We start from the raw sequence: 72,089 nt of genomic DNA on the forward strand, positions 1-72,089 counted from the left end.
AATTATTAGGATATTTATTGGTGTTTCAAAATAAGTGAATCATTGAATTTTTTTCCAAATTTGCCCTTATGATTTGACAATCAATTAACTTTTGAAAAGGTATTACAAGGTCAATTTTTTTTTTGGGGGGGGAATAAAAATGAAAAGTTGTGTTAAATTTATGTCTTTAATGTTTTTTCCTTAATATGTGTGTCAAAATCCAATAATTCATTTATTATGAAACGGAGGAAGTACAAAACTAGGTGGCTTAGCCGTGCTACGCAAGGGCCCAATGATGATACTTAAAAATTCCACGATATGTGTAATTTTAGCATTTAATTAAAACATTCATTTATTTAGTTGATAATTTAAGTTGTTAATATGACACCCATAAGATTTCGAGAGTCAATCAAATATTTTATATTTTAAAATTTTTTTAGTTGTTAATTATTGTGATTAATATATTTTTTACGTATTTTTTTAAATATGTAACAAACTAATTATTTTTTGAGAAAATGCATCCCCCCCCCCCTTAAACTTGTCACTCCAACTTACTTTAACACTCTAACTTTATATATAATTATTTATCCCCTTAATTTTGTTTCCAGTGAATTTAACACCTCCTCTAATAAGGAGAGTGTTTTCACTCTCCAAAACACGCGTGGAGGAAAAAAAATCCCAGTTTATTCAGTAATTTTTACATTTGTTCTCTCTCCACCCTTTTCTTCTATCACAAACTATCTTAACTTCTCCACCCACCACCGTACATCAAATAGGATTTCCTTCATTGTTCCGCCATCTCCACCCCACATCTTCCATTCCACCGGATTTCTTGCCATAGGTGATAAGACAAATTACTTATCGGAGGTGTCTATTGAGGTGAATGTAATTGTTGCACCTTAAGACTCCGAAGAAGATGTTCAATCCATTAGAAAATGGAAATTCAATTTATGAAGAAATTAAAATTCAATTTCATGAAGAAATTGAAATTTAATTCATGAGAAAATTGAATGATTTGCTACGGATTTAATGAAATCGGTGGCAGCACTGTTAAGCCTCTTCACACACCACCATCTCATCTCCTGCTATTGTTCTTTAATTTTTTTTAATTCTCGTTGTCGTTGTTGTTGTTGTTGGGTATTGCGAAATTATCAGCGAGGATGAATTATATTAATGATGATGGTGGAGATTCTGAAATTGACTGAGATAAGGTTGTATTGCTATTAGACCTAGGTGATGGGTACTATAAAATTAACGGCCTCAAATATGGTCTTAGCAGTGGTGGTGGATTTGTGAGTTGGTGGTAGTTATGATGAAGAGGATGAAGAGTAGTCGGTGGTGCGTTGATGAAATCAACGACGTCGGTCCTCGATGGTGGAGCCAATTTCAGTGGAATTCACCGATTTTACTTTTTTGAGGTGTTGGTCATCGTCAATAACTTTTTTGATGGATTTGACGACGGTGGAGCTCCGGTGAGCTTCACCGGTGAACTCAGATTGGAAAGAAATGATGGGAGATTGTGGGATGATGTTTTCCGGTGAGATTTCGCTGAAAAATCAGATTTGAATATTTATCTACCACTGTTCTTGATTATTTTTCTCCGATTTCTGGTGTATGTACGCGTATTCTCCTATTGCTATGTGAGTGAGTGAATTCTGTATGTATATATAAATTGAGTGAGTTTCTCCTTTCTTTCTTTTGTTCTCTGTGTGTATATCTATACTGTGAGGGATGAAGTTGATGGATGAAAAAGAAAAAAACAACTTTATGAGTGATGAAGTGGATGGATGAAAAAGAAAAAAAAAATAACTTCAGAAAATATATTTGGAAAAAATTGACACGTGGAGGGGCGTGTAAACCACCTTCCACTGTATGTGTGGTTCTCCATTTTTTAGGGGGAATTAAATTCGCTCAAAACGAAATTAAGGGGTAAATAATTAGATGTAAAGTTAGAGTGCTAAAGTAAGTTGGAGTGACAAGTTTTAGGGGGGTTTGATGCATCTTCTCTTATTTTTTAGGTATTTTAAGTTGTTAACTATGACAATTTATAGTATTTTTTATGTAATTTATAAATAATATATTTTTTTGAATATATAACAGATTAATTATTTTTTAGGTATTTTAAGTTGTTAACTATTGTAATTATAATACCTTTTTGACATTGTAATTTACTATTTTAAGTTTTCAGCTAATTTATAATACTTTCTCCGTTCAAATTTTTGTGGCATTGATAGTCAATTATATTTTACAAAAAGTTTTAAGTTTTTAATTATTATGATTTATAATATTTTTTCTTCTATTCCAATTTAAACAACACTAATATAATTTTGTTGTCAATCAAATACCACGATTGAAGCAGTAAAGTAGGCACGTCTTACATGACTCAGAATAACTAATTAGAAGTGATGCTATAAAAATACTTATGAAAAAAAAAGTCTAAGTAGACCTCATATAAGATGTCAAATTAATTCAAAGTAATATTGAGGTAATTTATTATTTATGTCTATTTTATCATTTTTATTAAATATTATTAATTTTTTAATATTTAGATGACCTCTAATAATTAATTAGGGGTAATATAGTAAAATTACGATTGAAGCAGCTGAAGCAGATTTGTCATAAATGTTTATTTTACTTTTTTTCATTAAATATTATTAATTTTTTAATTCTTAAATATCATATAATAATTAATTAGGTATGATATAGTAAAATCACGAAGCAAGCAGGCAGGAGACAAGCGTACGTGACGACGTAGTGTAGTCTTCATTTATTTAGTTGATAATTTAAGTTGTTAATTGACACCCATAAAATTTTGAAAGTCAATCAAATATTTAATATTTTTAATTTTTGTTTAGTTATTAATTGTTGTGATTAATATATTTTTTACGTATTTTAAAAAAATATAAAACAAATTAATTATTTTTTAGATATTTTGAGTTGTTAACTATGACAATTTATAGTACTTTTTACGTAATTTACCAATAATATATTTTTTAAAAACATATAAAAAATTAATTATTTTTAGATATTTTAAGTTGATAACTATTGTAATTTATAATACCTTTTTGACATTGTAATTTACAATTTTAAGTTGTTAGCTAATTTATAATACTCTCTCTATTCAAGTTTTTGTGGCATTGATAATTAATTATATATCTAAAATAATTTAAGTTTTTACTTATTATGATTTATAATAATTTTTCATCTATTCCAATTTAAGTGGCACTGATATAATTTTGATGTCAACCGAATACCACAATTGAAGTAGCAAAGTAGGCATATCTTAAATGACTCATAATAACTAATTAGAAGTGATGCTATAAAAATGCTTATGGAAAAAATTTAAGTAAACCTTATATAAGATGTCAAATTAATTTAAAATATTATTGAGGTAATTTATTATTTTATGTCTATTTTATTTTTTATTAAATATTATTACTTTTTTAATATTTAGATGACCTCTAATAACTAATTAGGGGTGATAGAGTAAAATTACGATTGAAGCGGCTGAAGCAGGCATGTCTTAAATGTCCATTTTACTTTTTTATTAATTATTTAATACTTAAATGTCATATAATAATTAATTAAGAATGATATAGTAAAATTATGGAGCAAACAGACATAACGACGGAGTGGAGTCTGCTTGAGCAGTTCCACTCCCACTTATTATATAGGATGCCGGCTCTACCCATTAAAAAAAAGGCAATCGCCTAAGGCCTCCAAATTTGGAGGGCATCATTTTTTTTTTAGTAATAATAGATTATGATTTTTTATTAAAAAATTATTAAATATTTTATAGAAAAACATAACATTCTTATATAAAAGTAAAGAATTATTAGAAAAAATTTGATATATTTAAAGTGCTATGTCTCAAGAAAGATTAGAGGGATTAGTTATATTAGTGAAAAAAATTATTAGAAGAATCGACTATAATATTAACAACTTTGCATCTTAAAATTTAAAATATCGACTTTATTAAAAAAAATATTTTTTAAAAAAATTTAAGGCCTCTTTTAATTTTTGTCTTAGGTCACCGATGTGTTTGAGTCGCCCTTGTATATATACTAGACTATTAGGGATCGTTTGGTGTAAGTTGTAAGGTATACTAGTTTTCGGATAAAATGTAAGATTGTATGCTTCATTTGGTTGGATGTATAACTTAGTCCCAAAATTATTTATCCACCATTTATACCATAATGATGGAATAAGTTATCTCATATATATAATGAGATAACTAATCCAAAATTAATTATCTCGAGATAACTCTTTCCCAACCAAACAACCCTTACAAACTGCACCACTTATTTTTACCTTTACAATATTTTACATGGATGATTAATAATATAAAGTGATAAGGTAATTACCAATTCTTTAAACAAAATAACCTTACGAGTTGATAGAACGACGACATAACTCAAGTAATTAAAACTTGTAATCCTTCGTTCTTAATTAGTTGTCGTTCTTACTAAAAATAGATATTTCTTAATACTTGTCATTTTCACAGGAAGTCTAGATATGAATTGTTCCCTTACCCTCTCTAACGGCTCTCTCTCTAACGGCTCTCTCTCTTTCTCCCTAACCTCTCTCTCTCGCTGGCCCCGGTCCCCGGTCCCCGTCCTCGTCGTCGACCGTCGGCGCCGACCCGACCCGACCTCCGGTCCCCAGCGCCGACCTCCGGCGCCGGTCTAACGGCTCTCTCTCTCTAACGGCCCTCTCCGATCCCCGGCCCCCGTCGCCGTCGCCGACCTTCGGCGCCGACCCGACCCGACCGCCGGCCCCGACCTCCGGTCCCCGGCGCCGCTCCCCGCCACCCTCCCGTTCCAAGTCGTTCCCCCTCCCCCCCGCTGTTCATACCCCCCCCACCCTTTTCTGTCCATACCCCCCCTCCCCCCTGCGCGGGGGCGGGGTACACCAGCCCTCTCCCCCACCTCGGCCTCCATCCAGCCGCCACCCGGTCTCCAGTCGCCAACTCGATCCCCAACAGCCGAGCTCGGTCTTCAGTCGCAGCTCCGTCTGCACCCGCCGCCCCCTCTCCAGCAGCCGCAGCTCCATCTCAGCACCGGAATCCCCCGGAAGCAGGTCAACACTGGGATTTGTTTTTCGGCTTGGTCTACAAGCGTAATTCGGTGACTTCTAACCTTTGTTATTTCATTATTTCATATTTCATTGTATTTCATTATTTCATATTTCATTCTGTTGTCTGTGTGTGAGCCTTGTATTTCCTGTGGCCGCTTCGATACTACCATCGTGTATATCTTTATATTTTCTTATACTTTCGTGTAGTTGTGGCTGTAGGCGGTAATGGGTGGATAGGGTTATGTCCGAGGGGGTTGGGGCGTGAGGCCGTGGTGGGGACGGGGGATGAGGAGAGGGCGAGAGTGGGAGGGAGGCCAAGGTTTGGCCGCGGGAGGGTAGGGGAGGGCGTGTGGATAGTGACGGTAGGCTGAGGGTTGGGTCTTGGAATATAGGGACCCTTCAGGGTAAGTCCATAGAGCTTGTGAAGATTCTTAGGAAGAGGAGGATCAACATTGCGTGTGTTCAAGAGACCAAGTGGGTAGGGTCTAAGGCTAGGGATGTGGATGGTTACAAGCTGTGGTACGCTGGGAGCGAGAGGCGTAGGAATGGAGTTGGCATCTTAGTAGATGAAGAGCTTAGAGGTCAGGTAGTAGAAGTGAAGAGGATCAATGATAGGTTGATGACTATTAAGTTGGTCATGCGGGGGTTTACCCTGAACGTGTGTAGTGCTTATGCATCGCAAGTGGGATCGGAGGGGGAGGAGAAGATGCGGTTTTGGGAGGCTTTGAAGGAGGTGGTGAGAGGCGTGCCTAGTTCGGAGAAGATTGTGGTAGCAGGGGATTTCAACGGGCACATCAGAGCGTTACCGGGAGGCTTTGGTGATGTGCATGGTGGTTTTGGTTTTGGGGAGAGAAATGAGGATGGGGCTACCCTATTGGAGTTTGCGAGGACCTTTGGGCTGGTGGTGGTGAACTCGGGCTTCCCGAAGAAGGACGAGCACCTGATCACCTTTCGAAGCGCAATAGCCAGGACCCAGATTGACTTTTTGTTGCTTAGGAAAGGAGATAGAGCGTTGTGTAAGAACTGTAAAGTCATCCCGAGTGAGAATCTTTCGACCCAGCATAGGCTCTTGGTTATGGATTTGGGTATAAAGAAGAATAGAAAGAGGAGGAGTAAGGAGTGTAAACCTAGAATTAAGTGGGGCGGCCTGACGCCAGTGAATGCGTGGGAGATAGGGGAGAGGTTGGCGGGAATGGGGGTGTGGGAGTGTAGGGGGGACGTGGATAGTATGTGGGACAGGGCGGCAAGGTGCATCAGGGAGAATGCAAGTGAGGTGTTGGGTGTTTCTAGGGGCCGGGCCGGGCACCATCAGGGGGATTGGTGGTGGAATGAAGAGGTGGAAAAGAAAGTGGGGACCAAGAAAGGGGCGTATGCTAAGTTGGTGGAGAGTAAGGAGGAAGAGGAGAAGCGGGTAAACAGGAAAGAGTATAAGTTAGCGAGGAAGGAGGCTAAGTCAGCAGTCACGGCAGCTAAGACGGCCGCTTTTGAGAGCTTGTATGCAGGGTTACAGGGGAAAGGAGGGGAGAAAAAGTTGTTTAGACTCGCTAAGGCTAGGAAGAGGAAGGTTCGTGACCTCGATTAGGTGAGGTACATTAAGGGGGAGGACGCTAGAGTGTTGGTGGAGGACGGCCACATTAAGAATAGATGGCGGTCGTACTTTCATAGGCTCTTAAATGACGAAGGGGATAGAGCTATTGTGTTAGGGGAACTGGAGCACTCAGAGGAGTGTCGGGATTTTAGCTATTGTAGACGTTTTAAGGTAGAAGAGGTTAGACAGGCTGTTCGCAGGATGCGAAGGGGTAGGGCGACGGGGCCGAATGAGATACCGGTGGAGTTTTGGAAGTTCGTTGGAGAGGCTGGTGTAAGGTGGTTGACTGGACTGTTTAATAAAATCTTCACGACGGCAAAGATGCCCGAGGCTTGGAGGTGGAGTACCATGATCCCTCTCTATAAGAATAAGGGGGACATTCAGAGTTGCAATAACTATAGGGGGATTAAGTTATTGAGTCACTCTATGAAAATCTGGGAGAGAGTGGTCGAGGTGAGGCTGAGACGGATAGTGTCTATTTCAGAAAACCAGTTTGGATTTATGCCCGGCCGCTCGACGACGGAGGCAATCCACCTGGTACGGAGGTTGGTGGAACAGTATAGGGAAAGGAAGAAGGATCTGCACATGGTGTTTATCGACCTGGAGAAGGCTTACGACAAAGTCCCCAGGGAGGTGCTTTGGAGATGTTTGGAGGTGAGTGGAGTACCGCTGGCATATATCAGAGCAATTAAGGATATGTATGATGGAGCGAAAACCCAGGTGAGGACGGCGGGAGGAGACTCTGAGCATTTCACTGTCCTGACAGGATTGCACCAGGGATCTACTCTTAGTCCCTTTTTGTTTGCGTTGGTGATGGATGTGTTGACGCGGCGTATTCAAGGGGAGGTGGCGTGGTGTATGCTTTTTGCAGACGATGTAGTTCTGATAGATGAGACTCGAGGGGGTGTGAATGACAAATTAGAGGTGTGGAGGCAAACTCTTGAGTCTAAAGGGTTCAGGGTGAGCAGAAGCAAGACAGAGTATGTGGAATGCAAGTTTAATGACGTGAGGCGGGAGAATGAGGTAGTAGTGAAGTTGGAAGCACAGGAGGTATGTAAGAGGGATAATTTCAAGTATCTTGGGTTCGTGATCCAGAGTAACGGTGAGATTGACGAGGATGTCTCGCACCGTATTGGGGCGGAATGGATGAAGTGGAAGCTCGCGGCGGGGGTGCTGTGTGATAAGAAGGTGCCGCCCAAGCTTAAAGGCAAATTCTACAGGGTGGTAGTCAGTTCGGCCTTGTTGTATGGAGCGGAGTGTTGGCCAGTTAAGAACTCCCACATCCAAAAAATGAAGGTGGCAGAAATGCGGATGTTGCGCTGGATGTGTGGGCTGACTAGAGGGGATAGAGTTCGGAATGAGACTATCCGGGAGAAGGTTGGTGTGACTTCAGTGGAGTGCAAGATGCGGGAAGCCCGATTGAGATGGTTCGGACACGTGAAGAGGAGGGGCATGGATGCCCCGGTCCGTAGGTGTGAGAGGCTAGCGTTGGATGGTTTTAGGCGGGGTAGGGGTAGGCCGAAGAAGTACTGGGGTGAGGTGATTAGGCGGGACATGGAGCAGTTACAGCTCACCGAGGACATGACCCTAGATAGGAAGGTCTGGAGGACGCGAATTAGGGCAGAGGACTAGGGCCAGTTTGGGTCACTAGTGTAGGGAATTGCTTGGTGGGGGTTTTATTCCTGTTATGATTCCGTGTTCCATGTTTTATTACGAATCTGTGTGCTTTCCTCTGCTTTCCTCTGTTTTATATTAGTTATGGGTGCCGTATTTATGTTATGTAATCTGCTTCTGTGCTTTACTATGTGTTTGTGTGGTATTTCGTGCCTTGAGCCGGGGTCTATCGGAAACAGCCTTTCTACTTCTTTAGAGGTAGAGGTATGGACTGCGTACATCTTACCCCCCAGACCCCACTAGGTGGGAATACACTGGGTTTGTTGTTGTTGTTGTTGTTGTACTTGTCATTTCACAAAACCAAGACATAATTATTTTTTTTTCACATTTACCCTTAATCATAAATATGGAGATATATCAATATAATATAATGTAAAATAATAATACTAATAAATAAATAGAGAAGAGTAATAAATAGGAGCAATTTAGTCAATTTAGCATGCAGTTAGCTTTTTTCTCAAGAGAGTGCAAACAAAAATGATGTCTAAGTATTATTATTATTATTATTATCTTTGTTTGTGTCTTTTCTTAATTAAGAAAATAAAAGTATAAGAACACTGACAGCCAAAAAATTGCCTATGGTGCTTTTAAATTTGACGTTTCATCAATTACGCTTAATAACAATAAGACATCATCAATTTGAAGAATCTCTCTATCAGGCCAGTTGTATAATTTGCGTAAAGGGAGCCTTTTTCTTAGTTTTGTCAATCTGAACACATACCACAAATTGTTGCACACGCCAATTTCATCTTCAGTACTTTATACTAATTAATTTGATGTAGAAAGGGAACAAGCATTTGGAAGATAAGTTGTACTAGTTTTTTTTCCTTTAAGAAATAGGCTGGTGAGACAATTATCATGTTATTTCAATGTTGTTGCTGTCTAATAGGTTTTGCATTGTTTTCCTTATTAATTAATCTATTTTCTTCTTCTTTTATGTGAATTTATTTCGCTTGAGTCGAGGGCTTTCAGAAACAAACTCTCTACCCCACAAGGTAATAGTAAGGTTTGTGTATATATTACCCTCTTCAGACTTGTCGTATTTCACTTGTATGTTGTTGTTATAAGAAGTAGATTGGTGGCGATCATTCAAAACTTGCCGATGACGATTATTTTGTGAGTAAAAATTTATTGAAGAATTAAACCAAATTAACGGAAAAATAGGTTTACTTTTTTTTACTTCTAATCAGCACATTCATCTCAGATGTTAATTGTGATAAAAAGTAATATTATTAGTTTATGATAGAACTTAAACTCTTAAAGATAGCCACCAAAAGAAAACAATGAGAAAAGGACAAGAAGAGAAGAAAAAAACGTCATGTTTTATTCACTTATAAATTGTTAGGAAGTTTCGCTGTTAATTGTTACCATTACTATCAAGCCGTGAAACCTGGACTTAATATGTCACCGGTCGTGTTCGGGCGGCGTCGGCCAATGTCGTATATAGGAGACCCATCTTTGTCAAAATTTTGATTTGATGTATCGACATATGTATTTGAGCATTAATTAATTTTAATTTATTTATATTAAATCTATTAAAGAAAAAATATTGTATTGAATCATAAAATATTAGTGAACGTTTGATGATGAAAATTAAAAGTTTTTAAGTTTGAGTGGGAATTGAAGTTGTATTTGACCATGAATTTAATTAAAATTGTTTTTTTACTTTCTTCATCACAAATTATTCGTCCCAAATTGAGATGTCACCCTGATTAAGAAAAATAATTAATAACATACCTAATTTATCATAATATTCCTATTAAATGACGTTTACATTTTAATATTAATGTAAAGAGTAAAACATGAAAAAAAAAATTATCTCTTTTTTATTAATGAAAAAAGACAAGTAAAATAAAAAATTAAATTAGAAAATTTGAGATGATAATTTGGGACGAAGGGAGATATTTTTGTGAGAAAAAAAGATGGAAAAAGTGAAAAAAAAAAAATCTAAATTTTCATGACCAAACATTAATTTAAAATTTTATTTGGCATAAAGTAAAAATGGGACAGCCAAATGATAGTACAGAGACTTATAAATTTCTTTTTAGTATAGCATATATCTAAATTAATCACGATGTGTCATCAGTCACGAGAATCTTCATGTAGCGAATGGATAGATGAATTACTTTTGGCCATAGCTGAGATATCAAGGCTTATTCTTTGTAATCCTAGCCATCATATTATGGTGGAAGAGCTATTTCTTGTTGGATATTAAAATAAAATTTCCAATATTTCTAGTATCTCTAATAATGTATCTAGGTTAATTGACTAACAAGCTAATTAGCACTTATAGATCTAAACATCACAACGATCCTGTAAAGATGAAGCTGTTGCATCAAAATATGATAGCAAAATTGAAAAAAAAAAAAAAGAAGAAAATTGATGATAAGAAAAGAGAATCTAACACTTATCCAGTAAGGATAAGTTTTGTAACAAATATTTTAGTTTAGTTTACTTGTATCTCTTTTTATCTGAGATTATTAGATGAAGATCATTACACATCTCTTGTTATATTTTGTCAAATATAAGTGCTAAATTATGTATACATTGTTATTTTGTTAAAGAAATGAGTGTTGGATTATGTATCAGCTGAATTAGCTTTTTTTTTATCTCTTTTTAGTTTAGAATAACATGAAGATAATTATATATCTATTGTTATATGTAGTTAGATAAAAGTACTCTCTTATTCATTTTATGTATGTCTTATTATTTTTATTTCAATTATATATGCAGAATAATATATCTCTTATTATTTTTAATTATGTAACATATGTAGTACTTATATTTTTTGACAGTTAACTCTTATCTAATAAAGATGCAATACTTGTAACTAATATAAGTTAACATATGGAAAATGTAACCCATAAGTTATATTCGATACATAACTTTAATTATCTATCTCCCTTTTGTTCTAGCTAATGCATTATGTATCTCTACCAAAATAGTTCAGAAATAGATGTATCTTAGTAATCAAAATTAAGTATCTCAACTTCAATATTATGTATCAAAACGTGAGATACATTCTTTTTGGCTAAAACGTTTTAACAATTTTATATTTTTGACTAAATTCATTCAACAAGAGATACATAAATGTTCCAGTATCATCCTCAAATAACATCTCACTTTCTTCTTTATCGATGATACCGATGAACAGAGGGTACACCCTAATATCTAGAATACTTTCTTAACCACTACCTATAGCTTGGTTCCCATATCATCACAGATCAACAAGGGAGATGAATTTCCTTCAATAACATATCGGGCTTTAATTTTTTTCTTTGTTTCATCGATTTTTAATTCTGCAGCAATTGCAGAAATTAACATTTCATATGTTTTATTCTCACCAATTACTGTGCAATCAATCTTGTATCATTCGTACTTGACATCAGACAACCAAACACTGAAATATCATAATAACATTGAGATATTCATTGAGAATCATTAAAAAAAATCACAAAAAAATAGAGAAGAGAAGAAAATATATATTATGCATTTTGAATTGGGAGAAGAAAAAAAATCACAAAAAAAAAAAAGAGAAGAGAGGAGGATATTGATTGTGCAATTTAAATGAGGAGAAGAAAAAAAATCGCAGAAAAAATAAGAAAATATTTTTTTTTGTCTGCAAAATGATTATGAATGTGAATTTGTTCAAAATTGAAATTAATAACAAAATATCATTTTTTTAATGGGATTTTCTCTAGTTATGTAGATGATTAGTTGAATTAATTGTTCATTTAATGATTTACCATCTGTTACATTCCTTGATTTATGCTGATTAGTTAAATAATAAGATCTATCATTAACATTCCTTGATTTATGCTAATCAGCTAAATAATAAGATGTATCATTAACATGTATCTCGTTTACTTAATGTGTATCTGAAATCACAAAAAAAAAAAAAAAATTATTAAATTTTTAAAAAAGTCAGGATAAAATATAAATATGGATAAACATGTCGGGATTTTCGTAAATTTTACTTGATTTAATAGTAGAGAAGGTGCTTGCTAAAGCCTTAATTTTTAACCTCTTTGTTATGGATTTAAATCAACTTAATTCTTGATCGTGGGTTCAAATCCCTTCAATTACTATATGAGATTTTCCCTTTTGGAGAAGGACGCCCACTTGCTATTTTTAAAATAAATGGTCAGCATTTGGTCAATTTGTCACATTATGGCCAGTTGACCAAAATAGTATCCTTTAACACCCATTGGGCTACTTAGCCCTTCTTTGCATATACAATTTTTTAGACCAAATCGATATAGCGCTTATACCATATTGATATACTTTTTCAAAAGAGACGAAACTTATGCATGCACATTTATCAAATTGATACAGCCGTTATATTACATTGATACACTTTTTTCAAAAGAGAAGGAAGCTACACATGCATATATAGTCCCTATACCAAATTGATACAGTATTTATACTACTTTGATACATTTTTATTTTTTTAAAAATATAATAGTGAAATAAAAAATTAGAAAAGTTGAATTCCTTCTCATAAGAAAAATGAATAACATTTTTTAAAATGGAACAAAAAACACTTTAAAAAATGAAGAAGAAGATGAAGCCTACAGAGAAATGGTTAAAAGTAGAAATCAATTTAGTGGTTAATTGCAGATAATTAGTTTTGAGTGGCTATTATGGTGAAATTATTTTTATAATGAAATGTTATTTTTATCATTTTCCTATATTTATTTTGCCAGTAACCAACAAACATTAAATTTTAGTATCGCCTCTGTTTCTAACCTAAAATACTTAGGAACTTGAGAATTACATTCTATCTATGTCAGAAGACAACACTTGTTGCCTCTTTTTCCTTTTCTTGATGGAACTTTCCTTTTACTAGAAAGGAAACTCTGTCCATGCCTCACCATGGAAAACATTGACAAAGAGAGGAAACGAACTAGAAAGTTAAGAAGTTGAAGATATTCTTAGTTGTGATTGGATGCATCATTTAGCCCCGTTCTTATTGCTTTGATGATGAGTGTACTAACACAGTAAATTAATGAGATATATCGTGGTGTATGTTATTTATGAATAAAATAATTTTGATTGATGAGATTCATGTCAAAAATAAGTAATTAACACTAAATTGAAGGTTTAAAGACAAATTCTAGAGTATAATTGTTCAAGTGCAGTAGGACGAAAATATAATAGTACTTGGAGCACAAATTCAGTGATTAAACGCATGATGCTGATGTGAAAGTGAGACTTGACACACATGTCACTCAAAAAAAATAGAATTTCAAATATTTTAAATTTATTACACGAAAAAACAGAGAGGAGATTGATGATAATGCTACACACAATTGGTGTAGCTAGCTATAGGGTGGATGAAATGGGACCCAACCGCACCCTGATTCTTATGTGATGTGTGCCACCAAAACTTAAAAGGCAACAAGTTTTACAAAGTACCTATATAGTTAGACCAACTATGTTATAATTGGGGGGAGGGGGTCATACATATTTTAGTTTTATTTTCACACTTGATGCATTTTTTCTTGTAAAATATTACTAGTTACTAATAGCCCGTGCAAGGCATGGACCCAGCAAATTATTTTTTAATTTATTTTAATTAATTTGATTTATAGTATTTTTTAAAAATATATAATAGATTATTTTTTTAGATATTTTAAATTGTTAAATATTATAATTTATAATACTTTTTATGTAATTTTCAAATAATATATATCGTTCTCCTTGTTCAAATTTTTGTGGCATTGATAGTCAATTACCTTTTTTAAATAATTTAAGTTTTAATATTGTGATTTATAATATTTTTGTTGTATTCCAATTTAAGTGGCGTAATACACTAATGCTTAGATGACCATAATAATTAATTATAGGTGATATAGTAAAGTTACGAGCAGACATGTCTTAATGACCCACAACAACTAATTAGAAGTGATATAACAAAATTACTATAAAAATACTTGTGAAAAAAATTAAGTGGACCTCATATAAGACTTCAGATTAATTTAAAACATCAAGAGTTAACTTACCATTTTATATATATTTTATTTTTTTTATCAAATATTATTAATTTTTTAATACTTAATGAATTATAATAATTAATTAGGGGTGATATTTAATAAAGTTACGATTGAAGCAGCTGAAGCAGACATGTCATAAATGTTTATTAGATATGATTTTTTTTTATTAAATATTATTATTTGTTTAATATATAAATAACTTATAATAATTAATTAGAGATGTTATAATAAACTTACGGAGCAAGCAACTGATGAAGCAGGCAGGAGAAACAGACACGTTGACGGAGAGTTGCTTGAAGCAGACATGTCATAAATATCTATTTTACCTTTTTAAAAATATTATTAATTTTCTAATACATAAATAACTTATAATAATTAATTAGAGATGGCATAATAAAATCACGGAGGAAGCAACCGATGAAGCAGACATACTTAGATGACTTTATAATAATTTTTTAATATTTAGATGACTTATATAATTAACTATGGGTGATACAGTCAAATTATGGGTGAAGCAGCTAAAACAGACATATCATAAATATCTATTTTATTTTTTTATTAAATATTATTAATTTTCTAATACATAAATAACTTATAATAATTAATTAGAGATGATATAATAAAATTACGGAGCAAACAATTGATGAAGCAGGGATGTTAACGGAGAGCTGTCTGCTTTTTCTGCCTTTCCCTCTTATTAGATATGATCTTATTAATTTTCTAATACATAAATAACTTATAATAATTAATTAGAGATGATATAATAAAATTATGAAGCACACAGCTGATAAGCTGACAGGAGAAGCAGACATGTTGATGGAGGGTTGCCTGCTTCTCCTGCCTTTCCCTCTTATTAGATATGATATCTTAATATTTACGTATGACTGTTACAGACGAGAAATTTATAAAAAAGTATATCATCATAAATGTCATTATTGTTACAAATAGAATATGTACTATTAAAGAGAAGTGAAATATAACATTAAAAAAATGAAGAAAATCAAATCATTACAATGAAATATTGTTATAACGAGATTTGACTATATCAATATCCATAAGATATTTATTTTGAATATAATTTAAACTATACGAATTCATGAAAATACTAAAGTACTACTTACATAAGCAAATGATACACATATACGAGAAGTTATGATTAGTCGTTGTTACATGCACTTATGTAGTCACAATTCATGCATCTGCTAGAATTCTTTTTTGTTTGGCCGAAGACTCATATAACTTTGTAAAAGAAAGTTTATATAAGATTTAAAGGAAAATCTAGTTTATATAATGTATTTAATTTGCTTTAAAGATACGATTATTAACATTATTATTATTATATGCATAATTAGAGCAAACTGGTGTAAATTAATATGACCAATCACAATTATACTTGAGATTGAGGGACAACTGTTACTTTTCTTCCTTGATTGAGAAGTAGGGAGCAGTACATCTAATCAGAGTAATCCATCGAGTAAATTTCCTTCTTGACCATATTTCTACTATATAGAAATGTCACTAGAAGGACGATCAAGGGCAAATTCATCAATTCACACTGGTAACATCATTTTTTACTATTCTCTTGTTCAACCATAGAAGCCATTTGCTTTTCCTAAAAATCCTTTAGTTCTCTTCATCTTCTCTTGCAATTGCATGTAAGTTTTCTCTATTTTTGCTTTAATTTTCTCTCAGTTCTTTTTAAATTTCTCAACATATATATAAAAGGGTAGAGTTTCAGAAAGTGTGATAAGAATGAACAAAGAGATTATTGATTTACCTTTGTTCTCTGGTAGATTTTCTTCTTCTTATCTTATATTTCTATGTTTCACATTTGATTTCATTATAGAATTTTATTTGTTGCTTGAGACTCCGAAAGTTCAATTTGTGGTATGCACCAACATATTTGATGATATGCCCACTTTCGATTTTCTCTTGATGAAATTTAAAATTCAGTTTCTTAGTTTATGTGTAATTACCATAAGATGTCATCGCTCCTGATTTTGGTGCTTTACTAGATCTTCGAAATAAAATGTTTGCTTGACCTAAATTATCTATCCCCTGTTGTTACAGGCAAGAACAAGATGAAAAATCTGTTGCAGGAAAAGCAGCTAGTGCACAAATGGTAGCTGCTGTCAAGCAAACAACGAATCCGAACCAAGGAGAACCAGTTCTTAAGGTACTGGTAGCCCTTTTCTATACTATATGTTTACTATTTTTTATCATATCTACTTCTCATATTAGTTAAAAATAGTACTCAAGTATTGGTCCAAATCCTTTCTTTTGAGATTGATGCTTCACAAGTCAAGTTTAAATACTCAAAGTCTCAAATATTTTTGAAAATAATACTTTGAGTTTTTATCTGGTAAAAATTATTTGGATGCAGTGGCAGATGGGATGAGCTTTAGCTCTCTTTGGTTGAGCTTTAGCTCTCTTTGGTTAACTTCTTCCGTTTATTGTAAGTATCATGATAAACCACATATCTTCCGTTCATTCTTATTTCTTACTCCCTTTGTTCCTTTTTATATGACACTCATTTCTTTTTAATGTGTTTCTAAAATAATGACAACTTTCTATATTTGGAAACAATTTAACTTTAAACTTCATCTTACTATTAATGATAACCTTTATTTTTGCGCTCATCCTTCATATGCTTCAGAGTAGTCCATCTTTAAATCAAACCAATCATAGCCTCCGTACCCTTTTTTCCGCTGGAAGCATCCCTCATTCCAAGTTTTGGCAAAGACATCTTAGCTATCTCTTCTTCTCTTTTTCACAATAGATGCCATGAAGTTAGTCTTTGTACGGCAACTACAACACCTTCAATGTATCTTCGTTTAACTCAATTCAAACTAAGACTCTGTGACTGAAATACAGGAGACACCAAGACTTGTTTGAAATTACTAAACATCTTTCAAGCTGTTTTATGTTTGTTATATTGTCACATTGAATAAAGAGAACTTTTTCACGGGTTAAGGGTCTGTTCTCATTAGTATTATTTGGAATGCTGCAGTACATTTATAAATAGTACTTCAATTCATAATCTATTCAAATCACCTTATCTTTCCATATGAGAAAGAACTGAAATATGATTCCTGCCTGTTATGAAGCTCAACTTTACTGCAGTAACTAGATTGATCTTGCATTTGTCTGTTACCCATGTCATGATAAATATTCTTGCCCTTTAAGGTCATTGTTTATTTTTCTGTGCTATAAGTTGAATCCCTCACAATTTTTATTTTGTGATCCGGAAGGATGTTTGACAAAGAAAAGATTTCAAAGTTGAAGAAGGAAGTTATAATTGTAAACAATGCTCAAGGAGCAATCATGGACACTCGAGCAGTTGTCGATGCTTGTAACAGTGGTCATATTACAGGTATCGTAATATCACATGAACATATCATCCAGAGATGAGCCCTCGGCTTTAATTTCGATTGAACACACCATTCGCACGTCACATGATTGCCTTTTTGGTTTTTCGGCATAGTTCAATGTCATTTTTAATAGTGTCAAGATGTCTAATAGAAAACTAACCTTTTCAGTCAAAGAATAAGGTAAGCGGGTCCATTGTAAAATCACAATTTTACCTTGCATTTTAGCAAGTAACCAAACGGGCGTTAAATTTTAATGAAAAAGATAATCAACTGTGTTAACCTTGTCCGTTTTGATATTTTCCAATTTTGATATGCCACTTTAAAATTTTTAATAAAAAAACTTGCTTGGCTCTGGACTCGAAAATAGTTGGTGATCCATTTTGAGACTTGCGAATAATTGGTTGGCCTACTGCACCCAGATGAATATGATAAGGTTGATAATGTTGTTGAATGATAAGTTATTGGAGTTATTGGGTGGTTTTGTTATTGCTATATCTCTTTTCTAACAAGTAGTATCGATTTTTGGCTTTCTGTGATCTGTACCTATTTTCTTGAATTCAAATAATTCTCAACGGAGCGCATACAAACTATGTTAAAACTTGTCATCTTTATAAGGATTTCACATTCTCCTGCATTGATTGGCAATCATGAAAACTTATTTTCTTGTATTTCAGGACTATTGGCATTACTCAACCAGTATAACGACATAGCTGCCCTTCAGGTACAAATGTAGTCCTTAAAGCATGCTGAATCTTTCATGAAATATGTTGCTGGTTTTTAGTTTCACGACTAATTATTTTGAGTTATTTTAAGGTGAGAACAAAATCAGGCAGAGTGGATAGCAGCACCAGAAGTTCCTGGCACATTTGTCTGCAATATAGGAGATATAATGAAGGAATGCAATTTAGTTTGAAACTTTTGCAATAATTTTACTCCATCTACTTAAGTTCGTGTCTGCTGGCTATTGATAGATCTTATACTTATTTATTATGAGCACATTGACAATTTGGTTTAAGAGCACACACACCATTTCCTTGATTTATCCTTTGAACGGCACCTGTTTCTAACATGTCCCCATATATGTAGACACTTGATTCACTTTTTCATTCTGATCTCTATTCTCACTGTAACAGGTACTTCTTCTTCTTCCTCCTCTTCTTTCCTATTTGTTCATTGTTTTCTTTTCTCAATTTTTATTTTATTTCTGTGTTATTTGCTTTTGCTATTCTTTCATTCTTGAGGTTTCATAAACGATTTTTAGTTTCATTTTTGTTGAGAAGTGAGCTCAATTGTTAATTGAGGATTTTTACAGTACCACCGCATGGGAAAATTCACGAACCAGAGAACCATTCTGACTCAATTTCGGATGATTGAAATTTTGAAAAAAAGAAACATCAAGTATGGAAATTTGATGACTTTTTGATTTCTCGCTACTTTTAAACAAAGTTGGAATCTTGAACTTTTGGATAGTTTTGGGTTGGATTTCACATGCATGTAGATAACTTTGTGATTTCTCTCTAGATCAATCAATTTTATTTGCATCATCGTATTATTGTTGAAGTGGGTTTCTATTTTGGTTAAGCAGAATAGTTTATTCAGGAATTTGATGTTTTTATTAACGTATGAATTCATTTCGTAAAAAGCATCAACGGGAAATGGACGTACAGTGTATTGATTTCTTGTTACTGATTATAATCTTTGGGCCTACTTTATTTACATCCTTTCTACTCTACATAATTTATGTATTTTACTTTCTCCAGACATGACTTACTGAACATTTATGATTTATGTAGTTGAAATATAACGTTAGCAAAATTTTGATTACACAGATTTCTGAAAAGTGAAAATTGCTCAAGCTGCTCAATATTGCTTTGATTATTAGAAGTTACTTCTGCACCATTCTATTATAATGTTATTTGTTTAGCTATGATGTTAAATGAATATGCTTTGTATTTCATGCATATTGTATACGTGTAAGTGTTCTTAAGAAAAGAATTAGATGCCTATATATTAATTGTTTGACTTTAGCTGGAAGCAAGTGTTATGGAGCTGAACCTTGATATTAGATTCGCGGATACACTTTGTTAGAATGTCTCTCTATAGCTTTGACTTCCAAAGATTGGGAAGAAGAGAGGTGATTGGGCCCTACCACAAAATCCTCAAGTTATGACTTATCAAATCTTGGTATTAAAATAATCTTGAGATTCAGAAACCTGTCTATACGCCTAGCCTTAAGCAAAATAAATCTGATCAAAATCTTCTTGCCTCACGCATTTGAGCGCTCACTCGAATTGGAGCCTTTATGCGGTAGGCTTGTTTAACCCTTGGTGTAGGTATAGGGTACTTCATTAGCAATGGTTCATTATGATTTTGTGTGTTATGACCATGTTTCGTTCACAACAACAACAACAACATGTCCAATGGGGTCTAGGGAGGTAAAGTGTATGCATTCCATAGCACTACCTTAGATAATAGTGAATATATAATTTGAGGTGGTGAATATAGTGTTCATCTAAATGACAGTGAATATATTATTTCAATGTATTTAAATTGCAAATTGATATAATGTATGGTTTGAAATCTGAAATGTGAAGTCTTGTAATTCAGTGTAAATTTATATTGTAGTAATTAGTGCTAATGTTGTATGCTCCACACGTTTTCAGAAAAAGTCTCTACCAGTTCAAGATGTTCAAAATCGGCTTACTAACATCATTTTTAGTTTAGAATCCAACTGAGAATATCATTTATTTGCAATCCTCTAATATCATTATAAAGATTATCATTCTATCACCGTTTTCTTTTTTACGTGTTTATATTCACTATAAGGTTGATAGATAAATATATATCATCCATTCCTAATAACATGAATAATCAATAGCTTAATATCTTTGACTGTATGTGAATTTCAAGTGAGATCAAGATTAGTCTTTCTTTGTGAGGTTCTCTTTAAAAGTGGCTTTGCAACAGCTTTAGGTGTATTTGTGGTATTTTCAATTGGGTTGTTTTTTGTATACTTGAAAATGCCAGCTACTGAGTATGGAAAAGTCAAGTTGCCTCGTTCACTTTTCTATTTCCGGATGCTCAAGTAGGCCATATTTTATGCGTGTTGTGTTTCTATTCATGTTTTTGATTGATATAGTTGTTGTAACATTGAACTGTAGCATCAATTTGCTTGTATTAAATTTAGCTATATCATGGTTTTTGTTAGAAATTACTAAATTTATGTGCATTTCATGCGGGGTGTCTAATGTAAAGATACCTAAGCAGCTTGTGGAATTAATTTGCTAATTATTTTCATAGTTAAGCTCTTGTAGCTTGCCATATATCGAGTAAACAAAACTTGAAGTTAATCAAAAAAATTTAATAGTTGCAAAATCCAGAATAGAATTTTTGAAGGATCTTTCAAGGAAACTATGAAATGAAAATTCTTTGATAAAAATGTGAAAAAAAACTGTACATGTCCTACAACGTCAGCATAGAATCCAAACTGAACCAGGCCAGAATAGGGTCATATACATTCTCATTATGAGAAGGGACGATTAAGGATCAATGTATGGGTAAGAGATGCGTACACACCATCCTCCCGAAGCTCATTTTGTGATACTATACTGTGTTTGTTGTTGTTGTTGTTGTTGTTGTTGTTGTTGTTGTTGTTATGTATATTATTAGTCATCAGTGTACACAAACTACAACCGAATCAGTTGTTTCAAACTTTCAGCCCAACGGACCGTTAAAACTTAACTTTAATCAGGCATGTTAAAAGTCATTCTTTTTAAATCATATGAGCTAACACACAAAACCTGTTAGTTCTGCTTAATGGTTTTCCTAAACCATAGTAATTACTATCTCAGTATTGTCTTAGCTCATCATTAAGGAAGGACAATTTAAGTTACTTTAATATGTTTAGAAGGGGAATGTAATCTTTGTCATGGGGTTAGTGGTTAAAATTGTTACTAGGCAATTAGTATTTCTAGGCTTTAAAGTTCTTGTTCTTGAATAAAAGGTCGAAGTGGTGACAGAAATTGAACAAACAAGATGATTGGTGTCTGCTTGCTAAATGGTAGAACTGTGAATCTGGATACTTGTTCTAAAGTCGAAACCTTTTTCTAATAATTATCAGTTAGCATGTGTAAACTTAGACAGTTGATATTACATATATTGCCACATAAATAACATAGTCAACTATTTTGGATGTTAATGAAGCAGATTTCAGTAGGATGCTTTCTTTAAATATTCGTGTTATGCATAGCTACAAAATGATATAAATTTATTATTTTGTGAGGATTTTAGGTATTATTATTGCAAAATATTGAGTCTAAACTAATATATTAGGACTGTATATGGGATTAATCTGAGTATAGTGTTATATGGGTACAAATGTTGCTTTTGTATATGGCGATTTGGTTGTTTTTAGTAACTGAGATGTGAGTGCTAAATATGTAAGGTTGCTGCGAGATTGAATATGTTTAGGCTATGATATGAACTAATTGGATTCATATATATGTCATATGTAAGTGTGGGCACTATAAAAAGCTTGGTCCCGAGTATGAAAAACTTGGTGCAAGTCTCAAGAAGGCAAAGTCTATTTTGATTGAAAAGGTTAGTTCTTCTTAATACGAAATGTCCCTGCAGCTTTTCATTATGCTAGAATACTTCTATTTCCTTAAAGAGATTGATGAATTCCTCTTATGCTTACTACTCCTGCATTTTCCCATTTAGTTTTAATAGAAAAAGGGTCTCAGTGAGTCGAACTAATACAAACACATATAAATTCATTTAATTTAATAGAAAAATGGTCTCAATGAGTCAGAGTAACAATTAGGGGTATATATTTTTTTAAGTTTTAGTTTTTTCTTTATTTTCAAGTGGTTATAAAAGATGAAAAATTATCATATGCATACGTATGCTAATAATATAAATTTATACATTATTAATGTAATTTAACCAATTATGTAACAAGCCATTATCCATTGTAATAGTTCATAGTGGATCATGAAGATGCAACGTAACTTTGTATACAACCAGAGCCATGAGAGATTTTGAAGAGTGTATATATGCATCATAAAACTTGCTTAATTATTTACCTCTCTATAAAGGACAATACCCTTGGCTTAAAGTTGGAGACGTTGTCACTGTCTCCAAGATCGACAAGATCTTTGATCTCCGCAGATCTATAATTCTGGCCTGAAATACTATTATCGCACTCAGCATCCTCATCTTGTCCAACAACTATATTGAAAGGGATATTTCTTGGAATTTTAACTAATTCAGTATCTGACCTCTCTACCAATAGCCTCAGCTCAGTTCCTTCACTTCCTAAAACAAGGATTGTAGGAGCACAGGGATAATCTCATGCCATGGAATAGCTCTTGAAGAAATGGAACCACCTAGGATCCGCCATCCATTTTCTATAGAAGACGCAAGGAATTGCATCATATTCTTGCAAGACCTCAGCTCCATTAATTTAAGTGAGCCGACACTTGCTTTTCTCACTACCCCACTCAATGGTAGACAGTTCTTCGCAAATAAGACGATCCCAGAAGCTCCTAATAAGTAAGCAGCCCGTATAATTGCACCCAAATTCTGAGGATCAGTAACCTCATCCAAAGCAACCCAAAGAGAAGTAGTCTCTTGTTCCTTAATTGAAATAGGTTTCAATTCCTTAATAGCAACCATTTCCAATAGAGAAGCATCGAGGATCAGTCCCTGGTGAGGTCTATTAACAGTAATCATATTTAGGTCATGTTTAGATACTTTATTTTTTTCTAATCCAACTTTATCCGCCATCGTCAAAACTCTCTCAAAACCTTTCCTATCCTTCTTTTTCCTGTTATTCCCAGCTAAAACAGGGCCAACACCTTAAATTCCCTTGCCAACCATTCTTGGTAGGGTTAATTCAGTCGCCTCCTTCCTGAGATGGACCATAATAACTATTCATCACTCCTAAATTTAGGATTGGCCACATGTGTTGTACCAAACAAATACCCATCGTTCACATTTCTAATTAAGTGAAGCATCATGTTTATGTATGCATTCTTGAATTTATTCCATAAATTTAAAGGTGAAAAATTCTTTAATTTCAATTGTGGAATAGCTTAAATTTTCTTTTGGCTAATAATTTTGTCAACTACTGAGAGATTTAGACTATTTTGGATCTTTTATCGCTGGTATAGATGTCTATCATTTGCAGCTACTTTCTTCATTTGAGATGCTTCTTAAGTTTCAAACTTCACACAGTTCTCATAAACCATTCTTCATAAGTTTACTTGAGTTTTAAAAACTTGACCCAAAAATCCCAGAATAATTCCAAACATTCTGGAACAGGCTTATGTGATGAAGGGGTTGTATCAATAAAGACACCTGTACAACCACCAATTGTACCTGAAGTTTTAGGATTAGTTGCTAAGAGGGATATAGCTAAAGGTGAGACAGTTCTAGGAGTGCCTAGAAGGCTATGGATTAATACAGATACAGTTGCAGAATCTGAAATTAGGAATGTCTATACTGGATTAGAAACTTGGATATCTATTGCTCTTTTCTTGATTAAAGAGAAATGGAAAGATGATTCTAAGTGGAAATATTTCATTGGTGTTCTTCCTGAGTGTACTGATTCCACTATCTATTGGTGGGTGTGATTTTATTATTAAACTTTTTTTTCTTGAATTGAGGGATATATTGTAATCAATCTCTCTATCTTTGAAGGTCTGTGTATACACTACTCTCCCGATACCCCATTTCTGAGGTTACATTGTTAATATATTGTTATGAATAATCTTTTTCTTGAGCTGAGGGCATATCGCAAACAACCTCTCTACCTTCTAAGGTAGGGTAAGGTCTGCATATACACTATCGTCACTGATTATCTTGTTGTTATTAAGCAACTCTTTCTGGGAGTAGTGTTGCTAATGTTGCATGGTATGTTCTTCCAGTGCAGGTCTGAGCTATCTGATATTCAAGGTAATCTGCTTTCCTTCTAAAACATTCCTATAATAGGAAAATTTCAGATTCTTGTGTTGTTATATTCCAGTGGCGGAGCTAGGATTTTCTCGAAGCCAAAGAGAATTGAACATCTATGATATAAACATAAGCAATAATTTTAACCACATATACATAGAGGAATGTTTTGCCAAAAGGGATTCGGATGAACCCCTTGACCATACTTAGCTCTGCCCCTGATTTTGCTTATGATGGAATTAAGTTTTATATGCTGACAAAGTATAACTTCCTTTTTATCTCTATCAATGTAGTTTAACGTGTGATAGTGGATTACTAACCATTTTTTAGCGGGTTATTTATTAATGTTTAAAAGTAGATGGTTTACTTTACCTCAAATTGATGTTTGCTTAGAATTTGAATCAACACATGCTGATTTTTTTATCATTTGTTCACCGAGTAATAGCCTTTTGGTAATTTTTGCACGTCTAAATTTATTTTCTCATTGTTTAATTTTTTTTATTATACGCATTGGGCCTGTGCGTTACCTGTCTAGTTGAAAAATTATGCAGTAACCCTATTCTTATTATTAGGGGTCGTTTGATAGGGCGTATGATGCATGCATTATTTTTTGTTTACTAATAGTATTTTATTTGTAATATATTTTAGCTTATGCATAATTAATGTTTGCATTAGTTATACACTTTATTCTGAATTGAAGTATGTATTACTAATAACCACCTTTTCTAGTATATTAGTAATACAAAAGTCTCAACACATGCATTAAAGTGATTAACGACATTATTATCCCTTAAATTCCTCTCCATCCCCTCAATATTTGATCTTTCTTCCTATGAATTTATAAAGATTATGTAAAAGAATATCGATTTTCGTCACATGTCTTAACATTTCATTACTCATCACCCGCCCGTCTCATCATTGTAGGACACAAAAGATAAAGAAACACCCTCCTTCAAGAAACAAATTCATCCAGAAAAATCATAGCAGCATAAAACTTCAAGGGTATCCCCTAAATTTGTACTATATAATATTGCATATAACAAGAGCACATCATAAACTTACAACTTTAAATTACATTTTTTCCATGTACCAACACAAATTCTAAGAAAATAATACTTTTTAGATTGACTTGTGAATTTTAATTTTATAATTCTCTAGCGAAGACAGCGACTTTAATAACAGAACCATTTTAATTTCATACGTAGACAAATTCTAATCACTCTTTATTTTAACAGAATTATGCCTCGATAACATATAGTCACACTCCATAATTCTTTCACAATTTTGATTAAATCTTTAACTTTATCGCTTGCTTTTATCACTTCAACTTGAAATTCTGAAGTTGGCAACTCCACTCTCACTTTGATTTTTTTTTTCTTCTGGCTATTAGGGGAATGGGAAAATTTAGAAGAACTAAGGAAAAAGAATCAATTTTTATTGAGTGAATTCGATTTTCCTTGGTTATTGAAAAAGTTTTCGCACCAGGAAGCCCCTGAACCTTACCAATGAAGTTTTACAGTGATGAGGGTATTTTTGTAAGATAATATTTTCTTAAAAATTATACAAGATATTTTATTTTTAATACATCAATCAAACAGTGTATAAGAGATAATGTCAACATAACTAATATTAACATTACTAATGCAAGTATTATTAATATATTCTATTCAGAGTATTTTAATACACTCTACCAAACGATCCCTTATTGCTATTCCATCCGTTTTAGGGTAACACTTGTTTGGATGGTGGTTTGCCATAGTTTCATACTGTACAGTACTATATGGTATGATATTGTACTGTACAGTACAGTATAATATCATGTTTGAATAGAGTGTATCGTTCATTGTTGTTTAAGTAATAGTTTTATTGTTTGGTTTGATGGTATGTTACTGTATCGTAACTAATAAATTTATTAAAATACCCTTAATTATCATAAATGTTAAATTTATCAATAATTGTTAATAAAATAAATTTTTTCCTACTAATTTGTCATAAATTATGTCATGTAGATATATTAAGTTGTTAAATTCATGTAAATTCTAACAAAGTCAATAAAAGAATAGATTAAAATAAATATAACAAGATTCATTTTTTATAGCAATAATTTTTTTATGTGTGTTTGAGATGTAATACCAACGACAAGCACAACATTTGAATGCATATTTTGCGTATGCTACGGGTATGTTTGATATTGAATTCAAAAGAATATTTTCTAGGAAAATAAATTGTTTCTTACTTATTTTCTTGTGTTCGTTACACAAATAGGAAAATAGTTTCTAAAAATATGTGTATATATTAAACACAAAATAATGAAAACGAATATGACAAAGGAGGCGGGGTAAGAAAAAATTTAAATGTTTTAAAAAAAAATATTTGGGGGGTGGGGGTAGTGGAGTAGGAGGTCGGGGTAAGAAAAAAAATTTAAATTTTTTTTAAGAAAAATATTTTTTTTGAAGGGGGGGCAAGGGCGGGGGGGGGGGGGGATTATTATTTTTTTGGTAGAGGAGGGAGATGATAGAGGTGGGGTGGTATAAGAAATTTTCTTCAAAGTTATAAAAAAAAATTAAAAATAAAAAGGAAATTGGTTGGGGGTTAGGGGTGAGGGTAGGGTAAGAAAAAGTCTTTGAATTTTTTTAAAAATAAATTAGGGTAGTGGTTTGGCGGGGGATGGGGTCGGATCGAGGCAGGGGATAGGACAAGCAGAAGTTGGAAATTTTCTAAAAAAATTAAAAAAAATAAAAGAGGGGAGAGGGTGAAGGGGGCGGGGTAGGAGGTGGATTAAATATATAAGATGAAGGGTAAAATAAGATTATATAATATTAAGTAAGTACATAATTGAAAAAAAGAAAAAAAGTAAATCATGGGATACCACCAAATCGGCGGTTATATAAAGTGAGGATTTTCATGGTTTTTAAACCATCGAATTAAATCATACCATATATTTTAAGAAATAATAAAAACAGACACAATTTTATTAATAAATATATCATACCATACTATGGGAAACCATCATCCAAACAGAGTGTAAGTATCCCACCTTTTATATCTGATTAAAAAAATATTTTTCTTTTTGTTATAAATGTATTTACATTACAGTGAATGTCTATCAAGATCTACTTTGATATCTATTAGGATTTGAAGCATCCGTCTTTTATTCAGACTAAGAGTAAATTTCCCCTATAATAGAGGGTTTTTGTTCATTGTATTTACAATCTGATGATCTCTCATCCCTCAAAAGAAGAAATAAGAATCACTCTCTTTATTCTCTCTACTCTCTCTATTCTCTCTACTTTTTTTCTTTATTCTTTATTATTTTATAACACGTTATCAGCACGAGACTCTGCCAAATAAGGTGAGATTATAAATCTAAAGGTCAAGGTTAGTAATTCCTTATTTTATTTGTATTTTTCTATTAATGATATAATTATTGTTGGATTTGAGGAAAAAAAATTAGTTTGGAACCATTTATGTTTTAAATTCATTCCTCAAGAACAATATTATCAAAAAAGATGATAATATTTGGGTTCAAGTCCCATCGATTTATGCCTAAGACGCCTTTATGTGGATAAAATATTGAGTTTGAAGCTCAATACACCATATTGATGATATTGTGATGGCTAAGGCAAAATAATGAGTATTGGGTGAAAAGTCATGAAATTCGACCCATTGAATATGCTCCATTCCATGAAGTGAATGTGATAGCAATATATGATAAGTCTGAAATATGACAACTTACTTCATTCTTGAGGTGTATGTGGTAGCAGTGCATAATATGTCTGAAAGAAGACAAGTGATTGAATGCACGAATATAATAATGATCATAAAAAATGATAATATTTTCATACGCTTATATGATTATAAGATATACTAGAGAAAAATTCTCTACATCATATGTATGCCTCGATTTGCTTCTGAAGTAGCAAAATCTTGAAAGAGGTTATAAGCTATCATAATTTGATAGACTTAAGGCACGATTATATTTCATTCCTGGGGAATGAGAAACTTATTAATGCAAACGTGCACTTGATTGTGATTGTATCACAACTCACCTCCAAAAAAGGTTGAATAATTTTGAAATCTATTTCTGAAGTAGTAAATCTGAAATTTATTCATATAATAGTAAATCTGAAATTTACTAAAGCAAAAACATATATCATGGTAAACTTGGAGTTTACTACATTAAAAGTTCATAAGTTAACATAAATGATTGTGATATCCCGAAGATGTGCATACTGAGTATTGAACATATATTGAAGAATTAGAAAATTCTTCATGAACTTTAATTTTGTTTGTTCTCATGATAAGTTGGTTGGACTAACTAATTTTGGGATTGGATTCCTCAAAATCTGAAAATAATAAAAGGTGAATATGGGCCCGTTCACGTATCATGTGATATGTTGAAAAGATGCATCAATAAGATAATCACATGTACATTCATGGTCAACCTACGTTTGACATTCATAAAGTTACTTGTTCAATATAAATTGAGCATAATTTTTAGATTGTGTAATCAAGAAAGTTATCTTGATGATGATGGTTTGACATTGAATGCATTTGATAAATAGCTAAATCATCGCTAATGAGAACAAAGCTTCATGTGTTGGTCTGAAATATGATATGTTGCATGCAATAACACTTGTATGCATTAGACCAATAAATTGTGATTATTTCTTCCCTCTTAATTGGTTCAAGGTCGGGAATCAATTATTTCATCTAATAATTTTGATGTGCGTATACGATTAATGAATATACCATAATGCACAAAGATGAATTCCTCAAAGAAGTAGAGGATGTATGTTAGTTTTCCTAACATAAGGGGGAGATTATAAGTGCTATAAAATATGTTAGGAATTATCACCAGATCTTCATCCAAAAGATAATTCAAGTCAAATGCCGAAAACATCTCATATCAAGCGCAAGTGCTCTTATTTTGTGTTCCTAAAGGACAGAGTCTATGCATGCATGAAGTGTGGTAGACTAATCGGTTCCAAATAAAATAGTCCTTGAAAAATAAGGAGCAAATAATCATAATAAGAAGGCAATGAACTCTTGAAGAGCCTACGACATAACACTTCATGAAACCTTATGCAAGGTTCATGTGCCTGAAAATAATGAAGTGATGAGATCTCAAAATATTATGTCACATTGTGAACCGATACTAAATGATATATCATCAATATATTTGACACAATATTGGCACAATATTGTGAAAGATTACGAGGATCTAAATTCTATGTTTATTTAAACATGCTGACGTAAAAACATTTATCAAGTGACATGAAAGGATGCATCTTGGTAAGTATAAAACTTATTTAATTTGCAGTCCAGATATTTGAAGATGTCACTCATGAAATGTTGAATATTGTCACTTGACAAAACTTATGTGAAAACTTTTAAGAATTCAAACTGCATAAAGCATATAAAAGTTTCTAGAAAACTTATTTATAATCCTTATATTGTATAAGTTTATTGCTTGAACATCATTGAAACTATTGGAGAGTTTTCAAAACAATAGATTATTAGATGAAATTCAAAATATATCGAATTGGATTGGTTATGAAGTATCATATCTTAGTGCAATTGATCCACTCCTGCACCTTGCAAATACTACAAGGCCTATAGCCTTTTCAGTCAATTTGTTAGCAAGGTATATTTCTGCTCCTACTATGAGACATCAAAATGGGATAAAACACATAAGTTTGTTTTATTCTAAAGATTGCAGTCCCGATCTTATTGGTCATGCTGATGTTGGGTACTTATTTGACCCGCATAAAGCTCGATCTCAAATAGGCTATGTGTTCATATGTGGTGGTACTGCCATATCTTAGAGATATACAAAGCAGTCTATCATAGCCACTTCATCGAATCATGCTGAGATAATAGCTATTCATGAAGCAAGCCGAGAATATGTATGGTTGAGGTCCATGATACATCTCATTCGAGAAAAATGTGGTGTGAAATATGACAATCTACCCGTAATTTTATACAAAGATAATTCAGCATACATAGCACATCTTAAGGGAGGATTCATAAATGGAGATAGAAGGAAGCATATTTTGCCAAAGCTTTTCTACATACATGAGTTACAAAAGAATGATGATATTAACGTGCAACAGATTCGTTCAACTGACAATGCGACTAATTTATTCACCAAATCTTCTCCAATTGCAACTTTCAAGAAGATGCTGCACAAAATCGGGATGCAAAAGTTCAAGGATGTTCTCATTAGGGGGAGCAAATACGCGTTGTACTCGTTTTCCCTTTCAAGGTTTTGTCCCACCGGATTTTACTTGGAAGGTTTTTAATGAGGCAGCCTATATGCGTATTGTTAGAGATGTGTACTCTTTTTCCTTCACTAAATTTTTTTTCCACTGAATTTTTTCTAGTAAGGTTTTAACGAGTCACATTATCTATCTAGACATTCAAGGGGGAGTGTTATAGATGTATTTACATTATAGTAAATGTCTATCAAGATCTATCAAGATCTACTTTGATATCTATTAGGATTTGAAGCATCCGTCTTTTACTCAGGCTAGGAGTAAATTTTCCGATAAATAGAGGGATCCGTCTTTTACTCAGGCTAGGAGTAAATTTTTCCTATAAATAGAGGGATTTTGTTCATTATATTTACAATATTCTTTCATCTATGTTATATAAAAATATATTTTTTTGGATTGTTCTACATACGAGTACATTCGTATTAACCCTCTATATTTCAGGTTCTGAGGCCCAGTCAAGCGGTCCTGCTAAACAGTAGATTATTGTCAAACATTCAGAGTAGGTGAGACTCTCTTACTTCGAAAGGCATCTTGTTCATTTATGTTGATCTTAATTGGTTTTAGTTCATGGTCCAACCAGGGGCCTTATTTTGGTTTCAGACGGATTGTTATTTCCAGTTGTAGTAGATATTTTACATACTCGTATTAAATGGTTTGGGTTTTGTTAAACTTATGTCTGCATTGATCTTTTGAAATATTAAAATGGCCATGTTTCCATTTATTTTTCGCATTTTGATAATAAAAGAATGTTGCATATGATTACAAGTTAAGATGACTCTCGGCCTTCATGATTCGGGATGTCCGTTGCGGCCAGGGCCTCGATTTGGTTTATGACAAACTTGGTATCAAAGCACGGTTCATGGTACCAGGGTGTCTACAAAGTCACATCGGGTAGAGTCCTGTTTAAGGGTGTTTTGCGCACCACAATTATGAGTAGAAAGCTACTAGGCATTTAGGAATGTTTCACTTTTCATTGTATTGTCCATTTGGAGGTTATCCAAATTCGTTCTTTACTTTTATTTTATTAGATATGACTTTGTTGCCGAGTTGATTCTAATGTAGAAGCTCAAAGTCTAAATGATGTGGTCCTTTCTAATTGAGTCATGAAAGATTATTAAATAGTACAAGGACTTGAGAGGAGTCCATTAGTTCTTCATGGTGTATTGATTTGAGTGTATACTTTATCATGATGAAATTGTGCTTTGTATCCTGAGGTAAGAGGTGTATTCATTCCCTTTTCTAAAATATGTGTTGCAGATGTCTTGCTCTCATCCCTCAAGAGAAGAAATAAGAACCATTCTCTCTATTGTCTCTACTCTTCTTCTTTATTCTTTATTGTTTTATAAAACTTTTATATATCGTAACTTTTCAATTTTAATATCTTACATGACAAGTTTAAGGACATAAAATGTTAAAAACAACATTTATTATTTAAGATCATAACTTTTAAATAAAAAAAAAATTACTGTCCCCAATAACTTTTCACCCAAAAATTCACAAAAAAAAAGAAAAGAAAAATTAGTGGTACAAAGCAGAAAAGACAAGAAGTAATTAATCTGACCTAATCAGATCAAATCATCAAAATCTGAAATCAAAACAGGAAGTAATTAATCTAACATAATCAGATCAAATCATCAAAATCCGGAATCATAAACATAGCACTCCCTGTCCCCAAAATAATTACTGACGTTTTCTTTTCCGTACTGAAATTATATAAGTAAATTTTAAGATATATAATTTTAATTTTTAGTATCATATTGACATAAAAAAAGACTGCAAATTATAATATTTTAGGTATAATTTTAAATTCTTTAATTTAATTTGAAAATGAGTCAAATTAAATTTTGAAAAATATTACTATATAGCAACTATTATGAGACGAGGAAGCAATCCTTGATAGATTATTATTTTATTCAATTATACAATCCAAAAAGAAATGAAGTCGGCTTAATTGGCTTCAAAGCATTCTTTTAATCAGGTCAAAAGTCACTACGAATCACCAACTGACACTTGTTCGGATTGTTGTTGCCTATCGTATTACATTGTGACATTAGTTAATACTACAATATTTGTTTTTAATTGTTGTTTAAATTTTACCATATTATGTCGTTAAATAAATTATTATATAAAGATGAATTTTTTTTTTTTATGTAATAATCAATTTAATATGATCGTATCACTAACGTATATTATTTTAATTTTATCTTTGCTTATTATTATCTAATAGTCTTAATTTATCTTGTATTATATATATTTTTTATAATAGCTCTATTTGATATCTTATTTTTCTTGTAAATTTATCATTTAAATTGCTAATGTTTGACATGATGCAACAATAAAAAATAATATAATAGTTTATTTAAATATTGCATTTATTAAAATAATAGAATATTAATATTATGTGGTACATAAAAGTTGATTGATTCAAGACCGGATATGATTTAGTAGTTTAATAAAGTTGAATTAAACATGAGGTCTCGGGTTGTTTGATACACATGATAAGATAAGTAGAGATATCCTATGAGATTATTTTATCGCATCCTTCATATGAGATAGTAATTTTACCATTTTAGTACAAATGGTGAGATAAGATAGTTATGAAACTCGATAAAACTTTATACCAAATATGAAATAAAATTACTCTCAAATTTTATTTCAATTTTTTTTTCTACCAAACAATCGCTGAGTGATTTCTTTCCCTAAGTTAGGAGTAATTGATTAAAAAAAGCTGATTGGTCCAAGCAAATTCAACGATTGTAATTAAACTGACATTTATAAAAAACACCGCACGTACAATTAGTAGTATCCTTCAAGAGGAATACTTCTTACCTTAGGATTGTAATCAAATTGACATTTATAAAAAACACCACACGTACAATTAGTAGTATCCTTCAAGAGGAATACTCCTTACCTTTTTATAAGTGGCCATAAAATCCCATCTCAAAATTCTATTTTTAGTGGTCACCAACTTCTCTTTCTATTCTCCGCTAAGGAAAAATAAAAAAGATTTTTTTTCTTTATACTGTACTGATGGATATATAATAGAATATATTCAAAGCTTATTTGTTAATCAACCAATAAAATAAAATAAAATAAAATAAAAGTAGTTGAAATAAATCATGTGTCGCTCAGTAAAGCTATAAATTCTAAGCCAAACACTTGTTTTCTCATTATAGCTGTAGGGTTGTTGATGACATTATCATTTTGCTGTTGTTTTTCTCTTTAAGCCTCAAAAATATTGAAAAACATTGCTCTTTTTCAATTTTGTCAATTTTTAGTTCAGAAATACGTAAAGGTAAAGCTGGCTAGTGGAAGGTTAGATCTCTTAATCTTGTTTTGTTGATGAATATGTTTTTTTTGCGTGTGTGAAAAAAGTTTGATTAATGGATGTTGTGGATTGGGATTTGTTTGTTTATGTTTTTGAAGGTGTGGATTGCTGTTATGGATGTTTAATTGGATCGATTAAAATTGGTTAAAATGGAGTAAGAATATATTTTTGAGGATTCATATAGCCCACTCCAACTAGTTTGGAATGTAAGCGTAGGAGAATCATGAGATGTCAGGTTTAAATTATGGCGGAGATTAAAAAAATACTAGGTGATTTCTCCTTGTCCAAGGTTTGGTGGGCATAGCTGTTATTGCTGTGGGAGGTAAAAGGTATCACGTGGAATTAGTCAAGATACCTCATAGGTTTATACCTGTTGCTAGTGTGAGGCGGCAGGTGTCTTGTGGATTTAGTGGAGTTACCGGATGCCTGTTGATGGTGGAGATGGCATGTATCTTGTGTAATTAGTTGATGTGTGCGCAAGTTGGCCCATACACCATGATTATGGAAGAAAAAAAATAGTAGTTGTTGAATTGATATATTTTTCTGTGCTGTGATGTTGTTGTCTAGTAATTTAATCTGAAAACCATGGTATACATCAGACTTTTGCTCTTACTTGAATTGGGGATGTTAGAAGAATTTATAGGAAATGGTGGTTGTTTGATTCCATGTTGCTATGTTGAGGAAGATGATACATGCAGAATCTCTCTTGTTTGGTGATTTATGTGAAAATTTCTTATGCTGAATCCATTTCGATTCCAATCTTGAACTATACGGGCAATATATGGCCGCCTTAATGAACCATATACAATGTTATATGGATCTGAGTGTGGTTAGATTTATATCTGCCTTGATGAATTCCTACTCCTTTTTTACGTTTTTGTATTGGAATGAAAATGATATGAGGATATATGACCTAGTGTCTAGTACGTCAATTTAGAGAACTAAATAGCAAGGTAATAGGAATCAGATATCAAATTTCATTATACCATATTGATTTCGAACTCTGTCACATGATATATTGTGCATCTCTTGGTTTTCACGCTTTGTTCATCACAGTTTCATCTTCTTCTTTGTCTTCTTAACAGGTTGGTATCTTTGAGGTGTAGCCATCATTGGGTTCTTTTAGATTTTGACCATCTTCTTCCAGTCTGGCCGCTATAAAAACTTACTGCTTTTCTCGCACCTCTAAGTGGGTGTGGGGCAAAAACGAGGGGTTGATATTAGTATGTGTTTTGAGGAGATCAAGATCATCACATATCTGGAGATTGTGCCGTGTCTCAGCAGGGCTCACACTTGATTATGGCTAAGATCGCCCTGTGCTAAGTCTTGCAGTCATGTGACCTTATTTTGCTGAAATTCTACAGATTACCAGTTTAGAAAAATATTAGAATATTAGAGCTCTTCAATATCTCGAAAGTGATTACATCTCATGTGAACCCAATTTTTTTTCTTTTTTAAAGATGTTTAAGTTTTCATGCTTCCCAGCTCACGTCCATTCCCACAAGCAAAAGGTTAGAAACTAAATATTTGATGTTATGAACATATACTTTTCTTTGCTTGCATAATTTAAAAATGTTGCTGATTCTATGTTCCTCTATAATCAGAAAACAGTTCATTTAAACGCTGAAGCAATGCATAAAACACTTGAAGATTGTTCTCAGGATCACACCATGAAGGGTTTTGCTTACTTGTCCACAACTAGTGCATCATGTGCAGCAGGTGCAGATGCTCTCGAAAACTATGCGGATCATGCTTCAGATTCTTCTCGCTTAGAGCATGATTATAAATCTGAGGAATTAATGAGCAAATCTAATACTGAATATGAAGTCAAAAGACATAACAATGCACAGTTGAGGAAGAGTTTATCATTGGGTAGTGGCTTGCATTTGGAAGTAAAAGTTGCCAGTGGCATTGACTCAGAGCACGAGAGTGGTAGATATTCTTGTGATGAATCAGATGATCGGTGTGGATCAGCACCTGCAGATGGTGGGAAGGAATTTAATAACAGCTTGCTTGATTTATTTCACGAAGCTGGACCCTCTGATTCTTTTCAATTGAACTCTAATTTGGCTAATAATGAGTCGATATTTTCCGCTGGAGATGCAAAAGAGTCGGAAAAAGAGGGACAAGAGAACTATGAGGTTCAGTTGTCTAATGCAAATGAGTCTGGTGGCCTTTCACCACGTACTTCTCCTTGTATTGTGAAATCAAGTTCATTGCCTAACATTGGTTCCCCAGGCAAACAATTTAGCCGTAACTTCCGTCACTCACGATCTGCTGAGGACTTGAATATGTTAGATGCAAGACAGAAAGAAAATTATGTGGATGAGGTAGAAAACAAGGTGTTGAAACACGAAAAAGAAGATAGTTTGCAGAAAAATGAAAAAGGTCATGAAACCCCACCGGATGAGAATTTTGATACATATAACTATGTTAGCTCAGCCAAAGACTGGATACTACCTGGGATGGATGAGGTTAACATGAAGAAGCATGTTAATGGAGAAACTACATTTTTCCGGTGGAATGAATTGACAGGCAAGGATTTTAAGACAAAACGAATTGAGGAGTGGGTTACAGATCTTCAGCATTGTGGTAGATTTGAAGAAACAGATGACTTTTCTGTTCCTGAGTATGGTCCTGAGGTGCAAAAAGGTAAAGATGTCTTGGATGCTTCTCCTGTTGCAAAGTTGGATGGCAAGGTCAATCCTGGCGCAGAAAGTATTAAGAAATATATCTCTTCATTGAGTGCCAATGCCACGTCAGCTCAGATGATAAATCATGGATTGATTGTGATTCCATTTCTCAGTGCTTTTGTGAGTTTGAGAGCACTTAACTTATCTGGGAATTCCATAGGTTTGTATCTCATACATTCTATTTCTCTGGCTTGAGTTCACCTTTTTTCAAGCTCCAAGTCTTCTTATTATTAGAACTCTGACAGTTTCTTATCTTGCTTCTATTTTTGTCCCCAGTGAGGATAACTGCTGGTGCTCTCCCTCGAGGGCTTCATGTTCTGAATCTGTCCAGGAACAGTATCTCAGTTATTGAAGGATTGCGTGAACTTACACGACTTCGTGTTCTTGACCTGAGCTACAATCGACTAGTAAGGATTGGACATGGTATGATTTTTTTCGAAGATGCACTATTGAATTGTTGGTAGACTTCCTCGATGTAGACACCATTTATCTCTTGAAGTCCTAATAAACTGGTCATCAAATCTAGAAATTTTCCACTTGAAAGGATGCTTTGCAGTTTGGGGAACTTCAAGGAACAATTGCTAATATCATGATTAGTGGAGAAACTTATATCCCGTATGAACTTGACAAGTCTTTGTTTGCTGTAAGTTTTGCATGACATCACAGATCTGGTGCAGTAGCAACTCTATATGAATTTCAAATAAGCTGAAAAATGCTTTACAAGTTTAGCCACATATATAGCGTGATTTGGCTGGTTCTTTGCTAAATCATCTGTGTTTGTGGATTTTTAGAAGACTTGACATATATGAATGTCAAATAAACTGAAAAATGCTTTACAAGTTTAGCCACATATATAGCATGATTTGGCTGGTTCTTTGCTAAATCATCTGTGTTTGTGGATTTTTAGAAGACTTGACGTTTTTTTTTTCTTTTACTGTTCTTCTTTTACTGTTCTTGCAATTGATGTACATTTCTCTGAAATAAAGGACAGAGAATTGCTGCTTCAATCCATTTACTAAAATCTTCTTCATTCTCTCAGTAATCAAAGTTGGCAGTTCAACTTAATAAAGCTAAATTAGTGCAAACCATCCCGTTTCACATCATGTAAAGTACTGACCACTTTGCTAGTGAACAGAACAGTACACATTATACAACAGAACAAGCCATATATGTCACATCACTTAGTTTTTACTTCTCTATGCTGTTTTGTTCTCCTCATTTTTATATCAACACGGTCAAAAAGTAAGTCAATGACTATCATTAACTCTTTTCTTTGGTTATAAAACCCTCGGAACTCATTATCTCCTAGTTCGGAGTGAACAGTTCAATTTCCTTTCATGTTGGTGAAGATTCTCTAGTTTATGGCCTCCTCTGTGGCACATGTTCACCTAAGTACATGACTACAAGTAATTGTTTCTTGTTCAGCTCTCTTCTTATCAAGTGTGCTGAGTCAAATTTATCAATTCAACTCGGTGCTGAGAGGCCATAAAATTTCTCCATATGTTGTTAAGTTACCTTTCTTCCGTTTATCCATATTTTTTTCCTTTATCTTCTTCATCCTTATATGCTAAGTAGATTGTAATTGAGCTTTACCTCCAAAAAAAAAAAGTAGATTGTAATTAAGCTAAATTACTTCGAATATGGAAATTTGGCCTGTAGGTCTTGCTTCCTGTTCTTCCTTGAAAGAGCTGTACCTAGCCGGGAATAAAATCAGCGAGGTTGAGGGTCTTCACCGCCTCCTAAAATTGAATGTCCTGGATTTGAGATTCAACAAAATATCTACAGCGAAATGTTTGGGCCAACTTGCAGCTAATTATGGTTCTTTACAAGCAATCAGTCTGGAAGGGAACCCTGCCCAGAAGAATGTTGGTGATGAACAACTGAAAAAGAATCTCCAAGGCCTTCTTCCGAATCTCATTTACTTCAACAGGAAGCCCGTCAAGGTGAAGGACACAGCAGACAGATCTTCTAGATTAGCCATTGGTGCTCATCAGATAGATCGAGGTCTCAAGCCAGCCAAGGCTATGCGGAAGGCAAGCCATGGTGTTGTCACACACAAAGCATCATCTTCATCAACCCATGGTCGTAAAGGTCAAACAATGACCTCAACAAAACCATCCAAGAGTAGACCTACTGCCCGCTTGCCCCCTATTGGAACTAAAACTACTACACGGCAACAGGTCTATGACTTCAGCAGCAAGCTTCTTAGCTTCAGACCTGACCTGTCTATGCGCAGGACCCGAAGTGAGGGAACTCTTGGTGTGATTTGAGGATCACAGTATTAAACTTGTGATACTTTTGACGCGGCCTTCCTGTTTCAGTGTTTGAACTAGTACCATAATTAGGGAAATTTGTCCCTTCCCCTTTGCTCCTCTAGATTTAGTTTCCAATGAAGATCAGCAAGGCAGCCTGCACTTGCGAACTTCAGTCGACTTGTGCCTCTGTGCCTGTTGGTATCCAGAATTCAGTTCTATGCTTTAGCTGTTAAAATGGATTATGTTTTAAGGAGAATATAGTTGTGTGGTAATATTTGCTAGCCTCATATGTGCGGGCGATGTACCGTAACTGTTGCAAATTTCTTGAATAATCTTTTTGGATTGCGCGCCAGTGTATGTGGTGTTTGATCGGGCAGGACGGGTTGAAAACATCAAATTACGCTATGTGGGATGGGACGGGTTGAAGTCTATGCAGATTTACACTAGTTTGCCCAGCACCCGTCTTACACTCGCCCCATAATCATCCCTACTTATCGTATCTCACTCTTCGTGCAAAGAGTCATACTTTCTGGCAGCTATTCAGGATATAAACTAGATATGTTGTGATAGAAACTGGATATTTTCCTATAGCGTGAACCCTTTCATGGATTACTCTATGTGGTCCTCGTGAACTTTTTTGATTATGAGAGGCCCCAAAAGCTGTTAATTATGTGAGCTGTGATTACTAATTATGACATCGTCTTTTGGCATGCAAAGTGAAGGTTGGGAATTTGTTAAATAATGTGGCTGTGAATGAACCATTATACATGCTCTCTCTCACACATACGGGGACGCATTTACCATGCCATAAATGGCTTCACGGGATCACCCAGAAATTTCATTAAATATATATGTTTCCTCGCCTCAGATAACTTGACATCTTTGTTTTTGTACCAGAGTAATATTAAGCAGAAATTGTAACGGATGCAAATTAATAAAGACTCCCTCCATCTCAAATTATCCGTCCCAAACTGAGATGACACGATTAAGAAAAATAATTAATAACATGACTATTTTACCATAATACCCCAATGATGTTTACATTTTAATTTAAAGAAAAAGTAATTAATGCAAAGGGTAAAACATGAGAAAAAAATTGTCGCTTCTTGATTAATGAAAAAAAGACAAGTAAAATAAGAAATTAAATTAAGAAATTTGGGATGGAGGGAGTATGATCTTATTCAATTTTTATAATTAGATGAAAGTTCTTCAATTAATATTGGTATAGTTGAAAAAAATGATTAATTATCTCTTGAATTCTTAAACACGACAACTAATTTGAGACAAAAAATTTAGCAAATATGTTAAGTAATTTGAGATGGAGGGAATAAATAATAAGTAAAATACAAATACTACATAGATTTATGTAAATGATTATCTTTAGTATTAGTACTCGTGAACAATATTTTAAAGAAATATAAAATAAAATTATGTATAATAAACTTTTACGATTCGATTGTTTTACGAATTCCGTACATAATATGAGCTACAATGCACTGAGCTGCCTGAATGGATGCGTAGCAAATCCACGAATGGAGACCTTGACCTTCATTGATATGTTTGACTATTATTAATTGAGAAACGGAGAAACATTGTCACAATTACTTGCTGGCCTGAACTAGTAGCACAAGGTTAACTTGATTGTTGACACGTTTTATGAATTGAAAACCACAAGTTGGAATAAATAGGATATCTGAATTGCCATAATAAAGTTATTGGAAAATTTTAGTAGCTCAATTGGTTGGTTATCTGAATTTCACTTTATTGATGAGAGTTTAATTTTTCATATCGCAATCCCCTTCCCGTTTTTCTTTCTCTTACTCCCAACTTTTTCTAAAGCAATTAAAAAACCTCATACTGAAATCATATATAGTGTACATTTATTTATAATTTATTTTAGATTATATGTTTCATCTTTTAAATGTGACATTAAAAAGCCAAAAACATATTCGCCAGGCAAAAGTTTATATGTTTTTTAATCATAATATAACACGAGATATCTATGTTTTACTGGGCACAAGAAGTTATGTTATTTAATTCTTATAAATATTTCTGCTGTCGAAAGTATAAGTTCAGTTCATAATCAATAAGTTATATTTTACGAGACATAATTTAATTTCTACCGAACTTATGTTAGTAGAGGAAAAATTTTAGTTTCAGAATCTACAAATTATGCTACAAAAAATACATGCGCTTAACTTAGTTTCTACAAAACTTATATGAAGAAAGATAAAATTTCTCTAAACTCATGCCTAGCTATATTAGGTCATAGAAATACTATGCAAATTATGTCGAATAACTTAATATCTATAAAATCTATGCTATTCTCTCGCTAAGGTGAATTTATGGAAAAATGATTCGATGAATCCTTGTACTATGTCCGTTTTGTAATATGGATACTCCTATTTACATGTTTGTCATCTAGACCCTTGAACCCATTAAAAAATAATATTTTAAACCCTTTGACCGTTGACCAGGCCTATGTGGCATTCAAAGGCTGACTAAGACGAGGCGCATGCAGACACGTGCGCGCCAAGAGTGCGAGTGGGGGTCAATTTTTGATCAATTTTATATTAAAATAATTTTAAAAAATTAAAAATAATATTAAAATTAAAAAATAAAAAATAGCCTTTTTTCCCTCCATTATTTTTAATTAAAAAAATATTTTTCAAAATTTAAAATAATAATTTTTTTCTTTTAAAAGAACCCCTTCCCAAATCCCCTCCTCCGTCCAGCCTCAACCCCTCCCCACTCCCCACCCCCCCTCCCCCGTCCAGCCACCCCACCCCACCCTTCACCCCCGTCCCCCTGTCCAGCTATGACTGTCATAGCCATCATCATTAACGTCCACCACCCCCACAGCTAGGGATGTTCATGATTTGGTTAAAAATCAAATCGAACTGCGAACCAAACCAAACCGATTAAAAAAATCGACATTTGGTTAGGTTTGGTTTGGTTTGATTACAAATTTTTAAAACAGATACTTATGTGTTTTGGTTTTGATTTTACTCTAAAATAACCTATAAAATAACCAAACCGAACCGATAAATTTTTTCTTTTATATGTATATATATATATATATTTATATATATATATATATATATCACATACGTATGCATATATAAATTATTTATATATTATTCATAAATAAAATATAAATATTTTTTATATTTTAATCATGAATTTAACTTTAGTCATAACACTTTTAGTCATATGTCTCCATCTAAGTGATGGTACGTTATGAGATTCTATATGATTTTCACACTTTGAATGACAAATGATACTAATTGTAAAAATTATCTTGTTGTCTATGAGATTTTATAGGTGAGTTTTATTAGACTATAGATAATCACTAGTTTTGAACTTTCTTTTTGGTTCCTATTAAGCAAAAAATTTGTGTGTTTACCTTTTAGGGAGTTTATCATATCATTCTCTTATATTTAGTTTCTAAATACATTTATGGAAGCGTTCATATGGTGTTGTTCATGGCGTTGCCTAAGTTTCTAAATACATTTGTAGAAGCGTTCATATGGCATTGTCTAAGTATAACACTAAATTGACATATTAGTTTCAAGGTTGAGGAATAACAGCCGGTTGACATCTCATGTGTTGGGTTGAATTTTTTTTAAGAAAAATTTCAACTTTTATCATTAACTAAAGTTATAAACCAAAAAATCAAACCAAACCGAACTAAACCGACAAGAATCAAACCGACAGTTTTTTTTTGTGTTGGTTTGGTTTAGTTTTAGAAATTTTATAAACGACTAAGTTGGTTTGGTTATGATATTGACCAATAACCGACCCAAACTGACCCATGAACACCCCTACCCACAGCTCTCTTCGTCCCCCCACCCCCACAACCATGGTTGCCATGGCCATCACCATCACCATCACCATATAAATACATCTCTCTTCATCTTCTTTTTCTTCATCATCATATATGACAGGGATTTGTGGACAATCCCTGAAGAGGGTCTTTGCTTCAGATTTTTTTTTTTTTTGATTAAGTCTTTGCTGTGGTTGATATTGTTGTTGTTGTTCATTGTAAAAAAAAAAAATGTTGTTGTTTTACTTTTTAAATTTTTTCTTTATTCACTTTCTCAATTTAAATTTTTCATTTTGTTTAGGATTAATTTTGTAACTTTTACAAATTGTTAAAGATATTTAAATAAAAAATAAAAATTCATCATGTTTGTGTATGTGAATTTATAGTTAAAACTTTAAATTAATTGAAGAGAAACTTCAATTATTTGGAATAAATTTGATGTTTAATTAAATTTATTGTGTTTGTGTATTAGAATTCATAGTTTAAAAATTTAAATTAAAAATTTATTGTTTTTGTGTATTAGAATTTCTACTATTTATAAAAATAATTTATTTAATTAAATTTATTTTAATATTTAATTTTAATCTTTTCATTTTTTTGAATTAAAATTTAAATTTGAAATCTTTTCATATTTTTGGGATTAAAATTTAAATTTGAAATCTTTTCATATTTTTTTTGGGATTAAAATTTAAATTTGAATTGAAAGTGAGTGATAGTGGATATTGAAAAATTAGTGAATTTCATGAATTAAGCTTGAAAAAACTTAAAGTTTTTGTGAATTTGTTGAAGATATTCAAATTTAAAAATCGAAAATTCATTATGTTTGTATATATGAATTTATAGTTAAAAATTTAAATTAGTTGGAGAAGAATTTTAATTATTTGGAATGAATTTGATATTTAATTTGTGAGCAAAATAAAAACATGATTATTTAATTTTATATACAATTTATAATTTTTTTATTTAATTAAATTTATTTTAATATTTAATTTCTTATGTATCATTTTAAAAATGACATGGAATTTAATGTAATACCTGAAAATGACGTGGAAGCAGACGTGACAGACGTGGAATCTGGCATGACAGCTGACGTGGTAAGAGTGTGTTACACTCACAAAAAAGTGTTTAAAATATTGTTTTTAGTGGATTCAAAGGTTCAAGTGACAAACATCTAAGTAGAAGTGTTTTCGACATAGTACAAGAGTCCACTGAACCATTTTCCCTTAAATTTATATCAAATTTGATTGATGGTATAAATTTATCCCACAACTAATTCATATCATCAACCAAACATGATATAAATATAATACCAAATTTAGTCTTTGGATATTCTATCTTATCCCATTCAGCATGAGATTATTTCATATAACCTCCCATATGGTATAAATTAGTTCACGAATTATGATCTAAAGATAAGATAAAAATACTTTGATTCATAAATTTTCATTTAGAAAATAATAAAGATTATCATATTTAAAAATATAAATTACTATTATAAATTAAAAATTAGTACTGTATTTGAGATAATAAAGTGGGCAAATTTCAAAACGGGCCCAACTTTAGATCTGGTCATCAAGTTCAAACCCGCCAAAAAATTTGGTGTGAACATTAGAAAATAGAGGGAAAACAAAAGGGCAAAGTAAAAAAGCAAAAACAAAAACAAAAAGGACTCTGGTACTATAAACTCTATATATGGTGTGTCAGTCTCTGTATCTTCGTGTGGGTTCCACCCAAATAAACAATAAAATATCTCAGATAGTATTCACAATTCACATAAACATTTGAGGTCAAATTACTATATCTCAAACACCAAAACAGGGTCAAAAATAATATTTCAAAAACTTATAGGACTCAAGTTGAAAAGTTACAAACTTATAACATAGAGAAAAAGAAAGTGAATTGTTCAAAAACCCTAAAATTTTTAATCGTAAACTCCTTCTCTCCTTAACGCCGACGCCTAAATTTTCCACCATCGTCGATCTAACCCTCCCCCCCCAACAATATAACCCCACCGCCTCTCTCTTTCTCTCTCTAAACTTTCACTTTCTCTGTCTACACTTTCTCTCTTCTTCTTCTTCTCTGGAACTTTCACTTTTACGAACGATCGGTTACAGGTATATTTATTCCCTTTTTAGTTTAATTATTTTTTTCTTAACAAAGATTGATATTTTTGGGTACCTTTTGGATATGCTGAAATGGGTTTTTGTTTTCTTGGCGTTTTATTAATTATTTTTTGTTTTTTTGGGAATCGGTGCAGTTTGCAGTTTTGATGAATTTATGGGGCGGATGGAAGTGAAGGCGTTTGAATCTAATTATTACTGAAGTGGGTTTTCAATTTTGTATGTGTTTGGAGTTGAGAAAAAAAATTCTTGAAAATTGAAGTGAAAAAAAATGAAAATTGGATTTTTGGTATTTATTGAATGTGTAAAGAAAGTAACTTTATAGTTGAGTGTGTGAGAACTTGTTGGTAAGAGTCTGTGTTAGTTGAGTTTTGGCTGTAAGAGTAGTTATACGAAGGGAAAAAATTGGGTCGAGGGCAGGGGTACTGCCTATTGAGGTGCGTGGACTGATGCCTTCAGTGGGTGGGATGAGAAGGACTACAAGGGTATTTGGGGCAAGGGTTTTGAGGTCAGGAAGGAGGTTGCTGAGTCCAGGTGATGGTGAGGTTAAGCGGGCGAAACATGGTGATGAGTGGATTGGACTTCTTGACAATGTAGGTGGTGGTGGTGGTGGTGTTGATGCTACCACTAAGTGTAAGAAAAACGGGTGGGTTAAGAAGGATTGTGGTCCGACGCAAGAAGTTGAACAAACGGATATTGATATAGATAGGAAGGCTGTGGATGAACTGGAGGTACCGGAGGCACGTGTGGTGGAGAACGTTAGTCCCGATAGTAATGTAGTTCGGAGGTGGGGAGCTGTATATACGAGGAAGAGGAAAAGGGGGGACTTGATAAGGAACAATACCGAGGAAGGTCGTGTGTTAACAGAGGTTAGGAGGTTTGGCAAGCACTTTGTAAGGAAGAAAAAAGTTAGATCAGCTTATTCTAAGGATACGGATAATTCTGAAGATGGCGAAGTTTCAACTGATAATGTTATTGTAAATACATCATATGGAAGTGGTTATTGGGTTTCCTGCCTTTTGAATTGTATTTTAATGTACTTAAGGAGGTCGACTGTTAGCTTGCAGCAAATCTTTGGATTCATCAACTCAGACCCCCTGAAAAGCGTTTATTCGCTGCACGGAGTCCTCCTCCTTCAGGTATTATTTAATTGCGAGCACTTGACCAGACGTTCATTCAGTCCAGTTTTGTAATTATTAGGCCTTGACCTTTATTTTCTTCCCATTCTTTTTTTGTTTGTTTGATGTCTTGATTTTAGGGAGTTTGTTGCTTACGTTGTTGTTTGTTTGCCTGTTTGTGTAATGTAGGATCAGACTCTCACCGAAATCAAAACTGGAGCTTGTGTTATCTCTGGCGTCAGGTGTTCAGTTCCTGTTTTTTCTCTGGACTTTTCTACAGTCCCCTGTTGCTTTATATATCTGCACGCAAGCTTGCTTCTCAGATTTGTTGCCATGTCCTCTGCTTTAGTCACGTATGCTAAAGTTGCCATTGATGAAGTTACGGTGACTAATGACGTGGAGATTGTATCTTGCCTCACCCCTGTGAATAATCAGTCTGGATTGAATGTAGTAACATCTGAAGTATGTGATTCCAAAAAGATTGAAGTGATGAACCAAACTGTTGGTCTTCCTAAATTAGCTGCCCGATACTTGCAGCCAAGGAATCGGAATATCCAGAAGAGGAGAAGCTCATTGAGGTCAATGAGAGGCAGACATTCTTCCTTTGCCACACAGAATGCCAATGGTGTTTTGACTTCTGACAGGTTGAGATTCAGACGCGAGGGCCTTCGATTTTCCTCTCGGGCATCTCAGTATGAGCTTAGGAGTTCACGACAGAAGGCTTCTACACCAAGTGTCAAAGAACTAAAGTCTGCTTTGGCGGCATTAACACAGGATATAGATGCAATGAGCTGTTCGGCAAACATAATGGTTATTGAACCTGACAGGTGTTACAGGGAAGAAGGCGCCGTTATTACTATGGAACTTTCTGCTGCAAAACAATGGATTCTAGCAGTGAAGATAGGTGGTGTAAGGAGATTTGATCTTACTGCTGAAAAAGTTATGAGACCATGTAGCTCCAACCGTGTAACTCATGACATAATATGGGTTGGGGATAGTGGTTGGAAGCTAGAGTTTCCAGATAGGCAAGACTGGATGATTTTCAAGGAACTTTACAAAGAATGTTCTGATCGCAATGCACAGCCCCCTGCGGTGAGCATCATTCCTGTTCCTGGTGTACGTGAAGTATCAGGCTATGCTGAGAGCAATCCTCCCAAGTTTGCCCGTCCAGTTTCATACATCACCGTTAAACATGATGAACTAGCAAGGGCATTAGCAAGGAAGACAGCTAACTATGACATGGATTGTGATGATGAGGAGTGGCTGAGGAGCTTTAATGATCAGTCTAGTCTGGAAAATAATCACCTTTCAGTTGAGAGCTTTGAGTTGCTGATTGATACTTTTGAGAAAGGCTTCTATTGTAATCCAGATGATTACTCTGAGGAGAAAGCTGCTATTAGTAGTTGCCTGAATAAGGAAAAAAAAGAGTTTGTAGAGGCTGTGTATAGTTATTGGTTCAAAAAGAGGAATCAAAGCCGGTCTTCCCTGATTAAAATTTTCCAGGTAAAAGTGATATGCTTCAATAGAAGCATTTTCCTTACCAATGATATATTTGGAAACAATTGTATTATAAATCTTGAATCGAAAAGTAGTAGTAAAATTGTTTATACACTTGTGTCTTCTGACTACTGTCAATTTCTTTCTGCGCGGAGTATAATTTTCTGTTTTATTCTCCCAAAAGAAGTTGACATACACCCTCATCTCTCCTAGGTAAAGAAATTTGCAGAGAAGTCACAAAAACTTCTTTTGTTCTGTAGTGTGGTTGTGTGATCTAGACGACCAATTGTTTTCATCATTTCTCATCATTTTCGATGAAAGAGAAACTGCACTGCCAATTGGGATGAATTAATATGCCCCTTTGGTGTTATAATGGTGGATAATTGTAACAAGTGACTAAGAGATTTGCATCCAGATTCTGTCTTGAGGATGTGATGGGTTGTAATATGAAGAGTTGGTCTCCAATCTGAAGCTTAGTGGTAAGGACCAGTTGGGGGTTTGAGTCACTGAGGAGCAAACTTGAAAGGACTACTGTTGGGCTCGTGGGTTGGGTATGAACATGATAACTATATTAAAAAGGAGCATTTTCGTTAACTGGTGCTGATTGGATGTAACTGGTTTTCGAACTAGCAAAAGAATATACAAGATGCCTTATTGATTGCCCTTATAAACCCTAATCAATTCTGAAGTCTATACAAGAAATTTTCAGCTGCAATATTAATACAGTAATTTTTAGGGTATTGCAAAATTCATTTCTTATTAAAAAATAGAAAAGAATTGGACTTAGCGGTGACATTTCCTTTTCATTAAACAGAAAAATCTTGTATTTTCTTTTTTCACATATTCTTTTTCAGTATTCTGGTCAGATTTAATATCCTACAATTGTCGGTCCATGGTTTTCTACATCATATTATGGCTATCTGAAGTTGACCATAATCTTTTCTGACAGTGTTACCAGCCAAGAAGAACTCAAGTGATCCTAAAGTCTGTTTTCCGGAAGAAGAGGTCTTTCAAACGGCAAGGAAGCCAAGCTGGAAGAGGCAAACAGCGGCCTTTCCTACAAGGTTTGTATTTAATGCGTTTTATATCAGAATTCTTGTCCTAATCTGAGATCTGTACTGCGTGTTTACTCCTAGACTCTTACAAGAAGCTGAGAATGGAAGTTGAAATTACCTAATAGTAAGTTAAGAAAGATTATATTAGAGTGATGCAATGCTGTGCAATAGAAAATGGCTTGGTTTGTCAATGGCCTGTTTTAAACCTGCCAATGTGAATGCTTGCAGCTTAACTAGTCTAGTGTGGCTCTGCTTGTTTCATTTGTTTTCAAGTTCTGGGGCTTTGTCTTCAAGCTCTGCCCACTTGTCTCAATTTTTTTTGATTGGTAAAGCTCTCTTCTCAAGTTATTAAAATAGCCCTTTGTGCGTTTGATAGGGGAATTGATTTGATTTGTGTTCACTATAAACAAAGATTTGGTACTGGTCTTTGGTATGTATGTGTGTATCAACAAAGGTTTTGTGCTGGACCTATGGCTGTCACACAATGTTATATTTTTCGAAGTTGTTAGTATTTTTGTTTATTAAAATATTTGCATGTAAGCATGTTGAACTTGCATAAAACACTAGGTTTTGTGATTTTCTGGGTTTTATCTCTGATAGGTTGACCTTACAACATATGTCATCCATTTGTAGCTTGATGTTTTCTGCTCTGTTGAAAACTAATATGAAATTCTAATGAGCAGCAGTTGTTACTGAGAAAGATGCTTTACAGCAACAGAAGGCGGTACTGAAGGTGAAAGAAGCAAAAGCTGCTGCAAGCAAGTCGGAGGATTTGGCAGTTAGGATGAGACAGAAGGCGCAGCAGCTGATGGAGAACGCTGATCTAGCAACTTACAAAGCAATGATGGCACTTAGGATAGCTGAAGCAGCTAAGATTGCTAAGTCTACAGAAGCTGTTGCGCCCTTTTTCGTAGGTTAGAAGTGTTTTCTTTGGTGTTTCAAAGAAATTCAGGTTGAAATGGCCAATTTTTCCCCTTATTGAAATCGGAGGAAAGACAGCCTCATAATGGCCTTTTTTAGAGAAGCCTGTGGAGGTCTCAAAAATCTTTGACAGGATTTTTATATGTAACTTGTGTATAGATTCTAATGGGCTGTACATTCTGTATCATTATTTCTTTAGATGTTAGCTTAGATTTGTACTAGGGAAAAAAGGGTTTCAAAAAGCACAGCAAAGTATACAAGATTTTGAGCATCGTACATAGCAGACTCCGTAAATAATGGTGCATGTCTTGCTTTCTTCGAGCCTGTGTGAGATTGTTTGTCAAAAAGAATGTTTCTTTTTCTATTTCACAGCTCTATAATTTCAATATCTTACATGGTACATGAGACTGCAAGGTTCAAGTCTTTTTAACTTTTTAAATTAGCATGTCAAGTCAAACTAAAACAAATAAATTGAAACAGAAGGAATAATTTTACTTTCTCAGAAGACAATTAGGCATTTTTATGTGAAGATTAACATTGTTTTGCTATTTGGTCGGCTTATGTTATTTTGTTAAGAATAGGGTAATATTATTTTAATCTTTTGTCGTCTATGCTTCATGCTTTAACAGAATGAAGGGAGGACGTGATAATTCTTTTGTAGACCCTTGTGTTTTTTAGTTATTAGGACCTATTTGGCCGCAAATAGTGTTTGGTCACACAGTTTGTCATTATTTGATAATTTTTTTTTTCAAATTTTCAAATATTACTATTTGGGTCAAATTCTATTTTTAGGAACACATGGTGAAACTTCACCCAAAAATGACTTGTCAAAAATATTTAAAAATCTATGGCCAAACGTTGGCTTAGAGTGATCACGCGCAACTCAAAGTTGACTCAAAACGTTTGGACGATATGTCGATGTAATCTTTAATTTGTTATTGATAGATTGAGAAAAAGGTCTGGTCTTGGCTGATATTAAACCAAAGAAGGGTTGTTTTTGCACCTAAACTTGCAGTGTTAACGTATATTTATTTGTACATAAACATACCTCGTGTAGACACAATTATTTAAATATATATATTAAAATATTTAAGTATGATAAATTGATGCGATTTGATGCAGACATGTGATGAAGTAAAATGAGAAGTAGTTCCTCTTATTACTGGCATGTAATCGGACTGAGCTGCTTATTAGTTCAATTACAAAGTTATACACATTTACTTGCACAGGGCTAGATATACAGTATTGTATAAAGCATATACAAAGTATTACACATCATAGACATTTTTTTTCCCAAAATTCAATTACAATTAAAATCCATTTCAATTACAGAAAATACTCAAAAATACTCCTGAGCTATCTGAAATTGCTCAAAAATATCCCTTGTTAGATTTTTACCTCAAAAATACCTTTACGTTAAATATTTGGCTAAAAAATACCCCTTCCTCTAACAGAATTCCACCCATAACGCCACCTGGATAAAAAATGCCACCCAGATATTTCACGTCATTATCCACTCATATAATTCTTTTTAAAAATCCCTCAACCCATTAGCTTAGTAGATGATTCGACCCAACCCAATGGCTAATGACCCAATCCAGCAAGCAACTGAAAAAGATATTATCGATCATTAGCCTTATTTGGAGTAAATTTCCGGAATGATTATCCATGTTTGGGAAGTTGCCTATAAATATCACTTTTGTTTTATTTAAGACAAGAATATCATCCAACTTTTCCTTTTTTTCCTTAAAATATACTTATCATCTCAAAATCTTTCTCTCTCCTATTTGGAATCATTAATTTTTTTTTTTAATAAATGTATAACTTATCAAACTTATTTAATTAAAGTTTTGTCCTAATTCTTTTTTTTTTGTTTAAATTACACATGATATATTAATCATTGAAGATTAATCTAATTACACCAAAAGCTTAGTTTATTTTATTTGATATGTAGTCTTCAAGGTTTCTTTTATTTACTTATTTATTTCACCACTTAATAATAGTTTTAAAATACAAGTACTTATACGAATTAACACAATAATTTTTTTTGTCGTTTATTTTACATACTAAAAATTCTTAAATGTAAAAGAAATAAAACGATGGATTTCATATTTTAGACATTAAGTTTGTTATTTATATGAGAATAAAAGAATAAAATCTCCTTTTTTTTTTAAGGGAAAAAAAATTATATAGTCTTGACATAAATTAAACTTTTTAAGAAATATTAACAAAATGATATCTTCTTCAGTACTATTACAAATGATTTTTTTAAAATATTACTCCATAAATTATTCTTTGCTTTTAATGGATTTAGAATGAAGTACGGATATAAATTAGTGTTTAATTGTATAATAAAATAAAATATAAATATAATGATCACAAAAAAAGTGAAGAAACTAAATTAAAAATAATATTTTTTAAAATAAATTTATGTCTTATCTTACGAATTTAATGATTTATTTATGGGAAATTCCTTGTAAAAAATCTGCAAAAAAAAATCATCTTTTCACTATATATTTACCAAAAGTTATCTTGCATAAAAATTGCAAGTAATCTATATCCAAATTAAAATTTTCAGGTAATAATACATAGTAATTTTTTTTTATTGAATTTTGTTTGACAACAAAAAAATCGTAGGTTTGCCATCAATACTTTTAAATAACAAATTATATTATTTTATTCTCTATTACTCTATAATTGAAGGAAATATAATATCTTTGGATTATATTAATCCAAATATTCTTTTGTATAATTTCAAAAGCAGATTTTATTCTTTTATTCTCATGTAAATAACAGATTTAGTGTCTAAAATATGAAATCCTTCGTTTTATTTCTTTTAGATTTTAAGAATCTTTAATATATAAAATAAATAATAAAAAAAATTAAATGAGTACCAAATTTTATAAGTACTTGAATTTTAAATATTATTAAGTGGTGAAATAAATAAGTTAATAAAAGAAACTTGTACATATCAAATAAAATAATTTAAGTTTTTGGTGTAATTAAATTAATCTTCAATGATTAGTACATAATATGTATTTTTTTTAGAAAAAAAATTAGGATAAAATTTTAGTTAAATAAGTTTGATAAGTTAAATAGATTTATTTATCAACAAAAAGAAAGAAATTTTAATGATATAAATTTCAAGTAGGAGAGAGAGAGAGAGAGGAGGTTTTTGAGTTGTTATATATTTTAAGGAAAATAGAAAGAGTTAGTGATATTCTTGTTCTAAACGAAACAAAAATGGTATTTGTACCTAATTTTTCAGGTGACTTGGCTTAAAATCTCCCCCCAAAAAGCGGTATATCTAGGGTTTTATCAAAATCGATCTAGTTTTTTTCTGAAATTGGTGAAGAGGCAGCTTGAATTCTTTGGTGTTTAAGTTCGTGACTGAAGCTTCGTCTGTGAGTTCGGCTTAGAGTTTCATCTGTGAATTCTTTCCTCTTTCTAAATTTTGCTTTTAGGTTAGAAATGTTTGAACTTAGGATTTAAAATCTCAAAATCTTGCATGTTCAGTTAACAGCAAAATTTCAGCAATGGTATCATTATTTCGGCATTCCAGATTCGGACATAGGGCAGTTAGAGTTTTGAATTCTTTTTAAAAAATTGTCTTGTATATTATGGTCCTAGTTGGCCATTTCAAATTTACTATTATATTTATGTCATTTTGGATCAAATTAATTCGGACATGAAGATGAGTTAGAGTTTGTCTATTTCTTTAAGAATTGCTCTTGTATATATTGTGGTACTAAGTTTTTTTGTCCGATTATGTGTGATCCTGAATTTTCTTTGTCCGACAGAATTTGCCTTCTATATTTTTTAAATTTGATTATGTGTGTATTGTATTATATTATTCAAGTCTGATTTATGTGATCCCAATGTCCCTTTTCCATTGTTTATTATTGTGATGTTAGTTGAGAGCTCCTTTTTCTCTATTTTTTAAGTGCAAAAAACATGTGGCCAGTGCCCCTTTTCCATTATAAATTTTCTAAAGTACTTACTTTATTGATGAGAGGTTATATGTGTTCATTTTTTTTTTTATTCAAATCTGATTATGTATATATTGTATCAAAATTAAAAAGAAAATTAAATTGTGTGATTCCAAATATGATTTTATGTGTTTATGTTTTTCAGAAAATTAAACATGAAAGATTTGTTTGTCGATCTTATGAGGGTAAATGGATTAAAACCCCCCAACTAGTATATGAAGAGAAATATATTGCTGCTAGGAGAGAGATTGCTTCTGATATGATAGATTACTACAAGATTGAAGATGATTATACCAAGAATTTAGAATTTGTGGCTGTGAAACAACTACTTGTGAAAGGTCCATGTAGGAAAATTTTTTTGGTTGAAGGGTCTGAAGGCATTAAGATACTTCAATCATTATTAAATGAACAGTTTAATGTGATTCATATTTTTGCCGTTGATGATTTTGAAGAACCAATTTCTGCTCCAACTTTATTTCACCATACTGAAGCATACTTTATTGAGTGTGAATATGAAACTGATGCTGAGTCAGAAACTAATTCTGATGATAATGGTGAGTCAAATGATGAAGAGTATAATTCTGGGAAGTTAGAAGTCATTAAGATGCAACAGAATATAAAATTGAATGAGAAACTTGATCACTACAAATAACTTCATCTTCAATGACCTTTAAGGACAAGAAAGAGGCTAAAAGAGTTGTGGATCTGTATGCCCTTGCAAATAAGAAACACTTAGAGTGAAGCAAAGTGACAAAAAAAGATTGAGGTACATATGTGAGGATGTCTGCTCATTTGTCATTTTAGTTTCACTAGATGGTAAGGGTCCAGGATTTAAGGATTTAAGGTTAAAACCTTAATCGAAAAGCACACTTGTGAGGATGCATTTACAAATCCTAGAGCCACCACCACTTTTTTTATCCCAATATTGCAAAGGTAAAGTGCAGAATAATCCCATGTTCAAGATCAAAGATATGAGATAAGACTTGAATGATCAGTTCCATTTGAATTCTAATATCTTACTGTTGAAAAGGGCCAAGAGGATGGTACTTCAAAAAATAGAAGGTAGTTTTTTAGATGAGTACAACAAGTTAGAAGCTTATGCAAATGAGATTAGGTTGAGCAATTTGGGCAATGACGTGGTGATAAATTTATCAAAGGAAGGGTTGGAACAAGGCAAAAGAAAGTTTCTTTGAATCTACATATGTTTTAATGCACTAAAGTTGGGATGGAAAGAAGGGTTGAAACCCTTCATTGGGCTGGATGGAACCTTTTTGAGAGGTCATTGCAAAGGGCAACTAGTTGTGGTTATAGGACAAGATTGTGATAATTGCTTCTATCATTTGGCATGGGCGCTAGTGGATAAGGAAACATCAAGGACCTAGACATGGTTTCTACAACTGCTAGAGAAGTCATTGAATCTGAAAAATAGCAAAAGTGTTACATTTATGTCTGACATGCAGAAGGTAAATTTAAGTTTATGAATTTGTGTTTATTTGAATCATTTTGTCCACTTTTTGTGTCTGTTTATGTCATTGAATATTAATTTATTTTACATGATCAGGGACTGATAGACGCAGTGAAAAATGTCCTTCCTTTAGTCCACCACTGGTACTTTAAGATGTCGTAATTATTTTTTTAATTTCTTGGCTAACTATTCACTTTTAGTGATTTACAAGTATTGTGTTAGGCATGTTGAGGCCAACTGGATGAAGATATTTAGGCCAGGAGAGATGAAAAAACTTCTTTGGTGTGGTGCTTGGAGTACATATGAAGAAGATTTCAAGGACTAGTTGAGTGCACTTAGTGCATTACCAGAAGAAGCTGTCAAAGACTTGTTAAGATTTGAACCAGTGAAATGGTGCAGGGCATATATAGACATTGTTTCCAAAAATCAAATAGTGGATAATAATTTTACTAAGTCTTTTAACTCTTGGGTATTAGAACCATGGGGAAAACCAATCTTGAAGATGCTTGAAGACATAAGAGTTAAGATAATGACTAGGTTGAAAGAGACTAAGTTGCTCGGACTCGGGTGCGGGTGTCCGATACGGGTACAGACCTAGAGGTCCGATTCTTTGCGGTCTCAATTTAAAGATTCGGGGATATTGATCTAGGGATGGATGCGGGTACGGGAATTTGGCAAAAAATAATTTAAATATAGAGTTATAAAACATTAATTAGGAGATATTATATGAAAAACTTTGGAAAAAATATTGTTCAAGAAGAAAATCTTCGAAGGACATAAGAAGAAAAGCAATAATGTAGAAATTTCTATATACAAGATATTCCATTTTCTTCAATTTCACCTTAGCTTTTGCTTTGATAACTAAATTTCTTAAATCTCTCTGGACTTTTCTAGTCGATTTTGGTCAAAGTACCCAAAATCAATTGACCAGATCGGGTATGGAACCCATACCCGCACCCACACCCATGTCGTACCGACACGGGTGCGACACCAAAAGTGAAGAGTCCGAGTAACTTAGGAAAAGATAAGAAAATTGAGGGAAGCCAATGGAAGGATGATTTTAGTCCTAAGTGAATGGAATTGTTCATTGCCCATAAGAAGATAGCTCAATTATGCACTATTAATTTCAATGGTGATTTTGGCTATGAAATAACTGAAAGGTAAAGATAGGCACATAGTGAATTTGGTGGAGAAGAAATGCACTTATAGGTCTTGGCAGTTGACTGAAATTCCCTGCCCTCATGCCATCAAGGCTATGGAGCATAACAAAATGAAACCTGATCTTATGAAGGAAGAAATAAGTATGTGGTATAGTAAGGAAACTTACTTGAAGACATACAAGGCCAAGTTGTTACCTACAAGAGGTGAAAATTTTTGGAATATTTTGCCAGAACATGCAATGGATCCACCAGATTTTGTGAAAACTATTGGAAGACCAAGGACCAAAAGAACAAGAGAAAAAGATACAGCAATTAAAAGAGCAGGAGAATGGGCTCACTCAAGAAAGGGAGCTAGAATGATATGTAGTAAGTGTGGTTCAGTAACACATAATGCAAGGACATGCAAGGTAGCAATTTTAATTGCTATATAGAATGAATAATTACATAAGCTGATTTTATGCAATATATTTCAGTTTGATAAAGAAGAACAAAGGGCAGGATTGAAGAGAAAAAGGGGCAGAACTGAAGAAGAAGAAGAAGAAAAAGTTCAAGAAAAGGTGCAAGAGGACGTGTATGCTGTTAATTGTTCAGGCCCTCCACCAACACAAGAAGATGACGACTATTTAATGTCCACACCTGGACTGCCAGAACAACAGTATGAACCATTTGGTCCTGCCAGAGAGTCTGAAAGTGATCCAGCTTTGAGGCTTCAAACCGTTCCTGAAGACATTACAAGACTATTGGCAAGGCAAACTTCTAGAATGTCATACTCTTCTTGGAGCAGACTGATAGATTTTAGAGGTGATCTTTTCGGAGTAAGTGAGCCTACAGATCTTCCTTATTCATCCACTAAGCTTACTTGGAAAGGAAAAAGAGTTGTCACTAGCAATCAGTTGGAAAATGCAAGAGAGAAGAATCTGGGAAAGTTGAAGGCTATAAAGGCTAGTGGAAAATCCCAAATTTAATATGTTATGACTAGTCCTAAGCATTGAATGCTTTTGGTTTGTTTTTGGCTAAAGTTGATGCAAAACAGAAAAGTGCATCTGTATTTATTTTGGTAAATACAAAACAAAGAATGCTTTTATTTTTGCCGAATTTTGTGAAACATTATTGTGTTGGTGACTACTATATTTTCAGATTCTAACTTACTGTTATGAATGCAATTGCTGAAGTGAAGTTACTGTTTTTATGTTATGCCACTGTTATGAATGCAAGTGTGTTTTCTCAGGCTATGTAGTGGGATTAAGTGTTTGGTGGGTTTTTAATCTAGTGTGTTGTGGTGATGTCGACTTAAGTTGCTGAAGTATTTGCTGGTTCAGAAATGTTGTGGGATGCAGTTACATATTTTGATGATGTATATGCTGGTTCAGAAATATTGTGGGATGCTGGTTAAGAAATGTTGTTCAGAATTCTCAGCAGAGTTCTGTTACACACTTGTGGTAGCAGAATTCTCAACTCTTTGCGTGGTGAAAGGATTAAAGATGTTCAGTACACTGGATAATACCTCAGGGATCCGATATGGATGCGATAATATTTTTGAAGAGTTCGAGCAACTTAAAAGCTGCATAAAGCTAAGTTCCATTTAGTAGATGTTGCAGTGTTTTTTGTTCCTTGAGTGCTTTTAGTTTTCCTTATTCGAAGCAAATGCTTTTCTTATTATATTATGCTCAAGCATTTTGGAGGGTGGAGAAACTGTTTGCCGCATGTTGTACTTCTATATATGATGTAATTCTCATGAAGTTTTGTAGTAAATAATTGCTGAATATCAATATCTGTTATGCAGTGACAGTGAAAGCTGCCTTAACATCCAGTCTTTAGCATCCCTATTAGCAGGGATGAATAGTAATAGACCTTTCTCGCCTTTTTGGCTAAGATCAATTGTAGTACCTGCTCTTATCGGTTAAATATTGGTGAATAGATTTCTTTATAATGGTGGTATCTGAGCCCAACTTGTATACTCATCAACTAATACTCCAATACTAGTATCGAGTAGCTCTGTCCACCAAGGCTTAGACAGATGGAAAGAAATCACCTAGTAATATTTTTGCAGGAATGAAAGTGAATAGTGCACAACCAATGGATCCTCGGCCGAAGTTAGTTGTGTCACATGCTGACCATCTATGTGGTCTTTTGATGTGTCCATATATTTCCGTTTAAAGATAAATTTACGTGGCATTTTTTTTGGAAGCGACTTGATATGCCCGACTCTTAATATTCTTTCAGTATGCTGCTCGCTGCTCAGGCAAGTTCAACCTCAATTAGAAGGAATAAGAAGGAAGATCAAGATACTGCTTAGCTTAGTCAACACAAGCACGCGAGCTGTGATCAAGATATAGTTACTGTACCCCTTCAATTTTGAGTTGTAAATTTATTTTACACTGCATAGAAAGTTACTTGGTTAGTAGCTTTCTCTCTCTCTCTCTTTTTTTTTTTTTTTAGATATTTCCAAACACCTATGTTGTCCGGACTATTTTTCAAAGAATGTCGGTTTGGTACTGTTGGGAAACAGAAAATACAATTATAGGAGATAATCTATAAAGAAAGTTGTTTCAAGATAATGTTGGGTTTAAGGTGTATATGTGAATGGAAAATGGAGGAAAATTATGGAGAGAAGGGAGACACCAGTTTAGAAAGTGTCACTCTTTCTCCCACATTGGTGGAAGAAGAGAACTTGTAAGTGTTTAAAATGAGGAATACTAACTCCACATGGATAGTGAGGCAAGAACTAGGTGATGCCTCGCGCCGTTGTCGTCGCTCGCTTGGATTTGAAAAATGATCGATCGATGAGATCTAATTTTTTTAGACAAAATTCATTTGAAACTTGTTTACAAGTGAAATTCTTTTTAGATATTTCCAAACATCTATGTTTCCCGGACTATTTTTCAAAATGTCAACGAGTGCATGTCAAATTCTTTTAAAATAATGTACTTTTTGGAGAATCCAACACGACATCGAAAGTAAAGAGTCCACGCAACTTAACCAAAGAATGTCGGTTTGGTACTGTTGGGAAATAGAAAATACAATTATAGGGGATAATCTATAAAGAAAGTTGTTTCAAGATAATGTTGGGTTCAAGGTGTATATGTGAACGAAAAATGGAGGAAAAATTGTGGTGAGAAGGGAGACACCAATTTAGAAAGTGTACTCTCAAATTGAAAAGTTCACTCTTTCTCCCACATTGGTGGAAGAAGAGAACTTGTAAGTGTTTAAAATGAGGAACACTAACTCCACATGGATAGTGAGGCAAGAACTAGGTGATGCCTAGTGCCGTCATCGTTGCTCGCTCGGCTTCGAATTTGGATTTGGATTAGGAAAACGATTGATCGATGAGATCTAGTTTTTTAGACAAAATTCATTTAAAACTTGTTTACAAGTGAAATTTTAATCCAAAATCTGATGGAATTAATTTTTCTCCTAGTGCGGGTGCATTTTAGATGCCATGCCAACGCATACGCAACCCATCACGAAGGGACGTGACCCTTCGAGGGAAAAGACACACTGTTTTGCACTGTTGGGCGATCTGCGTATGCAAGTTGAGACCTGCGGACGCAGGTCCAGCGCAGTTGCTCACTGGAATCTGCAAAACGTCACCTACAGCCGCAGTTCTGGCACAGGTCCAGCGTAGTCTGGATGCAGGGATGTGACTGCTATAGAAAAGATGCCTTTTTGTTGAACCAATGCATCCTTTCTGAAAGGATACATTTAAGACTATAAATACCTGATATATTCCTCAGGTATTGGTATCAATTTTCACAGCAAAAACTCTCTTATTCTTAATAAAAACTCTGTGTGATCATTAAACTGTTGAGTGAGTTCATTGAATCCAACAATTTGAGGTACCGCTATTGTTCGGATTGAAGACCATTTTATCCCAGGATAAAGATTTCATAACCTCAGGTACAGTGAGGGGAATTATTCCTTAAGGACACTCCATGAAGTCGGGGGACTTGACCTTACAAATTCTGTTTCATCTTATTTCTGAAAATTAACATACTTTTTGGATAAATTATTTATAATCTTATGTTGAAGGTGTTAAAAGAACTTCATAAATGTTCTCGTCTTAGACTTGAACTTGTATTGAAGTTATTGTTGCATTTATACAGATTCTTGTACCCGAAACACTGTAAATAACAATCTTAAGAAATAATCTCAGAATCTGTATTGACTGTTTTTGGAGATTAAAGCTTTAATCTTTCTACTCCGTTTGAATTTAACTAGTGATTTAAAGATATAAAATCTTCATGACAAGTTAAAGATCACTCGGTTGACGATTAAAAGTCATAAAAACTTCATCCTTTAACTTGAAACAAGAGGTGTTTAAAGTTGTTGAAATTTTTTTAACAAGTATTTCAATATACTAAAGGTACTGTCTTGTGGTGACATGAAAATGACTAACGAAAGTCAAATGCAAGATGTGGCAACGACTGTGGGGGCAACTAGTATTGCCACAATAAGTCGCATGAATGCTTCGCCAACAATGGCACCGGTGGAGAAACCCAGAAAATTTGTTGGTATTGAATTTAAGAGATGGCAGTAGAAAATATTCTTCTACCTCACAACACTCTGTCTTCAAAGGTTCACAGTTGAGGAAGCTCCAGAGGTGCCCGACGGAACCTCTGAAAATGAACGCTTCGTGATTGTGGAGGCTTGGAAACACTCAGATTTCCTTTGTAGGAATTACATCTTAAGTGGTCTCCAAGACGACCTCTACAATGTCTATAGTGGAACCAAGACATCAAAAGAGTTATGGGGAGCGTTGGAACGAAAGTACAAAACAGAGAATGCGGGAACTAAAAAGTTCTTTATTGCAAGATTTCTGGAGTACAAAATGATAGACAACAACTCTGTTGTTTCGCAAGTACAGGAATTGCAAGTGATCATCCATGATCTCCTTACGGAAGTATGAATTTTACAAATACTTTGGTTGAACAGTTTAAGAGTGTTCTTAGTATTCACATAACCTGTATTGTAGGTTTGATCGTGAATAAGGCATTTCAAGTAGCAGCAATAATAGAGAAGCTACCACCAATGTGGAAAGACTTCAAGAACTACTTGAAACACAAACGCAAGGAGATGTTAGGCGAAGGTCTGATTGTACAACTACGCATTGAAGAAGATAATAAAGCTACGGAAAAAGGGTCAAGGGGAAATTCTACAATGAATGGAGCATATATTGTAGAAGATGACCAAAATAACTCTAAGAAACGTAAGAAAGCTGGACATGAAAGCAACCAACCCAGGAAAAATTTCAAGGGAAAGTGGTTTAACTGTGGCAAGATTGGCCACAAATCTACGGATTGTCGTGCCCTAAGAAAGGCAAGAAAAAGGAACAAGCAAATTTGATTGAGTCCAACAAAGAATGTGATGATCTATGTGCTATGCTTTCCGAATGCAACTTGGTGGGAAATTCTCACAAATGGTGGATGGATTCTGGTGCCACCCGCCATGTATGTGCTAACAAGGAGTTGTTTTCGACGTTCGCTCCGGCTTAAGTAGAAGAAACAATCTACATGGCTAACTCTGCTACTGCTAAAGTAGAAGAAACTGAAAAAGTATGCTTGAAGATGACTTTCGGCAAAGTATTGACACTTAACAATGTCTTGTATGTTCCGGAGTTAAGGAAGAACTTGATTTCTGTTTCACTTTTAGACAAGAACGGATTCAAATGTGTTTTTGTTTTCGGAAAAATTGTACTTAATAAAGGAGAAGTGTATGTAGAAAAAGGCTACCTCAATGAGGGACTATTCAAAATGAATTTAATGAATGTTGAAATCAATAAAATTTCAATTTCTTCTTACTTGCTTGAGTCTTATGATTTGTGGCATGAACGTTTAGGCCATGTTAATTACAAAACATTATAAAAACTGATTAACTTAGAAGTTTTGCCAAACTTTGAGTGCAATAACTCAACGTGTCAAACGTGTGAGGAATCAAAGTATGAAAAGCATCCTTATAAGTCCGTTGAAAGGAATTCCAATTCCTTAGACTTAGTACACACTAATATTTGTGATATGAAGTCAACACCATCATGTGGTGGGAAAAAGTATTTCATAACTTTTATTGACGATTACACTAGATATTGTTATGTCTACTTGCTAAATAGTAAGGATGAAGCAATAGATGCGTTTAGGCAATACAAAACTGAGGTTGAAAATCAGTTAAAGAAAACAATCAAAATGATAAGAAGTGATAGGGGCAGAGAATATGAATCTCCCTTTGCGCAAATATATGTAGAGAATGGAATCGTCTATCAAATTACGGCCCTGTATTCACCTCAATCTAATAGAATTGCGGAAAGAAAAAATCGAACGTTGAAGGAAATGATTAATGCATTACTTATAAATTCTGGTTTACCGCAAAACTTGTGGAGAGAGGCTATCCTTACAGCCAATCTATACTCAATAGAGTTCTCCATAGTAAGACACAATTAATTCCTTATGAAAAATGGAAATGAAAGAAACTCAACTTGGAATATTTCAAAGTGTGGGGGGTGTCTAGCAAAGATCTAAGTTCCGATGTCAAAAAAGGTTAAAATAGGACCTAAGATGGTGGACTGCGGTTCATAGGATATGCTAAAAGTAGTAAAGCGTGTCGGTTTTTGGTTCATAAATATAAATATCTGGATATAAATGAAAATACAGTAATTAAATCAGATAATGCTGATTTCTTTGAAAACATTTACCCGTATAAAATTAGACATGAACAGTCTAGTGGAGGATCTAAATGTCCTCGAGATGAACCAAGCGAGAATGGACATAATGAAGAGAATTCAAGACGTAGTAAATGTCAAAGAATGTCAACTTCTTTTGGATCAAATTTTGTAACATTTCTCTTAGAAAATGAGCCTCAAACGTTTAAAGAAGCTATGTCATCGTCAGACTTATCCTTTTGGAATGAGGCAGTCAATAGTGAGATTGATTCAATCTTAAGAAACCATACGTGGAAATTGGTTGATCTTCCTCCAGGAAATAAACCTTTAGGTTCTAAATGGATCTTCAGAAGGAAAATGAGGCGAATGATACTATTGACAAATACAAGGCAAGACTTGTAGTAAAAGGCTTCAAACAAAAAGAAAGCCTTGATTACTTTGATACATATTCGCCAGTAAGAAGGATAACATCGATTCGAATGTTAATTGCCTTGGCGACAGTATATGGTCTTGAAAAATTTACATGGAACAACCTGAGGGTTTTGTGTTTTCAGGACAGGAGAATAAGGTGCGTAAACTTATTAAGTCGTTGTATGGACTGAAGCAAGCACCTAAATAATAGCATGCAAAGTTTGACCAAATCGTGTTGGCAAATTGATTCAAGATAAATGAATGTGATAAATGTGTTTATATTAAAGACACTCCGAATCACCAATTCATTATTTGTTTATATGTGGATGATATGTTGATCATCAGTAGAGACATTTCAGATATAAATGCAACGAAATGAATGCTCAAGAGCAAGTTCAATATGAAAGACCTTGGAGTTGCGGATGTGATCTTAGGGATAAGAATCCATAGAACTCCACAAGGGTTGGCATTGTTACAGTCTCATTATATCAAAAATGTACTTGACAAGTTCAAGTATATGGAATTTGGTATTGCTAAGACTTTATTGGATATGAGCTTTGTACTTCAAAAGAATGAAGGTGAAAGTGACTCACAATTGGAGTACACAAGAGTATTGAGATGTTTAATGTATATAATGAACTATACACGACCCGACATAGGATGCGCTATTAGTAAGTTGAGTCGGTACACGAGTAATCCCAACAAAACTCATTGGATGACAATGAAAAGAGTTTTGAGGTATCTTAAATACACCAAGACTATTCTTTCCATTATAATAAATATCTCGCGGTACTTGAAATATATAGTGCTACAAATTGGATCACTGAATCGAACGAAGTAAAATCCACAAGTGGATATGTATTTACTATCGGCGGAGGAGCAGTCTCTTGGAAATCATCCAAACAGACATGTATTGCTCGCTCTACAATGAAATATAAATTTATCGCATTGGATAAAGCCAGTGAAGAAGCAGAATGACTGAATTTCTTGGAAGATATTCCTTATTGGCCCAAACCAGTGGCACCAGTATGTATACACTGTGATAGCCAAGAGGCAATAGGTAGGGCAGGGAGAACGATGTACAATGGTAAATCTCGTCATATAAGATAGAGACATAATACCATTAGAGAACTTCTCTCTAGTTGAATTATCACTATTGACTATGTGAAGTCAAAAGACAATGTGTCGGACCCACTTACAAAAGGCCTATCTAGAGAAGGAGTGGAAAGGACATCCAAGGGAATGAGTTTAAGGCCTAGGATAAGTCAGCATGGTGGTAACACTACCTAGCAGACTGGAGATCCCAAGAGCTAGGTTCAAAGATATCAAACAAAGTTGTGTCTAACAGATTCAACATTGTCAATTACCCAATCCGTTCTCATGATGTAGACAATGTATAGTAAACAAGGATAAGACTTAAAGTGAAAAGTCTTTTAATGATTATCTAAATTTGGCTGATTTGACCAAATAGTTTAATCTATAGGATTGAACGTTTAGAAATCACCTATGTGAGGCCGAAGTGGAAGCTACTTCAAAGAGAATGTTAGTAAAGGCCTATTCTCTAAGCTCTCATGAAACCGGGACGTGTTCATGGATGAAAAGAACAAAATCGTGAGATTCATAAACAGTAAAAGGCTGGTTGTGTGACATGTGTTGTCTAGGTGTACATTAAAGCTCGATGGTTCAAAGATATCAAATCTACCGATTGACCGAGTGCATCCGATGCATGTTCACTACGAAAAGTTCAAAGGGAAACCTACTTATCCAGATGTAATCGGTCTTTGCTAAATGATCACATGCTTTTCTGTAAATTCTTTGAAATATAGACATTCTCCATTCATGTGGGAGATTTTTGGGTTCAAGGTGTATATGTGAATGAAAAATGAAGTAAAAATTATGAAGAAAAGGGAGACATCAATATAGAAAGTGTACTCCCAAATTAAAAAGTTCACTCTTTCTCCCACATTGATGGAAGAAGAGAACTTGTAAGTGTTTAAAATAAGGAACACTAACTCCACATGTATAGTGAGGCAAGAACTAATTGATGCCTCGCGCCGTCGTCATCGCTCGCTTGGCTCGGCTTCGGCTTTGGTTTCGGATTTGGATTGATCGATGAGATCTAATTTTTTAGATAAATTCATTTAAAACTTGTTTACAAGTGAAATTTTAATCGAAAATCTGATAAAATTAATTTTTCTCCTAGTGTGGGCGCATTTCAGACACCATGCCAACGCATCACGAAGGGATGCGACCCTTCAAGGGAAAAGGCACACTGTTTTTCACTGTTGGGCGATCTACGCGTGCTAGTTGAGACCTGCGGATGCAGGTCCAGCGCAGTTGCTCTCTGGAATTTGCAAAACGTCACCTGCAGCTGCAGTTCTGGCGTAGATCCAGCGCAGTCTGGGTGCAGGGACATGACTGCTACAGAAAAGGTGCCTTTCTGCTTAACCAATGCATCCTTTCTGAAAGGATACATTTAAGGCTATAAATACCTGATATATTTCTCAGGTATTGGTATCAATTTTGACAGCAAAAACTCTCTTATGCTTAACAAAAACTCTGTGTGATCATTAAGGTTTTGAGTGAGTTCGTTGAATCCAACAATTTGAGATATCATTATTTTTCTAAATATATATATATATATATATATTATTTATATATTATTTAATATATATATATATATATACTATTTATATATATATATACACATTATATATATGTATAAATTATTTTTTATATATTTTTTTATAAAAAGAAATATATATATATATATATATATAAATCCACCCCACCCCCTTTCCTCCTCCTCCTTCTTCTCCAGCCCCCCCAACCCCTGTTCCTCCTTCTCCTTTAATTTCCTTTTCACTATTAACACAATTGTTTCACCATTAACACCAATAACTTGATTCGAATTTAACAAGAAATTGATAAATAACTTGTTCATATAGAGACATTTCTTACATAAATGCAACGAAATGAATGCTCAAGAGCAAGTTCGATATGAAAGACCTTGGAGTTGCGGATGTAGTCTTAGGGATAAGAATCCATAGAACTCCACAAGGGTTGGCATTGTTACAGTCTCATTATATCAAAAATATACTTGACAAATTCAAGTATATGGAATTTGGTATTGCCAAGACTTTATTGGATATGAGCTTTGCACTTCAAAAGAATAAAGGTAAAAGTGACTCACAATTGGAGTACGCAAGAGTATTGAGATGTTTAATGTATATAATGAACTGTACACGATCAGACATAGCATGCGCTATTAGTAAGTGTCACGCCCCAAAATCCCATCGGGCCGGACTGACACCCGAAGCCGAGAAGGCCCGGGAGAACCCGTTCAAATACCTGTACTTTCACTTACATGTCACCAAAAATATGACAGCACTTCGTTGCATATAGAAGGATCTAATTACCTGTATCAGCACAACACGCGCAAATATATATATATATAATACTTGGCCGTCGGGGCCACCACATATACAGATATAACATCACTATATAAACTTCCATGACTTTACCCTTCCTTATGTCTACAAAGCCTCTAGGATATACATGACATAACTAGGGTCGGGACAAACCCCCGCCCACACATGACTCATGTACAATAACAAAACATAAGAAATCGACTCGGAAAGCTCCGAAGCAAACTGGAGCTCACCAACAATAGCTGTATGACCTGGCTCCTACTTGTGCGGTGTATGAGCTGAGGTACCTGTGCCTGCAGCATGAAATGCAGGTCCCCCGTGAGGGATGTCAGTACGAAATATGTACTGAGTATGTAAAGCTGTAAATAATCACATATGATATAGGAGCTCAATAGAAATCAGAAACAAGTGAATAAGTCGTAATAGGAGTGGACCACACTTACTAGAACTTGTGACAACCTGTACATTATATTTATTCAATCACTTTACCTTCGTTCTTATCGTCTTTGTAATCATTACTGTACTGTGACCATTAGGCTGCCTCCAGTACATATCAACTGGGATCGACCCATGCTAGGCTTATGCCCCTGGGATACCACCCATAAACACATAAATAGGGATCGACCCATGCTAGGCTTATGCCCCTGGGATACCACTCGATAAGAGAGAACTTCCATCACTTAGTTCAATTAATCTTTGAGATTGTTATTTCGGTCGCCACCACATTTTTGATATTTTGAAACAATGATACATCAATAGGAACCAAGTAATAGACCTTCTATACAATAACGATGTAATAAAGACTCATTGGTACATCAACAATGTGTTTCAGAATCATCAATATCACAACAATGAAATAGGAGCCTTTTGGTATATCAATGAAACATTTTGACACTTTATAGAATGGAAACAACTTCGTTGGTAACGTAGAACAATACATGTTTTTGGACAACCTCGGAATCTTACTTGATGGAACATTGGTGTTTTCATGCCAAAGAACATTGTTAGAGTATGCTTTACATACCTCGTTGTAGATTCGGATACCAATTCAACACAACTTCCCGCCTTTACAAATCACTTATCTACAATGAAATGTTTGGCATCTAGTATTAGCAACCCAACACCACAATTCTCTTCCATAATTCCATACTACCAATATTTGCAAAACATTCCAAAAATCAACTTGAACAATAGGTTATGTGTATATATATATATAATCATCATTTCAATACCACATCATCAATACCACATCATCACACCAAATTCCTTCACTATTCAACATAATCCAACATCATTTCCCAATTATCTTTCAACAACAATCAAATAACATACTTCTTATGCTCACATGCATATATATATATATATATACATATCCATATAAATAACACCAACATAATTTACATCATTACCATAAAATAGCCCTTTTGATTTCGAAGTCCTGTTGGCACAAATAAGGGGTGCTTCTCGAAGCCCTTGAGATGGTGAACACAACTACGGAATCAATTTGGATTTTCTACGGTTGAATCACAAGATATTTGGAGTTGAAATTAGGCTAGGGTTTCTTATTTTCAATAATTTGATGATAATTGATGGATATGAGACTAATTATATGTATATAATGACCAATTTTCGTCCATGAGTTGATGGAAAATGACCATATTGCCCTTAAAAATTTAAGTAAATCCGAATCTGTCCATGGTGGACTGTTTTGATAGGCTAAAGTAAATCGGCCATAACTCTTTGCTCCGATATTGGATTTGGGTTAAATTGGTATCGTTGGAAAGATAATTCAAAGAAATTTCATTTCATATAAAGTATGACACCTAGTTCGTACTGTACAAGGAGTTATGATCGTTTGAAGTTGACCCTAAAAATTTATTTTGAGAGGCTGAATTAAAACGAGTATAACTCCTTACTCAGATGTTGGATTTGGATGAAACCAATTGCATTGGAAAGAAGACTCAAAGATCTTTCTTTTGATATGTGGTATCTATCCCAATTCATTATATTGAGGGAGTTATGATCATTCAAAGTTGACCCAAAAAACTGGCAGGCCTCAGTAGTTTGTGTGCAGGAAATTTTCCTGCACATTTACTGTTCACAACATCCCGGCCACCGTTTTATAGTTTCGAACGTGCTCGATTATATCCGAAACTTATTCATTTTTGGAAATCTTTATATCGTTGGAAAGCTTATTCAATAACCTTCGTATGGAACCATTGACGGGCAAATTCCGGTATAAATAAGGTCGATTTCTATACACATATAATCAAACTATACACTTGAAACCATCTCAAAATAATCAATACTCATGCTTAAACTCATATATACCTAACTTAGGATTAATACATATACTCCAACACATATAACAATGGCTAATGCACGTAATTAAGTACGGGGTGTTACAGTAAGTTGAGTCGGTACACGAGTAATCCCAACAAAACTCATTGGATGACAATGAAAAGAGTTTTGGGGTATCTTAAATACACCAAGACTATGCTGTGCATTTTAATAAATATCTCACGGTACTTGAAATATATAGTGCTGCAAATTGGATCACCGAATAGAACAAAGTAAAATCCACAAGTGGATATGTATTTACTATATACGGAGGAGCAATCTCTTGTAAATTATCCAAACAGATATGTATTGCTCGCTCTACAATGAAAGCTGAATTTATCGCATTGGATAAAGCCAGTGAAGAAGTAGAATGACTGAATTTCTTGGAAGATATTCCTTATTGGCCCAAACCAATGGCACCAGTATGTATACACTGTGATAGTCAAACGGCAATAGGTAGGGTAGAGAGCATAATGTACAATGGTAAATCTCGTCATATAATACAGAGACATAATACCATTAGAGAACTTCTCATTAGTGGAATTATAACTGTTGACTATGTGAAGTCAAAGGATAATGTGTCGGACTCACTTACAAAAGGCCTATGTAGAGAAGGAGTGGAAAGAACATCCAAGGGAATGGGTTTAAGGCCTAAGACAAGTCCGCATGGTGGTAACACTACCTAGCAGACTGGAGATCCCAAGAGTTAGGTTCAAAGATGGCAAAATTCGAGTATGTGTTGATTACCGTGATTTGAACAGAGCAAGTCCGAAAGATGATTTTCCACTGCCCAACATCCATATTTTGTTAGAAAACTGTGCTAAACACGAAGTTACCTCTTTTGTGGATTGCTATGCCGGATATCACCAGATCATTATGGATGATGACGACGCAGATAAAACGTCTTTTATCACACCATGGGAGACTTATTGTTATTGAGTGATGTCGTTCGGTTTGAAGAATGATGGAGCAATATACATGAGAGCCATGACCACTATATTTCATGATATGATGCATAAGGAGATTGAGGTCTACGTGGATGATGTGATTATTAAGTCAAAAGGCCAGGCCGACCATGTTAAAGATTTAAGAAAGTTCTTTGAAAGGCTTCGCAGGTATAATCGCAAACTCAACCCGGCAAAATGTCTATTTAGAGTTCTGTCTGGAAAGCTGTTGGGGTTTGTAGTCAGCCGTTGGGGAATTGAATTGGATCCCTCAAAAATCAAAGCCATTCAGGATTTGCCCCGCCTAAGAATAGGATGGAGGTGATGAGCTTTCTTGGTAGACTGAACTACATTAGCAGGTTTATTGCTCAACTCACAACCACTTGTGAGCCCATATTCAAGTTGCTAAAAAAGAGTGCTGCGATAAAATGGACTGAAGAATGTCAGAAAGCGTTCGATCGAATCAAAATATATTTGTCAAATCCGCCCGTGCTGGTACCCCCGGATCCTAGTAGGCCTTTGATCTTATATTTATCAGTCATGGACAATTCTTTCGGTTGTGTCCTGGGTCAACATGATGTCACAGGCAAAAAGGAGCAGGCTATTTATTATCTTAGCAAGAAGTTCACCGCATATGAGGCCAGGTATACTCTTCTTGAAAGGACGTGTTGTGCCCTAACTTGGGTAGCACAGAAGTTGAAGCACTATCTCTCATCCTAGACTACTTATCTCATCTCCCACATGGATCCTTTGAAGTATAGCTTTCAGAAGCCTATGCCGACAGGTCAATTGGCAAAGTGGCAAATATTACTTACCGAGTTTGACATTGTATATGTGACTCAAACCGCCATGAAAGCCCAAGCCTTGGTAGATCATCTTGCTGAGAATCCCATCGATAAAGAGTACGAGCCATTAAAGATATATTTTCCTGATGAAGAAGTGTCGTATGTCGATGAAGTCGTTATAGATGCTGATCCAGGTTGGAGGTTATTCTTCGATGGAGTTGTCAATATGAAAGGAGTCGGAATAGGTGCGGTTCTTATCTCTGAATCGGGATAACATTTCCTGGTAACAACATAACTTTGATTCTACTGTACTAATAATATGGCAGAGTATGAAGCCTGCATTCTTGGTTCGAGGTTAGTTGTTGATATGGGAGTCCAAGAACTATTGGTGTTGGGAGATTCGGATTTACTCGTCCATCAAATTCAAGGCGATTGGGAGATGCGAGATTTGAAGATCATTCCGTATCGACAATGCTTGCAGGAGTTATGTTAACGGTTTGTGTTAGTAAAATTTAGGCATATTCCAAGGATTCATAATGAAATTTTTGATGCTTTAGCCACTCTGTCTTCAATGCTCTAACATCCTAACAAAGCCTACATCGATCCAGTGCATATACAGAGTCGTGATCAGCATGCTTACTGTAATGTGATTGAAGAAGAGCTCGAGGGAGAACCTTGGTTCTTGGATATCAAAAGGTACATTCAGTCAGAAGAATACCCAGCATATGCCACCAACGATCAAAAGAGGATTATTAGGCGTTTGGCTATTGGATTTTTCTTAAGTGGGGGAATCTTGTATAAGAGGACCCCAGATCTGGGACTTTTAAGGTGTGTAGATGCAAAAGAAGCCTCGGCAATCATGATTGAAATACACTCTGGAGTATGCGGGTCACACATGAACGGTCATGTCTTCTCAAAGAAGATTCTTCGAGCAGGTTATTACTGGCTTACTATGGAAAGGGATTCTATTCAATTTGTTCGAAAGTGTCATCAATGTCAGGTACACGGTGATCTGATATGTTCTCCTCCTGTTGATTTGCATGCAATGGTCGCTCCATGGCCGTTCGTGGCTTGGGGAAAGGATATGATTGGACCGATTGAGCCGAAGGCATCAAATGGGCATAGATTCATTTTGGTAGCCATTGACTACTTCACAAAGTGGGTAGAGGCAGTAACTTTTAAGTCA

General features: G+C 34.0%; 5 protein-coding genes across 8 annotated transcripts; 4 read left to right on the forward strand and 1 right to left on the reverse strand.

The window, feature by feature from the left end:
* Window positions 1–7,501: 7,501 nt before the first annotated feature.
* LOC124885862 lies at window positions 7,502–16,711 on the forward strand. The gene is made up of 4 exons (XM_047394115.1): window positions 7,502–7,897; window positions 15,910–15,968; window positions 16,384–16,489; window positions 16,697–16,711. The coding sequence occupies exons 1-4, from the start codon at window positions 7,502–7,504 to the stop codon at window positions 16,709–16,711; spliced, it is 576 nt and encodes a 191-aa protein (XP_047250071.1).
* Window positions 16,712–18,509: 1,798 nt separating this feature from the next.
* LOC107871519 (rRNA methyltransferase 1, mitochondrial-like) lies at window positions 18,510–23,471 on the reverse strand. Its single transcript, XM_016718470.2, has 3 exons — window positions 23,072–23,471; window positions 22,789–23,000; window positions 18,510–18,554 (listed from the first exon to the last, which is right to left on the reverse strand). The coding sequence occupies exons 1-3, from the start codon at window positions 23,469–23,471 to the stop codon at window positions 18,510–18,512; spliced, it is 657 nt and encodes a 218-aa protein (XP_016573956.2).
* A 10,329-nt stretch (window positions 23,472–33,800) lies between these two features.
* On the forward strand, window positions 33,801–39,544 carry LOC107870128. Of its 2 annotated transcripts, none has more exons than XM_016716556.2 (5): window positions 33,801–34,231; window positions 35,330–35,755; window positions 35,849–37,097; window positions 37,214–37,360; window positions 38,597–39,544. In XM_016716556.2, exons 2-5 carry the CDS (start codon window positions 35,705–35,707, stop codon window positions 39,205–39,207), a joined length of 2,058 nt encoding a protein of 685 aa, XP_016572042.1. In that variant the 5' UTR covers window positions 33,801–34,231; window positions 35,330–35,704; the 3' UTR covers window positions 39,208–39,544. The 2 variants fall into 2 exon arrangements, with proteins under 2 accessions (XP_016572042.1, XP_016572043.1); XM_016716557.2 differs by having other exon boundaries at window positions 33,933–34,211.
* Window positions 39,545–44,852: 5,308 nt separating this feature from the next.
* Window positions 44,853–50,090, forward strand: LOC107870127. Of its 2 annotated transcripts, none has more exons than XM_016716555.2 (5): window positions 44,853–45,132; window positions 45,276–46,277; window positions 46,446–47,759; window positions 48,703–48,817; window positions 49,495–50,090. In XM_016716555.2, exons 2-5 carry the CDS (start codon window positions 45,588–45,590, stop codon window positions 49,725–49,727), a joined length of 2,352 nt encoding a protein of 783 aa, XP_016572041.2. In that variant the 5' UTR covers window positions 44,853–45,132; window positions 45,276–45,587; the 3' UTR covers window positions 49,728–50,090. The 2 variants fall into 2 exon arrangements, with proteins under 2 accessions (XP_016572041.2, XP_016572040.2); XM_016716554.2 differs by having other exon boundaries at window positions 44,918–45,132; window positions 49,492–50,090.
* A 2,860-nt stretch (window positions 50,091–52,950) lies between these two features.
* LOC107870126 lies at window positions 52,951–57,537 on the forward strand. 2 transcript variants are annotated; one of them, XM_047393898.1, is made up of 5 exons: window positions 52,951–53,133; window positions 53,864–55,181; window positions 55,280–55,326; window positions 55,406–56,750; window positions 56,817–57,537. In XM_047393898.1, exons 4-5 carry the CDS (start codon window positions 56,439–56,441, stop codon window positions 57,306–57,308), a joined length of 804 nt encoding a protein of 267 aa, XP_047249854.1. In that variant the 5' UTR covers window positions 52,951–53,133; window positions 53,864–55,181; window positions 55,280–55,326; window positions 55,406–56,438; the 3' UTR covers window positions 57,309–57,537. The 2 variants fall into 2 exon arrangements, with proteins under 2 accessions (XP_047249854.1, XP_016572038.2); XM_016716552.2 differs by having other exon boundaries at window positions 52,958–53,133; window positions 53,864–55,326.
* Window positions 57,538–72,089: the final 14,552 nt, after the last annotated feature.

The sequence above is a fragment of the Capsicum annuum genome, chromosome 7 (assembly GCF_002878395.1).
Source record: "Capsicum annuum cultivar UCD-10X-F1 chromosome 7, UCD10Xv1.1, whole genome shotgun sequence".
NCBI classification, from domain to species: Eukaryota; Viridiplantae; Streptophyta; class Magnoliopsida; order Solanales; family Solanaceae; genus Capsicum; species Capsicum annuum.

Coding starts and splice junctions, on each gene's coding strand:
- LOC107870127 (XM_016716554.2), top strand. CDS start 45,588: ATGCCTTCAGTGGGTGGGATGAGAAGGACTACAAGGGTATTTGGGGCA. Junction 47,760..48,702: donor CCCTGATTAAAATTTTCCAG/GTAAAAGTGATA, acceptor CTTTTCTGACAG/TGTTACCAGCCAAGAAGAAC. Junction 48,818..49,491: donor ACAGCGGCCTTTCCTACAAG/GTTTGTATTTAA, acceptor TCTAATGAGCAG/CAGTTGTTACTGAGAAAGAT.
- LOC107870128 (XM_016716556.2), top strand. CDS start 35,705: ATGTTTAAGTTTTCATGCTTCCCAGCTCACGTCCATTCCCACAAGCAA. Junction 35,756..35,848: donor TCCATTCCCACAAGCAAAAG/GTTAGAAACTAA, acceptor CTCTATAATCAG/AAAACAGTTCATTTAAACGC. Junction 37,361..38,596: donor ACTAGTAAGGATTGGACATG/GTATGATTTTTT, acceptor TTTGGCCTGTAG/GTCTTGCTTCCTGTTCTTCC.
- LOC107870126 (XM_047393898.1), top strand. CDS start 56,439: ATGGAGCATAACAAAATGAAACCTGATCTTATGAAGGAAGAAATAAGT. Junction 56,751..56,816: donor ATAATGCAAGGACATGCAAG/GTAGCAATTTTA, acceptor AATATATTTCAG/TTTGATAAAGAAGAACAAAG.
- LOC124885862 (XM_047394115.1), top strand. CDS start 7,502: ATGCTTTTTGCAGACGATGTAGTTCTGATAGATGAGACTCGAGGGGGT. Junction 7,898..15,909: donor CGGCCTTGTTGTATGGAGCG/GAGTGTTGGCCA, acceptor GTTCAACCATAG/AAGCCATTTGCTTTTCCTAA. Junction 15,969..16,383: donor ATCTTCTCTTGCAATTGCAT/GTAAGTTTTCTC, acceptor CTGTTGTTACAG/GCAAGAACAAGATGAAAAAT.
- LOC107871519 (XM_016718470.2), bottom strand. CDS start 23,471: ATGGCGGATAAAGTTGGATTAGAAAAAAATAAAGTATCTAAACATGAC. Junction 23,001..23,071: donor AAATGGATGGCGGATCCTAG/GTGGTTCCATTT, acceptor TCCTTGTTTTAG/GAAGTGAAGGAACTGAGCTG. Junction 18,555..22,788: donor TCTCCAACTTTAAGCCAAGG/GTATTGTCCTTT, acceptor CCTATATTGCAG/ACAAATGTGCCAGGAACTTC.